Source organism: Clinocottus analis, unplaced genomic scaffold (assembly GCF_023055335.1).
Source record: "Clinocottus analis isolate CAN_PGR_092001 unplaced genomic scaffold, fCliAna1.0.p SCAF_5, whole genome shotgun sequence".
Classification (NCBI taxonomy): domain Eukaryota; kingdom Metazoa; phylum Chordata; class Actinopteri; order Perciformes; family Cottidae; genus Clinocottus; species Clinocottus analis.
Genome location: NW_027176207.1, coordinates 20936886 through 21005900, shown reverse-complemented (window position 1 = coordinate 21005900; position 69015 = coordinate 20936886). Strand labels below are relative to the sequence as shown.

At 44.5% G+C, this 69015-nt stretch overlaps 6 protein-coding genes across 8 annotated transcripts; 5 read left to right on the top strand and 1 right to left on the bottom strand.

The window, feature by feature from the left end:
• Positions 1-1257: 1257 nt before the first annotated feature.
• LOC137802111 (beta-1,4-galactosyltransferase galt-1-like) lies at positions 1258-15991 on the top strand. 2 transcript variants are annotated; one of them, XM_068599703.1, is made up of 7 exons: positions 1258-1475; positions 5511-5641; positions 8431-8595; positions 13264-13881; positions 13973-14303; positions 15436-15611; positions 15746-15991. In XM_068599703.1, exons 3-7 carry the CDS (start codon positions 8540-8542, stop codon positions 15975-15977), a joined length of 1413 nt encoding a protein of 470 aa, XP_068455804.1. In that variant the 5' UTR covers positions 1258-1475; positions 5511-5641; positions 8431-8539; the 3' UTR covers positions 15978-15991. The 2 variants fall into 2 exon arrangements, with proteins under 2 accessions (XP_068455804.1, XP_068455803.1); XM_068599702.1 differs by lacking the exon at positions 5511-5641 and having other exon boundaries at positions 1259-1475.
• A 3535-nt stretch (positions 15992-19526) lies between these two features.
• Positions 19527-25776, bottom strand: LOC137803075 (programmed cell death protein 10). The gene is made up of 8 exons (XM_068601342.1): positions 25643-25776; positions 24130-24349; positions 23955-24008; positions 22246-22363; positions 22035-22161; positions 21362-21440; positions 21185-21267; positions 19527-20497 (listed from the first exon to the last, which is right to left on the bottom strand). Exons 2-8 carry the CDS (start codon positions 24217-24219, stop codon positions 20416-20418), a joined length of 633 nt encoding a protein of 210 aa, XP_068457443.1. The 5' UTR covers positions 24220-24349; positions 25643-25776; the 3' UTR covers positions 19527-20415.
• A 3254-nt stretch (positions 25777-29030) lies between these two features.
• LOC137802605 (inositol-3-phosphate synthase 1-A-like) lies at positions 29031-35069 on the top strand. Its single transcript, XM_068600598.1, has 11 exons — positions 29031-29254; positions 29631-29755; positions 29841-30002; positions 30647-30776; positions 30912-31105; positions 31191-31340; positions 31698-31913; positions 32401-32565; positions 32652-32765; positions 33290-33507; positions 34244-35069. The coding sequence occupies exons 2-11, from the start codon at positions 29642-29644 to the stop codon at positions 34440-34442; spliced, it is 1662 nt and encodes a 553-aa protein (XP_068456699.1). The 5' UTR covers positions 29031-29254; positions 29631-29641; the 3' UTR covers positions 34443-35069.
• Positions 35070-35492: 423 nt separating this feature from the next.
• On the top strand, positions 35493-37264 carry tpgs1 (tubulin polyglutamylase complex subunit 1). The gene is made up of 2 exons (XM_068600886.1): positions 35493-35967; positions 36087-37264. The coding sequence occupies exons 1-2, from the start codon at positions 35621-35623 to the stop codon at positions 36745-36747; spliced, it is 1008 nt and encodes a 335-aa protein (XP_068456987.1). The 5' UTR covers positions 35493-35620; the 3' UTR covers positions 36748-37264.
• Positions 37265-38093: 829 nt separating this feature from the next.
• LOC137803008 (uncharacterized) lies at positions 38094-44059 on the top strand. The gene is made up of 4 exons (XM_068601252.1): positions 38094-38370; positions 41197-41745; positions 42125-42285; positions 42829-44059. Exons 1-4 carry the CDS (start codon positions 38206-38208, stop codon positions 43253-43255), a joined length of 1302 nt encoding a protein of 433 aa, XP_068457353.1. The 5' UTR covers positions 38094-38205; the 3' UTR covers positions 43256-44059.
• A 1049-nt stretch (positions 44060-45108) lies between these two features.
• On the top strand, positions 45109-65479 carry LOC137803009 (guanine nucleotide-binding protein G(q) subunit alpha-like). Of its 2 annotated transcripts, none has more exons than XM_068601253.1 (7): positions 45109-45288; positions 57112-57296; positions 57889-58043; positions 60208-60336; positions 62481-62610; positions 63220-63373; positions 64494-65479. In XM_068601253.1, exons 1-7 carry the CDS (start codon positions 45153-45155, stop codon positions 64682-64684), a joined length of 1080 nt encoding a protein of 359 aa, XP_068457354.1. In that variant the 5' UTR covers positions 45109-45152; the 3' UTR covers positions 64685-65479. The 2 variants fall into 2 exon arrangements, with proteins under 2 accessions (XP_068457354.1, XP_068457355.1); XM_068601254.1 differs by lacking the exon at positions 60208-60336 and adding an exon at positions 59256-59384.
• Positions 65480-69015: the final 3536 nt, after the last annotated feature.

Sequence of the window (69015 nt, the reverse complement as noted above, 5' to 3'; positions counted from 1 at the left end):
TGTTTATAAACTACTTAAGGAGGCAAATATTTGACTCACATCCCCATAAATAATCCTAATAATTTCATATGAGACGACTCTCATTTGAAATTAATCAAAAAAGCAAAAGAGACAGGGAAGGAAATGTCAACTAAAACTCTCAGGTAGAAAAAGTCAATATGAAGATTTATTTCACCTCACACACACACACACACACACACATGCTGGAGGAAAAAAAAAGACAAAGTGAGCCGTCGTATTTTATTTTATATTCAGAACGCATCCAGTGAGCTTTCTGCCATCTGATGCGCAGCCACAGAGTTTATCTTCCTCTCTGGAGGGAGATTTAAAGAGATGCTGTCAGAGGATGAAGACGAGTGTTTCTTCGTCCTCTGCAGGCGGCGTAACCCGGTCCAGCTTTATCGATCGTCTTCACCGACGAAACACGAGCGCCGTCAACGCGTTCACGACCGACGTGCCGCATTTAGAATAAACAAAAAAAAAATGGACGCGAGGGCCCACAGCTGGTTAGCTTAGCTTAGCTTAGCATAGCGAGCAGCAACAGGGAGGAAGCGTCATCTCAGTGTCTTTACCGGCAGATGCAGAGATGGAACAAACACAATCTGGCTCGTTCACAAGCGTCAGATGTCTCGTATTTATCGCACGCCGGCTCGCTCAGGGAAGATGCAAAGCCCCACGTTTAGAGCCGAGGGTGAAGACACAAAAAATCGCCGCAAAGACACAAAAGAGACAACGGAGAGACAACGGAGAGACAACGGAGAGACACAAAGAGACGAACACGGACTATAAAAGGGGCAAAATAACTGCAAAGAGACACAAGGCAACTGCAGATAAACACAATGCAACTACAAAGAGACACAAGGCAACTGCAAAGAGACACAATATTACTACAAAGAGACACAAGGCAACTGCAAAGAGACACAATGACGACTGCAAAGAGACACAATATTACTGCAAAGAGACACAATATTACTGCAAAGAGACACAATATTACTGCAAAGAGACACAAGACAACTACAAAGAGACACAATGACGACTGCAAAGAGACACAAGGCAACTGCAAAGAGACACAATATGACTGCAAAGAGACACAAGGCAACTGCAAAGAGGCGCATGGTGAACGGGTCGTCACTGATCGCCGGCTCGCTCAGAATAGAAGCAAACCTCCACGTTTAGAGCCGAGGATGTTGTTTTTTTTGCTTTTGCGTCGTCGCGGCGCTGCTCGCTGCACTCTGCTGCCATGGAGACGAGGAGGTTGTTTACGGAGCCGGGCCTCGGGCGCCGAGGACACAGAGACTTCTCCACTGCACGTAAACACCTTTATTTTTGCCTCTCAACACGACGTGAGCTTCACTCTTTCTGCCGCGTCAGACGTCATGTGAAAGCTGACGTTTGAAGCGTGAAGCTGCAGCTTGAGTCTGAGGCCCGACCGGCTGGACGCAAAGAGTCGACCTGCAGGCGTCTCCAGGAAGAAGGTAGGACCCGAGTTTGTGTTTCAAAAGCAAAACAAGGAGATGGTTTGTGTTGAGTGCCGATCTCACTGAGTTCCTGCAGCATCTGGATGGAAGAAGAGACTCAAAGTGAGCATGAAGACACAAAAAAGACAACAGAGAGACACAAAAAGACGCAAAGAGACACAATTACTGCAAAGAGACACAATAAGATTCACAATTAATATGAAAAGAGTGTGTGTGTGTGTGTGTGTGTGTGTGTGTGTGTGTGTGTGTGTGTGTGTGTGTGTGTGTGTGTGTGTGTGTGTGTTCTCCAGAGGATGAATGAATCAGAGCTGCAGTCCACTGCTTAAAGGGCCAGTGCAGGTTTTACCGCCATCTGGTGGCGAGGATTCAGATTGCACCCAATGGAAACTTACACCAAGCGTGTGTGTGTGTGTGTGTGTGTATGTGTGTGTGTGTGTGTGTGTGTGTGTGTGTGTGTGTGTGTGTGTGTGTGTGTACTGTATAAGTCTGCATACAGCTGCAGAAAATGCTGAGAAGCCTCTTCTGAAGACACAAGAGAGAGCGAGAGAGAGAGAGAGCGAGAGAGAGAGAGAGAGAGAGAGAGAGAGAGAGAGAGAGAGAGAGAGAGAGAGAGAGAGAGAGAGAGAGAGAGAGAGAGCATGTTGTGTAGAGATACTTGATCAGAAACTGGGAGACATTGCTAGATTTTTATAAATGTATAAATCATCCGATGCGTTCAGGGGCTGCAGGATTCCTCAGCGGTCGCGTCGCGCTGCAGCTGCAGGTGCAGGACTCGTAAAATAATCCCGATTTACAGCCGCAATAAAACAAACAGATTAAACCTCTTTTTACAAGGAACACGGTCACGCTCAGGATCCAGCTCGGCCTCGACGCGTCAGGGAGACGTCCATCTCCTTAGTCTATCTGTAAGGCCGAGCCCAAACTCATCTCCTTAGTCTATCTGTAAGGCTGAGCCCAAACTCATCTCCTTAGTCTATCTGTAAGGCTAAGCCCAAACTCATCTCCTTAGTCTATCTGTAAGGCCGAGCCCAAACTCATCTCCTTAGTCTATCTGTAAGGCTGAGCCCAAACTCATCTCCTTAGTCTATCTGTAAGGCTGAGCTCTAGAGAAGAAACTCATCTCCTTAGTCTATCTGTAAGGCTGAGCCCTACAGATGAAACTCATCTCCTTACTCTATCTTTAAGGCTGAGCCCCAGGAAGTAAACTCATCTCCTTACTCTATCTGTAAGGCTGAGCCTAAACTCATCTCCTTACTCTATCTGTAAGGCTGAGCCCAAACTCATCTCCTTACTCTATTTGTAAGGCTGAGCCCTAGGGAGGAAACTCATCTCCTTACTCTGTCTCTAAGGCTGAGCTCTAGAGAAGAAACTCATCTCCTTACTCTATTTGTAAGGCTGAGCCCTAGGGAGGAAACTCATCTCCTTACTCTGTCTCTAAGGCTGAGCTCTAGAGAAGAAACTCATCTCCTTAGTCTATCTGTAAGGCTGAGCCCTACAGATGAAACTCATCTCCTTACTCTATCTTTAAGGCTGAGCCCCAGGAAGTAAACTCATCTCCTTACTCTATCTGTAAGGCTGAGCCTAAACTCATCTCCTTACTCTATCTGTAAGGCTGAGCCCAAACTCATCTCCTTACTCTATTTGTAAGGCCGAGCCCTAGGGAGGAAACTCATCTCCTTACTCTATCTCTAAGGCTGAGCCTCACAGAGTTCAGTGTCTGAACTCCGACATCTTCATGAGGATTTTAAATCCACGTGAACTTTTTGAAACGTGAAACATTCCCTGAAAAAAAAAAACTTTTTAACGTCTCTTCCAACAAATTCAGACGAATTTAGAGCCGAGTCGTAACTTTTTTCTTACTTCGTGATCGACAGTCACGAAACTTTGTAAGGTTTTCTTCCGCGGGCGGCTTTACCTCCTCTTCACCTCCTCTTCATCTCCTCTTCACCTCCTCTTCATCTCTCTTCACCTCTCTTCACCTCTCTTCACCTCCCCTTCATCTCCTCTTCATCTCCTCTTCATCTCCGCTTCACCTCCTCTTCATCGCTCTTCATCTCTCTTCACCTCCTCTTCATCTCTCCTCATCTCCTCTTCATTGCTCTTCACCTCCTCTTTATCTCTTTTTATCTCTCTTCATCTCCTCTTCATCGCTCTTCATCTCTCTTCACCTCCTCTTCATCTCCTCTTCACCTCCTCTTCATCTCTCTTCACCTCCTCCTCACCTCTTCTTCATCTCCTCTTCATCTCTCTTCACCTCCTCTTCATCTCCTCTTCACCTCCTCCTCACCTCCTCTTCATCGCTCTTCATCTCGGCTCATAAACTCACCATTTAGCCTCATTAATTCGAGGGCGCTGACACAGTAAACACAGTTTATTGCAGTAACCGGAGAGGAATGTTTGCTCACTTTTAATAAACGCCGTCTTAAAATAAATAATAAGAGGATCCGGGGGCTTTACGGGGAGGCGGCGGTTCAATACCCGTGCAAGCAGAGCAGGCGTCTGGAGCTAATACCCTTCGTTTGACTGCGGCTTTGCCGCTGAACCCTCCCCGTCAGAAAGGTAGAGTTTCCTTTGTTTTCTGTTTAATCTCTGTGGATTTCTTTTATGAGACGTTTCTCTTTCTGATTCCTTCCCAAATAACCGTCTTCGCTCGGCGCCGACGGACGCTTTAAACGCGGCGAGCGGGCGCCTCGTCTCCGGCGTTGACCTCTTGTTGGCAGCGTCTCACACGATGGAAGCAAAGAGAGGAGGCGAGGAGGTTAATGTAAGTTTGGCGGAGTGGAAAGTGTATTAAAAAAAAGGGAAAAAAGGGTTGGAACTCGTCTTCCTCCTCCTCTTCCTCCCCGTCCTCCTCTCCGCCTCGGCATTGTTCTCTCGTGCACAAAAGGGGGTTTCTCTTTGTCGGCGCCCGGGAGCGATGGAGATTGAAATCCGGAGTGAAATGCGAGCAACAAAAGGAGGAGGCCGTTCAATCAGGAGGAGGCGTCCCGGTGCCGTCTCCTCCTCCTGGAGGCCGCATGGCGTCCAGCGGCGCCACGGCGAGGAGGAAACGTGGCGCGAGCGTGGACGCGGAAACGGCGAGTTCAGACGAAGCGGAGACGGAGAAACAGATTCATTGGTGTGTGTCGACGTGTGTGTGTGTGTGTGTGTGTGTGTGTGTGTGTGTGTGTGTGTGTGTGTGTGTGTGTGTGTGTGTGTTGTAGCGTAGGTTTGGAGAAGAGTTTCACTTCTTTCATGTTAATAATTTAACTGGTTTTTAGAGGATGGTAGCTTAGCGGGATTAGCGCGGTTAGCTGCTAACCTCGCTAACAAAAGGGCGGAGATTCATTATCAAATACATTTTCATCCACTTTTTTTTGCTGCCGTGTCTTTCAAAATCTAAATGATAGTGTGTAGACTCAATACGCACAAAGATACACACAAACACACAAGCAATCAAATGTCCTATAATAAAGTAATGAAGTTAATTAAGTTGAAATGTTGATTAAGCAAACTCACATTTATCTCTTTTTTTTATATACTGAATTATTTTCATGAAGAAAACTCACATAGTCTCCTGAGTGTGTGTGTGTGTGTGTGTGTGTGTGTGTGTGTATGTGTGTGTGTGTGTAAGAGAGAGGAGGGTTTTTTTTTAATTCATCCTCTATATGACAAAGTAATTTATTAGGTTTTAGTTGAGTGACAGACTGTTTAATAATAGTAATAATAATAATACTTATTCTTTATTATAAATCAATATTTAGTTGGATGTGTGTTTTAAGTTGTTCTTATGTTTTGTCTCTTTAAATCTGTGTTACTTTTGCCTTTAATTGTTACCTACAGCTGTTTTTTATTAATAATACAGATAAATATTGACCCCACATTTCTACATTTAACTATATTTTCAGTTTATATTTCACACAAACTCACGCTGGACTTTTACTTTGAATCGCTACAGTTTTGTATTTTAATCAAATTCTCAAACTCTTAAAAGTCGTGTTTTTTCCTGTCATATGAATACTTATACTTCTTTTTCATTTCTCCACATTAAAGTCCGTGAAAGAGACGCGTCGCTGCTTTGAGTGGCAGCTCAGAGGCGACTGATGGCTGTGAAATGAAACAGTTTGTCTGAACGACTCAGACAGCACGTGATGAAGAGCGTGATGAAGAGCGTGATGAAGAGCGTGAGACGTCTCATTTCTTCTCCTCTCTCCAGAAAATGACGGCCAGCATTATGTTTATTATTTCCCTCTGCCGCCGCCGCTGCGTCCTCTTCCTCTCTGGATCTTCATCCTCGCTGTCAGAGAGCAGCGGCTCTGAGTGATTCGAGGAAATCTCCTCTCAGCTTCCCAGAAGCTCCCTGCAGCGCGCAGAGTTCATACATATCCACCTGCGCTTCTCTGAACTACTGACAGAAACAGTCATTTTCATCATCATCATCATCATCGTCGTCATCATCATCGTCAGAAGGAGCTTCAGGTTCAATTAGGATCATTTGCTCCAGTGCATTTTAGATTTTATATATTTAGTCACTAAATATGTTAAAATAGCAAAAACAACAATGGAGGTTGCTTCTGATAAGTGTTGTTTGTGTGTTTGACAGGTCAGTGAACGCGTCCCTGGTCCTCACCCGCAAAATATATGAACGCAAATAATTCTACACAGAGACCGAAATAACTACAGAAATGCAAAACAGCTGCAAAAAGACACAACACAACTGCAAAAAGACACAAAACAGCTACAAAAAGACACAAAAAGCTACACACAGAGACTCACCAATAAGAAGAGGCACAAAACAGCTACAAAAAGACACAAAACAGCTACAAAAAGACACAAAAAGCTACACACAGAGACTCACCAATAAGAAGAGGCACAAAACAGCTACAAAAAGACACAAAACAGCTACAAAAAGACACAAAACAGCTGCAAATAGACGCAAAACAGCTGCAAAAAGACACAAAACAGCTACAAAGAGACACAACAAAGCCACAAAGAGACACTACATAACGTCTCACTGAGCCGCTGTGTTTTACAGACTCCTCTCGTCGGGCGGAGCCTGAAGGCATCTCGTGGTGCCTTCAGGCTCATCATCTCTGCAGCTTTTAATCACCGGAGCAATCAAACCAAACCAAACAAATCTATTTCTCCTCTGAACTTTCACCAACGAGTTTAATAATGTTGCAGCAGAGTGTGTGTGTGTGTGTGTGTGTGTGTGTGTGTGTGTGTGTGTGTGTGTGTGTGTGTGTGTGTGTGTGTGTGTGTGTGGAGTTTACGAGCTCTCCAGTAACAGCTGGGATCGCTCTGTGTGTTGCCGGTTGCTGCCAGCAGGTGGAGACATTGAGCAACTTTCTTTCTTTTTTTATTTTTAATAATATGCAGATGCACTAATATTTAAAATCCCTGTGACTGCTCTTCTGGCGAGGTTCATTTAAATGTTTCAACAACTACATGGGGTGTCATGACATTTGTGTTACACATTTTATATTCAAGGTCAGAGGAAGTGTCAAAAAATATGTAAACCGGAGAGATTCACATCACATCAGCGTGTAATCAAATTAGCAAACATGAGCATGCTCACCTGAGAGGGAACAAAGTATTTTTAGCAGCGCATATGAATAAGATTTTACGTTTATGGGATAGTGTTCATTTGTATCCCTCACATGAAAGTCTGAAGTCTGCTCTCTGGTGACACCTGCTGGTCAAACACAACATTGTACTGTTCATAAGAAGTCTGCTCTCTGGTGACACCTGCTGGTCAAACACAACATTTTACTGTTCATAAGAAGTCTGCTCTCTGGTGACACCTGCTGGTCAAACACAACATTGTACTGTTCATAAGAAGTCTGCTCTCTGGTGACACCTGCTGGTCAAACACAACATTGTACTGTTCATAAGAAGTCTGCTCTCTGGTGACACCTGCTGGTCAAACACAACACAACACTCTGGTCGTGTTCAGACGCTCCTGTTCGCTAGTGACGTCATGCACTTGTTTAAGTTTTTACAGAGGGCAAAAAAACACAACATTAATATTGTTTAATTTTTTTTGAAGTACTTTATGAAAAGTGTGCACATTATTTATTTCCATTTTCTGCTACTTTATACTTTTAGTTTCCACTATTTAACAATAAAATGCTTTATGCCGCTACTTTTTAATGTCAAGTTATCAACAATTTGACAAATAATAAGTGAGAGAGGTTCCTCTCCCATTGCAAAGAGATCAACAATCTGTAAAGTGTGATAATAAATACACTTTTCTTTCTAATGTTATGATATTAAACCAGTGCTGGAGGGAGAGGAAAACATCAGGAAGAGGAAAAGAAGAAAAGAAGTATTATTTTACAATTTCACTTTTGTTCTACTTATTGACTTAAAGCCGTGTTATATATTCAGATATATATTCAGAAATGTACAATTGTTGGTGTCAGAGAGAAGACATGTCTGAGATAAAGTGACAATAACGAGCACAACGTGAGGCAGAGCGATGGGCTCTGTGGCGACACCTGCCGGTGGGAAATAGCATCTACTCTTTAAAATCAATGTAATCAATCCTCTTATCAGAATGGGACTGATTGGCTCTCCACCAGTACTCATCATCCTCAACATGAACTGGGGTTACATTGCACTTCCAGAGTTGTAAAACGTGCAAAAACAATTTCGACGATCAGATTTAAAAAATGAATAATCTGATTAATTGATAATTGAGCTTCCACCTTTTCAGTCTGTGTTGTGTATCAGTGGCTTTACTTATTGTATTGTGTGTAATGATGGACTGAATAAAACACATACCACTAGAAAAAAAACTCACATAATAAACACAAATCTAAATAATCCAACAAAGCTTTGCACGAATCACGAGCGAGGACGTTTTCCACCTTGAAGTCACGCGCCATTCATCCTAACTCCTAAACAAGCCGCGGTGTGTTTGCAGAGGGTTTGTCGAGGGGCTTGAAGCCGCGTCTCGTATCTCCTCCAGGGGCAAAGTGCACTTCAACTTCCAGAGGGATTCAGCGCGATGCTGCGGTTCTGATCGTCGAGCTGCAGCCGGAGGAGCATCAGGACCGAGCCGCCGGTCCAGACCCGGGATGACAGCACCGAGGGGCCCGCGCGCGGCGCCGCGTCTGGATGAAGTCATCAAGCGGTGAGACGTCGTGTGTTCGGTTTGTGTTTGTTTACAGACAAGCGACTGTTTTCCGGTCGAAGGTCCTTCCTGAGCCTCTTGTCTCTTACGTGTAGATGTTTTGCAGAGTGCGTTTTGTTGCAGTCAGTTTATAATATCAAAAAAGAGACAACAAGGTGCAGGTAATTTATTCATTTTGCTTTTAGTGGTTATTTTAAAAGGTGTACTTTTTAAAATGCTTATCTGAGTGGCCTCTATGTGTCTTATTTTATACAATGAGAAGCTTATTTTGCTCAGTCCTCCTAATCACAATAAACTTAAGGTAATAAATAAATAAAAAATAAGGCACAACAAATAACATATATAACAAAATATAACAGTATTGCACAACAATATGATCAAAGTATTGCTATGATATGATAAATCTGATATTCTTGTATATATACGGGTAGTTTGCTCTAAAGATATTCCTTCATGTTGTGTTAGTTGGTTATATTTGAAGTATCTTAAGTTTTTAAATACATGCAGATCAAACAGAACAACTGTGAGGTGTAGAGGATAGAAGCACGAAGGAAACAGTCATACTCTAATAAAGTATAACACATCTTTCCTCCAGAGATGACAGTGAAGCAGCTCATGTGTCTCTTGTCATGACGTGTCACGGTGTGTTGCGTAACGTTACACCTTTATGTGCACAAACAATTATCTCACTCTTCATAGTTGTTTACTTTAAGTCACGTGGTTGTTGGTCTCTGAAACGACGTGCAGTCAATGTGACTGATGCATGAAACATTATTTAATTTTAAAAAAAAGTGTATAAAGTCAAACTGCGTGAACACATGGGCGTGGCCTAACGCTACACGTCATCACTCAAGGTATAGGAGCTTCCTATACCTTTAAGGATGCTGCTTTGTGTGACATGTTTGGTTAACAAGTCTGGGCTGCGTGTGTGTGTGTGTGTGTGAGAGAGAGAGAGAGAGAGAGAGAGAGAGAGTTGGCCACACCCAGTAGTGACAGCACACTTGTATCAATAGATTTATAGTCTTAATAAACCTCAGTCTGAAGAATATCACCTGTCAGAGTCGCTTCATTCCGCATAACGGGAGCTCCGCACAGAGGATCTGCGTGATGTGGATTTGCGGGATGCAACACGTCACGCGTCATGAAAATCACCTTTTGATTTCATTTTCTGAACGAGTCCCGCACGGGTTTGACGTCCCGCTGCATGCCGGGTAAACGACGCAGGTGCGACTGAGCAGCTCTTAACGCGCGAGAGCCCGTCCGCGTGCCTCGGACCTTCACCGCAGTGTGACGGTGCGGGAGTCTGACACCTGGACACCTCTTCTTCTTCTTCTTCTTCCTCTTCTTCTTCTTCTTCTTCTTCTTCTTCTTCTCTGTGAGTATGTTTCATTCATGTCGACATCAAAGTGAATGCCGCGGCGTCTCGTGCAGGTTTATTTAGCATTTCTTCCTTCATATTGACTCAATGTTCGCTGTTAATGTTCCGTTATCGTTTTAGATTATCTTGTGAAACTTAACGGTTCTGGTTTGTGATTAAGGAAGAAGTAAATCATTTACTCACACAACAGTTTGCACATATTTCATTTTAAGTCCTGCAAAAAGTTGACTGAAGTAAATACAACACGATGTACTCAAAGTATTTAAAGTGCAGAGGTATTAATGTATTAAATGTGACTCGACTTTATATGCTTTTGGTAGTTTAATCTGTTACAATGCAGCTTATTTTGTGTTTTCTATATAAAATATAGCTCTTAAATGAATGTATGAGAGTACAGTACAAGGCTTCTCTGTAATGTGCAGTAGAAGTACAAAGTAGCATGAAATGGAGCCTCGAAATACAACTTCAATTATATATCTGAGTAAATGTACCTTGTTCTTTTCCACTATGTATTGGAATCCTTAAATCTGTGTTCTCTGTGTACTTTATCAGTGTAATACTACTACCAATACTTCAACCATCCTTCATACTGCAAAAGTAAACTGTTCTCATTTCCATTACGCGGCCTCGAGTTATTGTTAAGTGTTGTTCGACCACATCCTTGCACTGCAGAGTGCATTGCTTTGTGTGTGTGTGTGTGTGTGTGTGTGTGTGTGTGTGTGTGTGTGTGTGTGTGTGACATCGTTCACTACGCAGCTTGTTAGTTTCGAGGCGACGGCTCTGCTCCATCTTCTGTCGTGTTGATATGAAAGATATTTTTGAAGTCGACGGTGTTTCCTGTTTTTTAGAAACGACCCAGTTAATTCCTGTCGGGTCGAGGTTACAGGAAGGTTTAGTTTTGGCAGGATCCTCTTGTGTGAGGACACAAACCAGATCTTCATCGTGTGTGTGTAGCCGCTGCTTGCTGTGTCTTGTGTTGTGTTGTCGATACCTAATGTAGAAAACTCGCAGTGGGTTTTATTGCAAATGGAAACCGTTCATTTCTGGTCGGCCCGAGTGTGAATGTTTTCCTTATCTCTGGTAGCCAGGCGCCAGTCACGGGTGCACCCTCCCTTCTTTGCCTCTTTAATAATAATAATAACAATTATAATAATAATGAACCTGAGAAAAACTTATCGTCACATTTCAAATAAAACAATACTTCATAGAATATCTAAAAAGGCACAAAGAATAGATAAAAACTTGCATGTTTGGTCCAGTTCTCAATGTCTGCAGGTTGAGATGTGTAGAAAACTTGTGGCGTGTCTGTATCGTACAAACCAAAACACGAAGAGAGGCTTCAAGAACATAAAAGACCTTGAAGGTGACAGAAAATGGTGGACACAACCTTCCTCTTGTGTTAGCTTTCTGTTAGCACCTCTTGTGTTAGCTTTCTGTTAGCATTTATGTCTTAAATGAGCTGTAAAATACACTTAAAACAATGATCTATTATCCAAAAAGCTTCTCATCTCTTGGTTACGTTGTTAGGCTTCCTTATCCATGAACATATTGTTTTATTTTAATATTTTTGCTGTGGGCCTTTAACTTGTCAGGATATCCTCCATTTCAATCTTAAAAAAATGGTAAAATGAACCTCAAGAGAATCATATAAATAAGTAAATATTACCTGACTGTTACTGAGGGGTATTAGAACACATCTCTTAAATAAATGTGTTTTATTTATTTGTTCATTTTAATAATATTACCTATAGTAACAGCCCTGTCACTTTGGTTTGTGTGGAGCCTTTCCTAGTTTCCTTGTTTCCTTGTTTCCTTGCAGCTGTTGTTTGGGGGGGTTGGCATGGCAGAGGGTCCTCGGTGAAGAGGCCACACCCGAGCCCATGAGCAACACTTTCCTCTTTTTTTTATTCTAGTTGACGGTTTATTCCCAGCAGTGCAGCCTGAATTGCGACACTCTAAGAGGGGTTGTGTCAAAAATGACACAACGTGTTGAATTGTAACACATCAGAGTGTGCACACAGGGACAACCCATGTTGTGTTAATTTCAACACAGTAACTGTGTTCTACACACCAGTTGTGTTGCATATCTGGCTTAACACACACATGTGTGTTTAACACATTGTGTGTAACCCAGATAAACACATAATTGTGTTATTGTAGTGACTGTAATGAATATTTTTCTTTCAATAATAATGAAAAACAAGGATACAACCATGAGCCTTTATTAAATGTTTCATTTCTTTTCAAAGGCATTTGTAAAACATGACGGTGTCTGAACCACACCTACACAATCTTGCACCTCGGATTGTGTTGCAGTTTGTCATCGCTAAAATTTGACATGGTGTCAAGAGGTCGTCGTGTCATATTTATACACACACACACGTACAGTCTTATGAGTGTGAGGATGCGCCAGCTTCTAATAAGTAATTATTATTAATTATAATGTAAAATAAAAATGTCCCAGCGTGTGAATCACCATCCTTCCTTCCTGCTGCTGTCAGGCTGCACAACAAGCGTTGCTCAGACCACAAGAACACACTTTAATCACATAAATACATTGTATCCTCTATGTATAAATAATATTGTTATTGTGGATTAATACTGTTTTATTTATATGTGTGTGTGTGTGTCTCTTGTTTGCACTTCTGAAATCCTGCAACTGTCCTAATAAAGAAATATCTCATTGTTTGCCTTAGAAAAATTCACTCGACCGCCTCGGAGTAAAATCCTTAAAACAGGAACATTTATTCGTGGCAGAGTCAGAAGTACAAGGTGATAGACACATTGCATATCAGACTGCTCAAAGAACCAGCTCTTAAATACTCATCATGACCACGAACAGAAGCCCTCATGACGTCTTCGGCCTAATCGGGAACCTTTCCCCTCGTCCCACAGAGCGGTCTGTGAGAAATGGTCGTATGATATCAAAGGAACTGCTCGTTCTTTCAGACAGAAACATACAGATTCAGCCTCACTGCTATCAGGAGACATGCTGAGTCTGTGTGTGAGATAAAACAGAGACAGAAAGATGAGAAGTCTGAATAGCACAGTGAAACAGTAACTGATTAAGTGTGACTCTTTCTTTTCTCCAAGCATTGAAGTGACTCAGTAACCCAGTGTGTGTCTAACGGTACTTCTGTGTCAACATGACGGAAGAACAAAAAACCAAATGGACAAACTTCTGATCAAATAGCCGGGTGGTACGAACTAAAGGTGGACGGCGGTGCCTTTAGAAGTCGTAGACGTCTCTGCCCAGCTTTTGTTTAAATGTCTTCATATCTGTTCCTCAGGTTGGGACTCTGTGGCTGGATGGACAAGCCTAAACGAATCAAAGGGAAGTTCTTCTTCCTCTTCATCGTCACCCTGGTCTTCATCCTCTGCATCGCGGCGAGAACGCGCAGGACCTACGGGTCCGTGCCGCGGCCGCAATTGGCTCCGGACGCCTGCCCCTCGCGGATCTCCGAGCGGACCATCACCCCCCTCGGCGACACCAAGCACTTCCTGGTGTCGGCCTACATGGACCAGAGGGAGGCCGGCTTCGACGTGCGCATCATCGGCATCTTTAAGATCGACTCCATCCGACCCCTTAGCTGCGCTTTCTGCTGCGCGGGCCGGTTGTCAAGCACCGCTCCAGGAACCATTCTGCAACACCCGGACCGCTTTGGTTTCCCTTACGTCACGACGGACGTCATGTGTCGGATTCCTCCAAAATGCAGCGCTACGCATGTCCGTCTCCTCACTGAGCCAGGCAAAGGGAATCAATCCAACCAGACCTGGCTCCCCATAAGGAACCAGAAAACCAAGAGCAAAGAGGACAAGTTCCAGTTCAACTTCACCGTCTGCGTCTCCAACCTGTTTGGAGACTACAACAACGTCCTTCAGTTTGCACAGACCCTGGAGATGTACAGGTCAGCGCAGCGGCAACGCCACAAACCCCCATGTGAGTTGGGTAAACCAACCATTTACCTCTTCTTTTTCCTTCCCCTCCCCTTGCTGCAGGTTGCTGGGTGTGAACCGGGTGGTGATCTACAACACCAGCTGCGGCCCGGACCTGGACCGCCTGCTGCAGGGCTACAGCCGGGAGGGCTTCGTGGAGATGGTCCCCTGGCCCATCGACCAGCACCTGAACCCGTCTCGCGGCTGGCTCTTCTCGGAGAGCGGTGGGGACGTGCACTACTTCGGCCAGCTGACCACGCTCAACGAGTGCGTCTACAGGTCCATGGAGCGCTCGCGCTACGTCCTGTTGAACGACATCGACGAGATCATCATGCCGTACCGACACGACGACCTGCCGGCTCTGATGGACGCGCTCCAGCGGCAGCATCCAGACGTAGGGACACTCTGGACAAATATTACAGATCTGCAGCAAGCCCTGTTTCGCCTCCTTATTCCGCAAAAAAAAGAGTGAAAATATATAAAAGTCGGATTACAAGCCGCTACTACCCTCGGTGGGTGTCCCCCCTGTAGCCAGCTAGCGCTGCTGCTAGCTAGCTCCCCACTGCTGCTAGTTTCCCGCTGCCACTGCCCGTGTCCCTACTGTAGCCAGCTAGTGCTGCTGCTAGCTAGCTCCCCGCTGCTGCTGCTGCTGCTGCTGCTGCCCGCGTCCCTACTGTAGCAAGCTAGTGCTGCTGCTAGCTAGCTCCCCGCTGCTGCTAGCTCCCCGCTGCTGCTGCTGCTGCTGCTGCTGCTACTGCCCGCGTCCCTACTGTAGCAAGCTAGCGCTGCTGCTAGCTAGCTCCCCGCTGCTGCTGCTGCCCCCGTCACCACACTCCTGGTGCTGGGCACTACACTAAATTGAATGCTGCTCAGTTGCGAATGTTTCAAGAATGACAATTAATCAGGTTACAAGCCGCTCCTACTATCGGTGGGTGTCCCCGCTGTAGCAAGCTAGCGCTGCTGCTAGCTCCCTGCTGCTGCTAGCTCCCCGCTGCTGCTAGCTCCCCGCTGCTGCTGCTGCTGCTAGCTCCCCCACGTCGAGTCGGGGCTGGTCCCACTACCCGCGGTAGTTGTTGGGGGAACTAGCGGGGAGCTAGTACAAACTAGTGGGGTGGGCTAGCAACAGCGCTAGCTGGCTACAGCAGGAAGCTAGCAGCAGCGCGAGCTTGCTACAGCGGGGACACCCACCGAAGGTACTAGCGGCTTGTAACCCCACTTTTTTATTGTGTGTGTGTGTGTGTGTGTGTGTGTGTGTGTGTGTGTGTGTGTGTGAGAAAAATGTAAATAATCCTTTTTTTTGAGACACCTTGCTCATGCTGGATGTTCATAGTTATGATCAAAATATTTTTTAATTTTTTTTGCAGATAAACATTTTTTGATGACTCAAACAGAGAAAAACCTCTCGGGTTTTGAACAGTAACTAGCTAACCTTAAGATTATATTTAATGCTAATTTTGCATGTATATCCTCTCTCTCTCCCTCTCGCTCCTTCTTTCCCATCGTCCGTGCGGTACGACATCTCGTAGACGGGAGTGTTCCTCATCGAGAACCACATCTTCCCCAAGACGCATTTTGAGCCCAGCGGGAGGTTCCACCTGCCTCAGTGGGACGGCGTGCCGGGCGTCAACATCCTGGAGCACATCTACCGGGAGGACCCCGACCGGAAGGTGTACCACCCGCACAAGATGATCGTCCAGCCGAGGTACGCGGCCGCCGTGCGCTTAGCTTCAGGTCCTGGTTTGCGAAGCACTATTGGGGGTGTGAAGATCTCGCACAACGCGCCGTGCACGTGTTCCTCAAAGGCCGCTGTGTGTGTTTTTATGTTGTGCGTCGCAGGTCGGTGGTGTGGACCTCGGTGCACGAGGTGCTCCGGAATTACGGCTTGCATCTGAAGGTGCCGATGGACGTCTGTCGGATCGTCCACGTCCGCGTGGCCCTGCGGCGCTCGCTGGCGCTGGAGCAGCTCACCGAGGACAAGCGGCTCTGGGACTTCCAGGAGAAGCTGATCCCCGGCGTGGACGCGGCGCTGAGGAGAGCCGGGATGCTGAGCGAGGAGGGGCGGAGCTGAAGGACGGGGAGGACGGACGCCATGCGGGGGCAGAGGGGAGGAGGGGGGGGGGGGGGCGGGGGGGCAATGCTACCATTGTTTTCTAAAGAATGCGACAATATTTGCACTGAAAGGGGGGAGTCGCCACACTGCTGGAGCCGAGGACCGCACTGAAAGAAATGCTGCTCAGTCAGTGCGAATGTTTCAAAAATGACAATTTTGTAAAACACAGACGTGGCCAACGTGTTGCAATCCCCTCTTGTTCTCTCTCACTCTGAGAATGAAACTTCTTCCTTCTTCTACTACTACTCCTTCTACTAATCCCTTTTCTTCTGCTTCCTCTTCTTCTTCTCCTTCTCTTTCCTCTTCTTCCTTCGTCTTCTTCTTCTACTCCTTCTACTACTCATTATTCTTCTGCTTCCTCTTCTTCTCCTCCTTCTCTTACTCCCTTTTCTTCTGCTTCCTCTTCTCCTCTTCCTCTTTCTTTTTCTTCTCCCTTTTCTTCTGCTTCTCCTCCATCCTTCTTCTCCCTTTTCTTCTGCTTCCTCTTCTCCTCTTCCTCCACTCCCTTTTCTTCTGCTCCTCCTCCTTCTTCTCCTACTCCCTTTTGTTCTGCTTCCTCTTCTCCTCTTCCTCCTTCTTCTACTACTCCCTTTTCTTCTGCTTCTCCTCCATCCTTCTTCTCCCTTTTCTTCTGCTTCCTCTTCTCCTCTTCCTCCACTCCATTTTCTTCTGCTCCTCCTCCTTCTTCTCCTACTCCCTTTTCTTCTGCTTCCTCTTCCTCCTTCTTCTACTACTCCCTTTTCTTCTGCTTCTCCTCCATCCTTCTTCTCCCTTTTCTTCTGCTTCCTCTTCTCCACTCCCTTTTCTTCTGCTGCTCCTCGTCCTCCTTCTTTTCCTCCTCCCTTTTCTTCTGCTTCCTCTTTTTCTCCTCCTCTTTCCTCTTCCTCCTTCTTCTACAACTTCTTCTCCGGTGAACGAGAGGTCGAGTGTGAGCGGCTCGACGTCGTCGGCGTTGGAGGATCTTCACGGTTGCTAAATATACTTTTCCGGTCTGGACCCAAATCTGTCGCGAGGGGCCCGATTTATCGAGGCGACGCGACAAAAACACACCTTGTAAAATAAATGATGAATAAAACCAAACGTGTGTGCAGTCGAGTACACGGAGCTGCCAGATGGAGGACGATGATTCGCTGCTGTGGTCTCGACACATTTCAGGATGATTGCAACAACAAAAAACGCAGGCGGGTGTCACCGCAAGACGACACACAACGACGACTTTTAACTCTGAACAATGAGCTCTGGAGACTGAAGTCTGCAGGATGTTTTCTTTGCTTCAGTCCTGTTTGATCATGTGTTTAACTGCTGAATCTGGAGGTGGAAACAAACCCTGTCTAATCCTGTTAAGTGTTCAAAACATGTTGGACGATTCCTCTTGAACTCGCGGGAGTTTAAATCACATGTGATGCACATTACAGTCACACCTGTGTAGCTCCGGCCTCGTGTGTTGAAAGGTGGAGGCTGTGTGTGTCGTCGGACACGTTTACGTCAAACAAACGGGGGATTAATCACTCAATGTGGACGTTGAGCAAACAGACGGCTCTTCTTACAGCTGGATAGATCCGATGACCTCAGGGGCGTGCGTCTGTTCTTTTATAAACATTTGTGTTCACACGTTGCCGGCACATTGTGGAATAAACAGCTTTATGTAAATTTGAGTAAATCACTTTTTTCTTTGTGCTGCGACGTCAAACTATTGGCTGCCAATGCAACAACTTCCAAAAGCGACTGCATCAAGCAAGAAGAGGCAGAATGACGTGAGATTACAGATTACAGCCACAACGCTGCAGCTGCAATGAATGATTTTTTTTTTGTAGTTGGACCTGAAACCTTTTAATTTCTTCCTGTGTGTCATCTTCATTTCCTCTGAACCACAACATCCAGACTGATATTTACACATCTGAACATCTCACGTGTCTTTTATTGGAACACGTGATGCAAACAGCCCTCGTGGCTGCAGAGATGCTCTGTTTAGTTTTTAGTTTGGGGACATTTTCGAGCGGTTTTGAACCCGTGTTGTGACGCTACTGGTGGACCTTCATGTGCACATGTTGCTTGCAGGAAACTGGCGTCGAAGGAAACGAGGGCGGGGCAAGGAAGCATCTGCTGGCGAGGAAGTGCACGCGCATCAGACGACAGGAAGCCATGTTCCAGATGAACGGGAGAACTTTACAAAATAAAACCACAGCGAAATAGGAATGTGTGTCAGCGAGGGTATTTTTTCACGTTCTTGTAGGTCGGTGGTTCTCGACCTTTTCGCAGTGAAATGTTTTTCAGCCAAGTTCACACGGAGGAATGAAGGCGCCACCGAGAACCAGAAATGGTCCATAGAGGAACCATTTGGGTTCTTTAAAGAACCATTCACACCGGGGATCTTTGAAGAACCATTTCCTTAAACAGTTCTTTATAGAACCTATAAAGGAGCCTCATAAAACCTTCAGAAAATGGTTCTTCAAGGCACCTTTTCTGGTTCTTTAAAGAACCTTTCAAACCAGAACCTTTCCCTAAATAGTTCCTCAGAGAACCTATAAAGGCCTCAAAGAACCTTAAAAAGGCACCATTTTTGAAGAACCTTTCAAACCAGGGTTTTTTTTTTAAATAGTTCTTCAGAGAACCTATAAAGGTGCTTCAAAGAACCTTTAAAATGTTGTTGGCACCATTTCTGGTTCTTTAAATTACAATTTTCTTAAATAATTCTTCATAGAACCCATAAAGGTGCCTCAGAGAACCTTCAACAAATGGTTCTTTAAGGCACCTATTCTGGTTCCACAAAGAACCTTTTACTTAAACAGTTCTTTAAAGAACCTATAAAGGTTCCCCAAAGAACCTTCAGAAAATGGTTCTTCAAGGCACCTTTTCTGGTTCTTTGAAGAACCTTTCAAACCAGAACCTTTTCCCTAAATAGTTCGTCAGAGAGGCCATAAAGGCCTCAAAGAACCTTAAAATGGTTCTTTAAGGCAACATTTTTGAAGAACCTTTTACTTAAATAGTTCTTCAGAGAACCTATAAAGGTGCTTCAGAGAACCTTCAACAAATGGTTCTTTAAGGCACCTTTTCTGGTTCTTTGAAGAACCTTTCAAACCGGGGTTCTCTAAAGATCCATTTCACGAAATAGTTCTTCAGAGAACCGTTAAAAGGAGGGGACCCCTGACCAGCGCAAAGCATTATGGGTTGAAAAAACAATGCAACACACATTGTTGTGCCGTCAGTGTGTGATTTGATATTTAATACAAGATTCAGGTTAAGAAGGAACATTTATATTGTTGAACATTTATTAGAGAACTATTTGTAACGTTCCCCCATCGGAGGAACCAATGTTCAGGTACCGATAACTTCCTTTTTAGTGCTTTTGGGGCACAAAGTGAAACGTTTCAGTTTGTGCGTCTCATATATTTCCACTACACTCAGACACACAACTCTCGCTCCGTGTGTCACAGGAAAAGCAACACAACTTCCTCACGCCTACGTACACACACACACACACACACACACATATTGGACTCGGACGCATTTAAAAAAGCATCATCATTTGGAAACTATTTATTGAACATTTGCAACCAGATATCAGTTAAATACAGAACTCGTTTCTCTCTCTGCCCCCCCCCCCCCCCCCCAGCAGGAGGGGGGGGGGGGTCTGGCTCCGCTTCACTACACTGAGAGGAGGGAATGTTACAGGACTTGGTAAGGCGCACACTGTGCTGGAAGTCATTTGGCTTTCTGTCTTCTGATAATCAAGAGAAACACAAAAAAAAAAAAAAAAAAAAAAAGTCTTGCTTCTCCAATGTCCGACGCCGCTGCCGCGTCCTCTGGATCAGACTCGTGGCAAAATGACACAGAGAGGAGCCGAGAAGAGAAGAAGAAACAACCAGTACAGACGCCTGGGACACACACACACACACACACACACACACACACACTCACACACTCCTCTGCTGAGGTGTGCAGCCGGGTTTTTTTTGTTTTTTTTTGAGAGAGAAAAGCTAAAAAGTAAAATGATCAACGTGAATATATTAGAAAAAAAAAATGGCAATTAGTCTTTAATAAACGCGTCGCCTCACCTCCTCCCAAACGAGACCAGGGGGTTATAAATTAAAACCAAAATCAAATCGAGCGAGACTTTTTGGGGCCCATCGAGTTCCATCTTCAAGACTGTAAAATCCTCATTGACGAAACAAAATGGCACTTTTCAGTCTCTTGAACTGGAATCTAGAATAATGGACATCGACCCCTTTCCCCCCTCCCAACCCTAAAATCAACTCTTTCTAATTTACATATATGGGTCAGGCGCTCTTCCAAGCTTTTCCCACCGGCCGGGCGGCTTGTGCTCCACCCGCGGTGCGACAAAAAAAAACTAAACACAAAAAAAAGGGGGAGGGGCCTCCGTGGTGTCTGGAGGGGGCTAGGCCACGGTCTTAAAGGTCTGCAGGATGAGGTTGGTTTGGTGGATGAGCCGGTTCGCGCTGATGAAGACGTTTATTGCCCTGCGGAGAACACACACACACACACACACACACACACACACACACACACACACACACACACACACACACACACACACACACACACACACACACACACACACACACACACACACACACACACACACACACACACATGAGGAAACAGAACTGAAAGGTTCTCAAACACACTCAAAGTTAACAAAAAGGGCCAGCTGAGTCTCTGCAAACACTCTTTCTCTTTCCTCTTCTTCGTACAATCGAGGAGAAGAAGACCTCTAAAACCTTTTGGAAACTGTGGGAAAATCCTCCCGCGCCCATTTTAAGTCCCAGCATGCCCCATTCAGACAATCTTTTGGCATGAAATATGTAATTTTCCCATTTTTGAACAGTGTTTTGACTGAAACTCCTTCCTAACAGACCAATTCTTTAATTTATTGTGATTTTTGTTGCAGATTCTGATTCTTTAGGTCCTAATCTTTCCATAAAGGTGTCTTATTGACGCTCCAGAAGGCGTTTTTGGGGAATCTGGCTCATATCACGCTGGATGTTCATAGTTATTATCAAAATATCTTTTAAAAGTGTTTTTTTTTTGCAGATAAACATTTTTTTCTAAGACGTTGCTGAACAAATACATTCAATAAACACAAGTATTGGAATGATTTTGGGGTTCCTACGACGACTCAAACACAAGGTCGCGGCTTCGCTTACTTTCCGTCTTTGAAGTATGTTTTGAGGGTGTCGCTGAAGCTTTTGGAGTATTTCACAAACTCCTTTTTCTGGTGCTCCAGAGCCTGAAAGGAGGAGACACAGCACACAGAGGACGTCATGTCAGGGGGAGGAAACGAGGCGGAGGCGGAGACGCGGGTCGCTGTTCACGTTACTCACTCTGCGGTTCTGGTACTGGTATTTCTTTATGACGTTGTTGACCGTGTCCAGCAGCTCTTTTATGGCGCTGGCGATGTCTCTGTGGGAAAGAGACACGAGAGAGGACGTCACAACGGGTTCAACACAGAAGACCAACTCATTAAACTTTCTAACCAGGACAGCGCCGTGTGCAGGGTCCATACACATTCTGACCAACGGACTTCCAGGACTTCAAAGCACATTTTCAGGATTTTAAACCACATTTCCATGACTTTAAACCAAATGTCCATGAGCAAACATTGTGTGAAATGTGTGTGTGAACAGTAAAAGTGATAAAATGTAGTATTTAAACTAACAATGAGGATTCAAACATACAGTAAACCTTAAATGACTCAAATGAATGAGAGACAATAGTTTGATTAAAAGAATAAACATTTATATAGATGTATGTATGTATGCTGCTGATATTTTGAGCCTCTTTCTTTTAAAAGTATTTCAAACTCAGTGTGAATGAACGACATGAACACATGAATATAACACATTTACAGGACTTTTACTACACTTTTGGGACTTTTTAGGACTTTTCCAGGCCTGGAAAAAACCATGACCGTATGAACCCTGTGTCCATGTGTCCATGTGTCCGTGTGTCCGTGTGTCCATGTGTCCATGTGTGTGTGTGTGTGTGGGCTCTCACTTGATAGTCTGTAGGAAGCGTACTCTGTCGTTGATCTCGTCAGGGATTTTGCTCAGGATGTGTTTCAGAGCTCTGGCTTTCTCGTTCAGGTCCTGGAACTCCTGCTCAGGCCGGTCGATCATGAACTCTGAAGGAAGAGAGAGAGTTCAGCACCTTCCCAGAGACCTCCAGGACTTTTTCCTCTTCCTCTCTCACACACAGACACACACACCTTCCACGTCGTCGGCCGCCATGCGCAGTAGGGATTCGGTGAAGTTGATCTGCACGTTCTTTTTCTCCAGGATCTTCATGATGATGTCCTGAGTCAGGCCGGGGTTCTCTCTCTCCGCCTGACCGGAGAGGAGAGGAGCGAGCGAGGGTGAGGAGCAGAGGACTCAGACGTTCACACATAACGTCACATTCAGGTGACGCTGTTTATCCAGAGCGGCTTACAGTCAGTACATTCAACCATGAGGACAAACTCACAACGACAAGAACCAAGAAAGTACAACTTCTCCAAGAAGGTCAGTCAGTAAGTGCTACTTTCTTTATTCAAGCTATAGTTGTGTGTTTAAAAGATGTGTTTTTACGTATAGATGGATGGATGGATGGATGGATTTGTCATCCTGAATCTCTCACTGAGTCCTTTAAACACAGTTTAGTGGATGGCTTTCAGAGGAAACTATGTTTTTTAGCTCAACCTATGATCTCTCTTTTAGTTATCGGTGGAAGGTGAAGAGCCTTCCTGCTGTCCTGATGTCAACGGGGAGCTTGTTCCTCTATCGAGGAGCCGGGACAGCAACCGCTCCTGACTTTTGTTGAGTGTTTAATGAGTCGGAGAACTCAAAGGAGACGCTTTCGAGCTGCAGGATCTCTGCTGGATGTCGGACCAGATGCCGTTCAGCGAGACCAGAGAACAAAAGACCTGCACGCGTCTCCTGAAGACGAAGATGCTTCTCCCCTCATTATTATTTCATCGCAGAGTAGAGTAATCCATCCATCATCTTAATCAATGTCAACGTTTTGACGGCTTCATACACGTAAAAAGGTCACTGGATACCCGTCAATGCTTCAAGACGAGGGACAGGGTCCATGTTTTTTGGGGCCCTGAAGTGGCACAGAAGGCTCATGCTAACGAGGAAGTGGCGCGATAACATTCCTCAGTTGGAGGACGATTGAAGATTGCTTTTATTTATGTTTCCACATTGAATCAGCAGCAGCGCAAGAAGCCTGCGCTTTATTACAGCTCGGGATCTATCTACCTGCAGCAATAAACTCTAATGCACGAGCAGATAACAGTGACCTCGCCCCTCGACTGAGCGCCAAGACCTCTGAGCGTGTCTGAGCGCGGTCCAACAGGGCAACGACACGATTACTGGAGATCACGACCCTCCCGCGGGTTGTAAATGGAGCTGGCAGCTTTCCAAGGTGATCGCTGCCCGATTACCTGGAGGCTCTGGAGAGCCGGAAGCCTCATTTGCATAAGAAATACTGTAGTGCTGGAAGTTAAAAGGTGGCTGAGGAAGCTGTGTGGGGTTCAGACCTCGATCAAGAGGAAACAAACGGCCACTATAATGAGGTTTTATCATGAATCAGGTTAAAATGAGGAAAGTTTGCTGATTCCAGCTTTATAAATGTGAGGATTTGTTGCTTTTGTCTCTTCCTGAGGTTGAACTGAATGCCTTCTGATATCACGTAAAGCTCTTGGATATTATATTTGTCCATATCCATAGTTAAAACAATTAAATAATAATCAGTAAAGCGATCGAGAGAGAGAAGAATCGCTCGTTGCAGAAACAGTTCCTTCTCAGATCCTCAGATATATTTTAAATTCAATGTGTTTTAGGTATTTTAAAAAGGAGAACTGGGTCTCAATTCAAACCATGTGAGAAGTAGTGAAAGGTCGTGGGAATGAAAACCTTAATAATAGCACGGTCGTACCTTGATGAAGGCCGCTCGGAGCGTCTGCGCTGCTGACAGGTTGATCCTCTCCAACTAATGAAGAAGAAATAAAAAGGAGAGAAAACACACATCATCTGTTTCATCTTGTTTCACTTCTTGCTTTCATTTTTTGCCTCAGTTTTTTGTGTCACAACGTTTGATGTGTTTTTTTTACCTCGTTGAAAACCGGGTACATCACAGCGTACAGCGTCATGGATACCATGGAGTTTGTCTCCGCTTCATTCTTCATCTCCTCCATTGTCATCCTCCAGGGGAGGAGCTGCTCTTGGTGAAAAAAAGGTGGGAGCTCACGCACACTCACACATACACGCACACACACTCTCACCCACTCACACACACTCTGAAAACCACACGAGCTCCAGAGTGACAAGAGTCTGCAGGAAAGACATTAAAAGAAAGAAGACGGATTAATCTGAGTTCGATTGAACGGCAAGACATATTCTAATAGGGTTATTTTAAATTTGGTTATGAGGGGGAACGCCCTGATTTGATCAACCGTATCAGTTTTGGTTCTGATCCTAACGCGATGACGTGGATCGGGTATCGGCTGCGATGTGACCGCTCCACATGAAACTCGGCTCCCTCTGCGGTTATAAAATGCAGAGTTTCAGCCATCGGTGACATCCATTCAGTCACAGATGGCGCATTGATCGCTGGCTTCATGTTGCGTTGCCAAAACTAAAGACGACATTGACTTCCAGTCAAGTTTATGCGTTGAAATCAGAATTAAGGCGAATAAAATGTAATATCTGTCCGTAATGAGCAAGACGTTACGCAGTTATAAAACACATCAACGCTCTCTGATGCACAAACCACGACACTGTCACGTACAATTCATAGCTTTGCTCTGCTTGTACTGTGTTGTTACTCATCACCCAACATAGCCTGACAGCAACCAAGGCTGCATATCTACATAGTCAAACTCTAGGTATGTTTCCAGGAATGGGTGACATGGTGACTGCTTCATGGGAGTGGCACAGCTATGCGTTACCAGGCAAATGTGACCAAACAGCAACTTCAAAGTGTCATTATGACATTGCATGAAGTACGTATGAAGCAAACAAACAGCTACTGCAAGCAAGACCCCTTTCATATCCGTTGTTGTTGTTGTTTTTAAACATATTTAGGCCAAATTAAGGAACAAGAACACATCAATGACAGAGAAACGGTTGTCAGTGCAACTCAGGTTTTAGCTGTTACTGAATTGTGAGGCATTTTGGGGGCATTTTGCTAGCTTTACTGTCTGCTCGTGTCAGCCACGACCTGTCCAGTGAGACCCCCGGTGAGCCGTGTGTCAGCCACGGTGTCTGACGCGATGGCAGCGCTAAAGACAGGTAACAGCTAGCTGGACGGCTAGCTAGCCAGAGCTAACAAAAGTGGCTGATGTGACGTTAACTGACGTTTGGAGTCGTGTTAAAAAGCGACTCGTTTTCTAAATTAATCGTCGGAGCGACAACTCGCTGTTTATGGCGACCGACTGATCGCGATCTAACCGCAAAAGAGACTCAATCGAGGCCTTCTAGCGGCTAACAGCGCAGCAGCTTACGCGCTAGCTTCAGGACATTGAAGATTTCTATTCGCTGACGGGCTAAAACGCGTCATCAAACTGCTTTAAAAAACACGCGCGCGCGTCCGCGCGTGCGTGTTCAAGGTGTACTTGTATCTACCTGCGGTCCGACTTCTTAAATCGGTTGGTTACGCCGTCGATTGCCTTTTAGCTGCTATGTTTTCTTTACAAGTTAAGGCGGAAGTTTTTTAGGACTGGCCTGAGCGACAACTTCCGGTCCGGAAGGCGTTCACGTTGCTACGTCACCGTGTACGTCCTCCAATCAGAGGGCGGAGGGATATCGCGACCGTATAAAAGCAAAGTCGGATAAAATAGTCACCTTTCTGTTCTTCTGACTTTGTGGGTCTACGTTTATGGACGCTCACTTCCGCCACTGTGATTAAAAAAATAAAGATCCAGCGAGTCATTATAATGAGATGCTATTTTATAATAATTATGATTTAGGAGATTATCTAATTATGACTTATTATCTCATAATTATGAGTATGACTGGCCTTATGTCAACTGATGTCAGTCATTCTAACCCAAAGTCTCGAATCAATCTGCCAAACATTGCATATGTTTATAATATATCAATTTAAGCTAAAGTAACTTACAAAACTCAAAAGCATAGTAGAGAATTAAAACATCAGTTGCAGTAAATACAACTACTCATTCTGTATAGCTTTGTTTGCCTCTATTAGAAATAAACTAAGTTATGCTCAGCAATTACTATTTTTTTCAACTGGTGAGTGACATTGTTTCTTTTCAGCCCCATGAACATCTCTTTATCTCATCTCTTTATCTCCCTATTACATTCTTCACATGTCAAGAGGTCAAGGGTCTAATTATTTTCTTCGAGGAATGTAGAGATCATCTTGTCAGCTAAGTATCTGGTTATAGTCGGTGGAGTGGAGGCTCCAGGTGGATGAAGCCTGGAGGCAATATGTTTAAAAGCATTCTGGAGATGAAATCTGCTCTGTTGTTCATTTTGAAAAAGTCATGCCAGCTGGTCTCGTCCCAGAAAAGCACATTTAATCCATGTCACGATGAGGTGTATGTTGATATTAACATGGGGGCTCAAGGTCGTTTCTGTGCTAAGCTGGCACGAAAAAGCAAAGTATTCATACAGTAAACCATCTTGTTTTAAATATTAAGGTGTGGAGCATCTCTGCCCGTGATCGCAACAAATGTTGAATAAAGGGGGAAAAAAAAATCACCTTTAAAATAGAGCCATCTGAAAATAGCTCATAGAAACGATGCCAGCTGGAACTTATGTCTCACATTTATTTTTTTTCCAGCAGAGCGACTGCAGAGAGGTGGAGCGCTCATTAAGTCTGTGTGAAAGAAGTTTTGTTCTCTGCAGCTCGGAGCCTCTTCCCGCTTTCCTTGGAGACGACTTTCTACGTCTGAAATAAATACAATAACTCCTTTTATTTTAAAGTTGGTTTTGGAAGCTTTACATATTATTTATATTATTGTTATTATTGATTTTCAACCCGTATTTCATGGGTGCCAGTTGCGCTTCAATTGTGTGGCAAATATCTTTTAACTTGTGTGTGATACAAAGTGATCTGAAACCCGATTTGATGTGTTATGTTTATAAACACTTCATATACACATGTTTTACATTGTTGAACTTTCTCTATTGTTTAAATGTAATTTCCTAAATCAATACACTGCTGTTTCGTTGTACACATTGAGTTTTACCTATACCTACCTACCTACCTACCTCTATGTCTCTATGTCCCCTCAGATAAACTGGCGCCCTGTCCATGTGAACTCTGCCTGAACCCGATGTCAGCTGAGATCGTCTCCAGCGCCCATGAACAGGATCAGTCTGGGTTGAAGAATGATGAGTTATTTGGCTTTGGGTCAAGATAAGCACTCCTAGTATTGTATATTTATGTGTCACCTGCCTCGCAATAGTTGGACTGTACTGTCGTCAGTTAAAAGATGTTTGCTTTCCCAACACCATGTGGCACTTGGTGTGCATAAGATGACTAGAAGATGAATCGGCCATGAGTGTGAAGTGTGCACCTGGAACGTTGAAGCGTTTACAAAGAGTCCAGATCACAGGTTGGTGGAACCACTGCTTGCAATGAAAATAAAACTACTCTGTCTTTCAAGGGGATCAAACAGCAGAGTATATTCAGTGTTCTGTTTTGCACATGGTGTCATTATTGGATGATGCAGCTTTAAGTTTGGAACATGACATTATGAAAGCTATTCTGCAAAGTTTGGTATGGAAAATGAAACACCTCAAGGTATAGCCAGTCCAATATTCTCCATGATAATAAAAGAGTGGTCATATAAATGGAGTTTTACATTTTTCAGTAAGACAAAGACAATGGTGTTGGTAGTGAAGTAAAATCAACACTACACAATGGTGAATTGGAGAGAGTGACACTTTGTGGTTTGACGATATATATATATATATATATATATATATATATATATATATATATATATATATATATATATATATATATATATATATATATATATATATATATATGTATATATATATATATGTATATATATATATATATGTATATATATACAGTATGTGTTATCAGGTATCTTAAACTAGTATTATTGATAAAAAATATAAGTGTTTTTTTAAAATTAAATAATCTAAGTACTAGACAATCCCACTCATCGCCAGCTGGTGGCGGTAATGCACCAATTCCTCTTTTGACAACCGCCAATAAAGAAGAAGAAGAAGAACGAGCTGAGTGGGCGGTTCCTATTGGGCATCGCTGTCATGTGTGACACAGACAGACTCATATATATATATATATATATATATATATATATATATATATATATATATATATATATATATATATATATATATATATATATATATATATATAATTTAACCATTTATTTAACAATTGCACATGTCAAATTCACACAGTCAATAAGAAAAGGCAAAATACATTTAAACAAGCCAGAGGGGAAACCATAGAAAAAAAAAGACATTAGACTAAAAAGACATTAGACAATGACAATTAAAATATAGAAAAAGGGGAATCTGAGGCATAACTCTGATTGTGTGATTACAAACATTAGAAGCAATGCATGCAATTACTGCTCTCAAGGCGTTTTGGTTGAAAAGACATCTAAGAGTTTTTAGATACATTTCAAACTATTTGTTTTTTCAAAAGGTCTTTGGCTTGTAAACGTACATTTACGAATAAAGCATTTATCAAAAATAATAAATACATGTATGATACACGTCCTTAGACCTGTTCCCCTAACTTCTTAAGAATACTGACATTGCAAACAAAAAAAAGAAAAAAAAGATAAAGCACAGTTTCAGGTTGAACTGTGCAAAAAGTACAATTCATATAATTTTTTTTAACATGCTTTGCTGGATGACCCTTGTGCATGCTCTCAAAGGAAACCTCTCCAACCTCTTTATTCGTGATACAATCTTTGTGGAGCTGTGAGACAGGAACAGACCCGTCTCCATTGCCCCGCCCAGAGAAACCTGACAGCCTGCCAGTCGCCACGCGGGGTTTAAAGCTCTCTTTTCCGGGTGACATTAGAGGAACGTGGCCGTCTGAGTGGTATTGAAAACCCCGAAAGAATAATAGCTTTTACGCAGTCAGACGAGACCTAGCTGGTACTTTTAGATTTAAAATACTTCCGTACTTCATTTTAAAGCGGTTAACGGCACAAACCGGGACCGGCCTCTTCTCCGTACTTGGACATCTTTACTCCGGTAAGTGTTTCCGGGTTTGTGTCGTTCATACGTTGTAATGAAACAGTTTTTTAGGGGCGGGGGTTTAAAATGACATAATATAGCCTGGGATGGAGAGGAACGGGGCTGCTGATCAATAATTAACTGGTTTTTTGTCGGTTAGCGAGTCGCTAAAGATTTAGTTTTTGCGGGCAACGCTGGTTTTGCGGGCAACAGGCCTCAAAGTCAGTGAGTGTGAGCATTGGGATTGAGTATGAGTCACATCACATGACTCAGGACTGTTTCCCAGCTTTCATTTAATAAGCCCTTGAACGTGTTGAGGAAATGCCGCATTATCGATAGTGCCAATTCCACACCAGAAGAAGTTGGGACCCATTGTTTCTCTCTCTCTCCACAGACTCTGCAGCCATGCCAGTCAACGTCCACATCAACAGCCCCAATGTGAAGTACACTGAGACACACATTGTGTCTCAGTATTCCTACCAGACCACATCGGTCCACAGAGATGGGAACAACGTAACAGTATGTGGACCTTTTTCTCCCATTTGTGTGTGTGTGTGTCCTTTGTATGACATCCCCTCTAATTTGACTGCTCTTTGGGGAACAGGTGACCCCGCGCACCACCGAGATGACTTTTTCCACAGAGAGACATGTGCCCAAGCTGGGTGTGATGCTGGTGGGCTGGGGAGGCAACAACGGCACCACGGTGACGGCTGCCGTCCTGGCCAACCAGCGAGGTCTCACCTGGAGAACCAAGACTGGAGTGAAGGTGAGTGACGCAGACAGACCAGGAATCACAGCTCAGACTGATAGTTTTCTTCATCTGTGTTTTGTTTAAATGTTGTTTTTGACCTACCGTAAAAGTCAGGTTACAAGCCGCTCTTGTGATGGACTTAAAATGTATTGTATTTTACATAAAATAAATCTAATAACTAACAACAACCTTCTGTAAGTTGATTTTGCTGCCTGCTTGACTCATGGCCATCCCATGTGTTCAAGCGTATGTTGTTAGTTTTACAGCTAAAACATGTAAACGCCACAATGATTCTTCTCTCCAAAAACATTCTAGATTATGAAGGCAGCAAATGGAGAACCTTCTGGTGCTGTTTTATAAATATAGTCTGGATACAGTGGTGGAGAGACTCATTAGAAGCTGGTTATGCTGACCTGTCCAGTCGAGTGTTAAGGGCTTCACTGACTCCGGTCTTGGTGAAATCTCCTTCTATGGGCATACATTGTTACCTCGATGAGCGATGTTCCCGTGATTTCCATTTCAGACATTTTTCTCTGGTTCAAAGGATTTAATACACTTCTAATAAATTTTAAAACCGTCTCAGGAGGGTGTGGGGGGAGTCTATAGATGGAATGAAATCTGTGTTTTACACTTCATGTTCTTCTTCTCACATTTTTCAGAAAGCAAACTACTTTGGCTCCCTCCTGCAAGCGTCGACTGTTTGTCTTGGGTCGGGGCCCGAGGGCGAGGTCAACGTGCCCATCTGCGACCTCTTACCCATGGTGCACCCCAACGATATAGTCTTTGACGGTACGGACGATCGCAGACCGCTTTGACTCGAGGCCTAAACTCCCATCCCGAAACTGAGAAGTGCAGTGTGTGTGTGTGTGTCAGACAAGAGCACAAGGAAGCTGTGAACATTGGTGTTTTTGTGTTGTTTTTCAGGCTGGGACATCTCCTCCATGGATCTGGGCAGCGCGATGGAGAGAGCCGAGGTGCTCGACTGGTCGCTGCAAGAGCAGCTGCGGCCGCACATGAGCCGCATGAAGCCCAGGCCGTCCATCTACATCCCCGACTTCATCGCCGCCAACCAAGAAAGTCGGGCGGACAACGTCCTCACGGGAAGCAAGGCGGAGCAGGTAGACCGCCTCTGCGCCGATTGTGTACTTCACTTTAGATTCATGTCGCGTTTTTCACAACCAGTTTCACAACCGTCCTCACCAGGTGGAGCGCATCAGAGCGGACATAAGAGACTTCCGTCAGTCCAGCGGCGTGGACAAAGTCATCGTCCTGTGGACCGCCAACACCGAGCGCTTCTGCGACGTCATCCCGGGGGTCAACGACACGGCCGAGAACCTGCTCGCCGCCATCCAGGTGAGAGGGGAGGAGCCCCGAACCCGAGAGAAAAAAAACCTTCCAGATCAGTGAAGCGTAGCTTTGTAAAGTGTCAGCTCTCAAGACACAAACCCTTTAGTGCTCAGCTGTTCAAGATATAGTTATCAGGGAGGAGAAAACTATGATTTTCCCCTGCTGTTTTATCTCCCGTCTTCAGCATGCTCGTGCAGCTGTCGGCAATGATAATGGCACATTTCAGATGAGTCATGATCTTCAGCAAACGGCTCACTTTTAGAGGTTGACGCTGTGGAGAGGGTCTCGCGGGGGATTGTGCGACTTGTGAGTCGAGCTGCGACGTGATGGCGGTGCACTCGGTAACGGTCGTGTCTCCATCAGGACGGGGCGGAGGTCTCCCCCTCCACTCTGTTCGCCGTGGCCAGCGTCCTGGAGGGCTGCGCCTACATCAACGGCTCGCCGCAGAACACCTTCGTGCCGGGCGCCGTCGAGCTCGCCGTGCAGAACAACGTGTTCATCGGGGGAGACGACTTCAAGTCCGGCCAGACCAAAGTGAAGTCTGTGCTGGTGGACTTCCTGGTCAGCTCGGGTATCAAGGTGAGAAGAGGTTGGGAAGGGAGGGATGGATGGAGGGAGAGAGAGAAAGAGAGAGAAAGAGAGAGAGAGAGAAAGAGAGAGAGAAAGAGAGAGAAAGAGAGAGAGAGAGAGAGAGAGAGAGAGAGAGAGAGAGAGAGAGAGAGAGAGAGAGAGGGAGAGGGAGAGGGGGATGGATGGATGGAGGGAGGGAGGGAGAGATGGATGGAGGGAGGGAGGGAGGGAGGGAGAGATGGATGGAGGGAGGGAGGGAGGGATGGAGAGATGGAGGGAGGGAGGGATGGATGGATGGATGGAGGGAGGGAGGGAGGGAGAGATGGATGGAGGGAGGGATGGATGGATGGATGGAGGAAGGGAGAGGGATGGATGGATGGATGGATGGAAAATCAGACGACGTCTTAAAACTCATTATATTTTCTCAACAAAGACGTTTTAAATGAGCTCCCCCTCTTCTCCCCTCTTCTCTTCTCTTCTCTTCTCTCCTCCTCAGCCGACCTCCATCGTCAGCTACAATCACCTCGGGAACAACGACGGGAAGAACCTGTCGGCGCCGCAGCAGTTTCACTCCAAAGAGATCTCCAAGAGCAACGTGGTGGACGACATGGTCCGGTCCAACCCGGTGCTGTACGGGCCGGGGGAGAAGCCCGACCACTGTGTGAGCTGCTCGCACGCAGAGGCACCGCCGGCGCCACGCCCACGCCCATGAAGATGTGTTTCAAACCCGCCTGTGTGTTGTTTCAGGTGGTGATTAAGTACGTCCCCCGTGTGGGAGACAGCAAGCGGGCCATGGACGAGTACACTTCTGAGATAATGATGGGCGGGACCAATACCGTCGCACTGCACAACACCTGCGAGGTCAGTGGAAAAGGGCAAATCTACCATATGAGGCTGCTAATCACTTGTTAAACACAACATTCGGCTCTGTTCTTCTTCTTTTCTGTGGAGCGAGAGGCTCTTGAGGGCCGGAGCTTTACTGCTAATCCTTCTTAATTTAAAGAGACGTCTTCAGGGTTTTGCTGGTCGAGCAGCTTTAAGCGACCAAACCTACACGTGAAATAACATCTCTGTCCGACCACAGTTATCTGGATTGTCCCAAAATAATCCAAAATGATCTGTAAAATGAAGCAATCGCACAAACAAACGGTGCTTTGACCTCCCAACATCGTCACATTTTCTACAAACAACTTTTTATATTTATATTTTGCTTTGGCGACACCTGGTGGTCGCGATTATACAACTTTATTTTTTCTTTTTAACACACTGGTATTGTATGAATGTAATTCCTGCATGTACAGGGGACTGCATTATGTTGTCCATGCATCAATGACAATATTTTTTGACCAATAACATTCTCATGTTCACGTCTATCTTCGCAACAGGACTCTCTCCTCGCCACCCCCATCATCCTGGACCTGGTGATCCTGACGGAGCTTTGTCAGCGCATCACCGTGCGGCCGCAGGGGGAGGAGGACTTCATGTCCTTCCACAGCGTCTTGGCGCTGCTCTCCTTCCTCTGCAAGGCGCCGCTGGTTCCAGCCGGGACACCGGTCATCAACTCCTTCTTCCGCCAGAGGACCAGCATAGAGAACATCATGAGGTACGAGACCAGAGCAGTGTTTTTCAAACTGTTTTTTTTTTTTGAGCTACGGCACATTTTCTACAATATTTTTTTTTTGAGTCACAATAAAGTTACAAAACGTATGCTATCGTAGCATAATACATCATATATGATAGGTTTACTGTATGCTTTGAATTGTCGTTGTTAGTTTAAATACTACATTTTATCACTTTTTACTGTTTACACAGATTTCATTACACGTTTGCTCATGGACATTTGGTTTAAAGTTATGAAGATTTGGTTTAAAGTCATGGAAATTTGGTCAAAAGTTATGGAAAATTGGTTTAACGTCATGGAGATCCATTGCTTAACGTGTATGAATCCTGATAAATGCCGAATTCACATTTAACTGAGTAAACCTGTGCGAGCAGTCAGCTCATGGATCCAACAACAGACAATATATGATGAGTAACTGTTGCGCTGCCTACTGGCATGGAAGAGTATTTAATCACTAGGACAGTCACTGTGTATTGCAGGCTCAGACGCTCAACAATGGCCAGTTATTCGCAGCAACAAAATCATATATTTAGGGACAGATTCAGTGAAATTGAGACATTTTCCCACGACACACCTGACGGCACAGTGGTTGAAAATCCCTGCACTGGATTACCACACAGAAAGTATCGCACATTTAACTGAAGAATTCAGATTTTTAAAGGCTTGTATGCAGGTGTGGCAGAAGCTGACGACACTCTCCTCCCCGGTGTTTTTTCAGAGCGTGCCTCGGCCTTCCTCCTCAGAATCACATGCTGCTGGAGCACAAGCTGCAGAGGGACTTCCTGCCGCCGCCGCACGCCGTCCACGTGAACGGCAACGCGGCCGCTTTGAAAAAGGCTCCGCTCACCAACGGGAACCACATACCTCTCACGAATGGTGTCCACGAACACAACGACGACGCGACTCGCGCGTTATGACCGTTATGAACGCGACACGACGGCCCCCAGATTGAACTCTACCTTTACACAATTGCTTGATAGCGTGTGTCATAAGAACAAACATTCTCTTTAATCATTATCATTGTAACAAAACAAAAATAACAACACTGGTTTGACAACTTTGCTGGGAATTCAGCAAGTCTTGGCGTGTTAAAACATAGTTTACATTTACATATCACACAGGCCAATGGCCTCTATTGCTACTGAGGGTCAACATGAATTAAGCGTCTATGAAGCCCATAAACGACACTAATGTCCATAGAGTGCAGCACTGTTCAACGCAGGCAATTCAAACAGGGCCTAATTCACTGTTTTGTTTAGATGTAGAATCTTTTAAAAAAACTGTTTTGCATTGTTACTGAAATAGTTTTGTGTGCAATGCATATGTACCACACACTGTTGCACAGTATAGTTCCCAAAAAAAAAAAAGGTTCAATATTGAATAAGCAGATACTGATTGTGCAGCTGTAAAGTAAACCGTTAAATGATTTGTTTGTTGTTTTGATCTTAACTTTATTTTGTGTCATTGTTTGGAGCGACGTTACAGGAGATAATGGTGCAGTTCTGACTGTTGTGTTTAACCGTAACCTGGGTTATTTATAGACAATAAACCTTTAAATATTGTTTGACCTTATCAAATGTGAAGGATTCTGTGTTTGTCTTTTTTTTAATTCTCCTATTTTGCCACCTATCAAGTACCTTGTAGTATATGTCACCAGACTAATAAGCATGCTAATTAAATTAGGAACAAGAACATAAGACCAATGTCATTTATTAATGGCAGATATTAGTCAAAACAGTCTTCTTTGTGCATGAATTGGACACTGAATATACTCAATACTTATTTATTTGACTAAATTGTGTCTCTTAACAGTAACACTCAGTATTACAAACTGGCTAGCTTGCTAGCTTCTACATACATTTCATCTGGACTACTTCTTGACGCGCATGCGCACTCGTCAGGCAGCGTTCCCTAGCAACCGGCAATGACGGAGCGGAGTGATTTCGCCACATTCATTTTCTGGCCATTTTGCTGACTGAATTAAAAAGGACCTACATATGAACTGTTTCCTGTCTCTCTCGACCGGTGTTGAATCACTTCCGCTGCCGTAGCTGCCTGCGACACACACACACACACACACGGGACGTCATCAGCTATGGCGGACAAGGAGAAGCGCCGGTCCGGGGCCGCCGCTCCGGGGATGCTGCCCGCCGAGGGCAAAGCCACCCGGGCGGACGGCGACCGGGAGTTCCTGTCGCAGGCCGGCGTGGGAGAGCTGCTGCGCGGCGCCGTCCTGAAGATGGTGGAGGCCAGGTCGGACGACCCCATCGGCTTCCTCGCCGACCACTTCTGCAACCTCGCCTCGGTGTCGGAGACCGCCACAGCTGGATGCCACCGGGACGGGGACAGCCTGAACAACGACGCGCAGAGCGCATGCGCGCAGGAGCAGCAGCACCTCAACCGCGCGCTGTGGCACCTGCGGCTGGCGCACCACTCCCAGAGGTCTGGACCACTGATAAAAAAAAAGCTGCCACCTATAGGGGTTGGACACATTTTGGCATATTACTATATTATATATATTACTATAACTAAATCATTGTTTTCTCTCATTTCAACCTCAGATCTGCCTTCAGCAACAATGTCCGTGTGGCCTATGACCTTTTGAACCTCACCGGGCCCCTCAGACGTTCAGGTGAGGCTCCTGAATGCCCCGATGGCTCCAGCACCAACAGCCCGACAGAGGGAGGAGGAGGAGGAGGAGGAGTGAAGGGAGGGCTCTACACACAGACCCTGCAGTGTCTGTGCAGTGAGGGCGGAGTGCCGGCCTCCACATCCGCTCCACTCCTCCAGCGCCTCCATTGCCAAGACCACGAGGCCGTCCCTTATGACATCTTTCGTCACGGCGTGCTCACATGCGCCGTGTTCTCAGACTACATCCGGCAGGCTCAGCGGCTCTACGCCGAAGTGTGCTGCCCGGACGAGGGCCCGGCCTCGCGGGCGCTGTGCGCGGCTGTGCTGGGGACCCTACAGGAGGCCTTGGAGACGTCCCGGGGCTGCGAGGCGAACTGCTGCGATAACGCTAACGCTAAAGGGAACGCCTGTCCGGAGGCTAACGCCAAGGCGCTGCGCTACCTGGAGGCCAGTGCCAAGATCTCGCCGTACCAGCTGGGGCAGGCCATGGCTGGGGCACGGACGAGGGGCCCCGGCGGCAACATGGACGCCAAGGAGTTTGAGAACGCCGCGGCGGAACTTTTTATCACTCGAGTGAAAATTGTGTCCTAGGTGTCACTTTCCACATAATTTATAAAGTATATGCTAGAGTAAATGAAAAGCTTATGTGTACAGTAGCTCCTCTAACCTCTCACAGATATTACCTCCTACCTCGACACTTTATCACATTATTTTTTTTTTTTGGAGGACAATAATTGTAGAACACATGTGGAAGAGATTAGAAATCAGCATCTGCTGTGACGGTGGAAAGGATCCTTTAGAAATCATCTTAGATCAGCATTTTTCCATTATTGTTCAGCCTTTTCCATAAAATCGTAACTCTGTACTGATCTGCCTCTAAAAATCCAACACAAAGTTGTAATGAGTATTTTTTTTTGGCCATATCAGAGGCTGCAGATTGTGATGCCGTTGCATTTTTAAGTTTTTTTCTTTCCTTTCAGCTACCAATTTACTAGATAATTTATTAATTTAACACCATTTCGACAGGAACCAATCTCATATATGCTGGTATATTGTAGAAGAACACATGTCTTAGGGAAATAAACATGCAATGTTCACTGATTTCTTGTATTTATTTTAAGTTCTCAATTCTGCCATTGTGTCATTGGAGCTGACTTTGAAGTCACTTTTCTCTCAAACTGTACAGTAAAATCTCAATCTCTTAATTTTACTCTACAAGTTTAAGGATCTGTTTTTAAAGCCGTTTGGAAATTGTGACATTTTGAATATCATTGTCATTGAAGCTGACTTTAAAGTCACTTTTCTCCAGAACTGTACAGTAAAATCTCATGTACATGGCAGAGGTCAGCATGAACAAGACTGCGTTGTAATTTTCATGAGTGCGGCTCACTCGGTGGATGAGGGCTCACTTGACCGCAGTTGAAGAACATCAGAGAATTAAAGCATTCATATTGTTCCGATTTGCAAACGTCTGGCTGAAACTGGATCAGAACCATTGCATAACATTAGACAGTGCAATAAATAGGAACATAATAATACATTCACAATATAATATTAAATTCAAATGAAGCGCATTGACAAACAGATGACACAGACGTGTAATGTAAACTGCTATTTCTACATAAGCATGTGAATGAAGTCTTAAGTAAAAGTTGCAATGTAATAAATATAAAAGTGGGTCTTTCGAGTGTAAATTACTCTGGCAGGAGCCTCCAAAGAGACAATCCAGATAAACCAGTAAAACTTTGCCAAATGGACTTTGAAACAGGAAAAAGTCAGCAACTGTATATGGATCAATGAGGAATAATGACCAACAATGAAGTCCAACCCCCATTTCCTATGTGCACGTGCATGGTCACGTGGGTTACAATCCGCCGCCACCAGCACCACCGAGGCTCGTGGGCCGACCGCGCGCGCCAGAGAGGAGAAACCGGAAGTATACTCCGCGCGCAGTTCTGCAGCTCGGAGGCCAAAACGTGACGTCGGAGGGCGCAAGAAACGACGTCACGTCACGCCTACGCGCCTCGTCGCGCGCTTAACTCGTCCGGGATGGAGGAAGAGGAGCAGCGGCGCTCCCTCGCGCTCCTCGTGACGTACGTGCTGCTGAAGCGCAGGAGGGAGCTGAACGCCGCGGACACCCAGAGGCGCAGCGAGGCGCAGCGGCGCGTCAGGCAGCGGCACTACTTCTTCCAGAGGCAGCGGAGGATGCTCATGGTCAGTGCTGCGCTCTCTGCCTTCTCTCTCGGGGCTCGTTCTCTAGTCTAGACCCCGTAGTGTAGCCACGGCCATGCGCATGCGCGAGCACGCTCTAAAAATTAGGACAAATAAATAAAAATAGGACCAAAAAAATCCTGAGAAAAAGATATGACTAATAAAAAAATCTTTAAAAAATTTTGACCAAAAAAAAATAAATATTTGGAGTCGACAAAAAAAAAAGTCTACGAAAAAAAAAGTTGATTGTGTAGCAGAAATGGGCTTCCATAGTTTTTAGTATGGAAGCCCATTTCCTACATAAAAAAATGAAGACTAAAAATTTAAAATTTGAACCCAAAAAATATGTTGTTTTTTTCCCGTTCACTTTTTAACTTTATGGAATCTATGGAAGCACATTTGCACAACAAAAAAATTTGAACCAAAAAAAAATGAATGACTGTTACGCCCCCTGATGGCTCTGAGTGGGACACAACATAAAGGCAGCAGGTGTTGGCAAATGAGGGTGCCGTCACACCAAAACCCAGGACACAAAAGTGATAAGAAAGTATTTACAAAAAAAGCAACGCCGGGATCAACAAGGACTTTCAGTGGCACCAAAGAAAACATAACAAACCAGCTCAACCAGCGCTCTGACTCAGCTCAGGCCAATGACAACTAACCAAAAGCAACCCACCCAACCCACTGAACAAACACAGGACTTTAAAGGGGAATGGTTGATTGGTGATCAGGAACAAGTGTGATGATGATGACTGGAACTAGGTGTGCACGTCTGTGAAGTATGAGAATGACAACAGGAGGGGGAGACAAAGCAACAACACAAAGCAACAACACAAAACAATACATATACAACACTGTACGTAACAAGGACAAAAAAACAAAATAATGACAAAAAATAAATGTATGACTAACTAACAAACAAAAAATATTTTGACAAAACCACAACACTCTGGAGCAGCTCCTTTGACATAGGTTACTCTCTATTTGACAAAGAAATGGATGTGAGTACATTGAAAACATCTTTTAACGTGGCTTTAGGACAGGTGAAATACTTCAAATGCTTGCTAATTCACATGGGATTGAACAAAGCAAACGCATCCGAGAAAGGATTTTAAGCAAGACGCTACTCTGGCGTAGAAAGGGCATGTGCACTTACTCATAATTTTGATTTTTTTGATTTTTTTGTTGATTTATTTTCTTTTAGGGACATAAAAAAAAGTCTACCAAAAAAAAAATTTTTTTCGATTTCTGCTACAAAAAAAATTACGACAAAAAAAAAAATTAGGAAAAAAGAAAATACTTTTTTTTTTTTTTCGCTGACTTTGTTTTTTTGACGACTTTTTTTGTGTCTACAAAAAAAATGCAACAAAAAAAAATTACTCTTTTTTTTTTTTTTCATCTTTTTTTTTTGTTGACCTATTTTTTTTTTGGTGGACATTAAAAAAAAAAGTCTACCAAAAAAAAAAAATTTTTTAGATTTCTGCTACAAAAAAAATTAGGACAAAAAAAAAATTTTTTTTTTTTGCTGACTTTGTTTTTTTGTGGACTTTTTTTGTGTCTACAAAAAAAAATGCAACGAAAAATATTACTCATAATTTTTTTTTTTTTCATGTTTTTTTTTGTTGACTTATTTTCTTTTGGGGGACATAAAAAAAAGTCTACCAAAAAAAAAAATTTTTAGATTTCCGCTACAAAAAAATTCGGACAAAAAAAAAATTCGGACAAAAAGAAAATACTTTTTTTTTTTTTTTCGCTGACTTTGTTTTTTTGTCGACTTTTTTTTGTGTCTACAAAAAAAATGCAACGAAAAATATTACTCCTAATTTTTTTTTTCCATCTTTTTTTTGTTGACTTATTTTTTTGGAGGGAAAAAAAAAAAAAGTCTACCAAAAAATTTTTGGGGGGGAGATTTCCGCTACAAAACAAATTAGGACAAAAAAAATTAGGACAAAAAGAAAATCCTTTTTTTTTTTCGCTGACTTTGTTTTTTTGTCGACTTTTTTTGTGTCTACAAAAGAAATGCACGAAAAAAAAAAAATTGCAATTTTTTTTTTTCTTTTTTTTTTTGTTGACTTATTTTCTTTTGGGAACATAAAAAAAAGTCTAAAAAAAAAAAAAATTTTAGATTTCCGCTACAAAAAAAATTAGGACAAAAAAAAATTAGGACAAAAAGAAAATACTTTTTTTTTTTTCGCTGACTTTGTTTTTTTGTGGACTTTTTTTGTGTCTACAAAAAAAAAATGCAACGAAAAACATTACTCATAATTTTTTTTTTTTCATCTTTTTTTTTGTTGACACCAGTTTCCGCCTGGCGCTGCCGGTGGAAAAAGTCTACCAAAAAAAAACATTTTTTAGATTTCTGCTACAAAAAAGATTAGGACAAAAAAAAAAAGTTTTTTTTTTCACTGACTTTTGTTTTTTTGTCGACTTCTTTTTGTGTCCACAAAAAAAATGCAACGAAAAAAAGATAATTCAGAATTATGAAAAAAAAAACACGAAAAAAAAAATCTGTAACTATTACATGCTGAAGCATAAAATAACTGAATAGTTAAAGTTGTATAACAAAGATTAAGAAAAATCCAGTCTGCAAAGATATGATATGTTGAGCCATTGTTCTGTATGCACTATTATTAAATTGTGTATTTCATGGGTATATTATTTGTTTAATTATAATACAAATGTATCAGATATAATGTGTCCTTTATGTTTCTTACTGTATAAACCCAAACAAACATTCCTCTCTTTAAGGAAGAAGGCGCGAGAGTGATGGTCGTAATGGATGTGAACGAATAGAAAGCCGATCTTTATTTTATTATTGCTCTTCCTCAGATGATGATAGCGGGCGGCCTCCGCTCCAACGGCTGCATCCGCACACGCCCCTGGACCACCACCCGCAGCACCGATTGGTGGGAGCGCGTGGCGATGACGGAGTTCCAGCCGTCCGATTGGCTGGACAAGTTCCGCATGAGCCGGGAGACGTTCTTCTACCTGTGCGGCGAGCTGAGGCCGCGCCTCGCTCGCCAGGACACCAGCTTCCGCCTGGCGCTGCCGGTGGAGAAGCGCGTGGCGGTGGCCCTGTGGCGCCTGGCGTCCAACGTGGAGTACCGCACCATCAGCGCGCTGTTCGGCGTGGGGAAGTCCACGGTGTGCCGCTGCGTGCGGGACATGTGCCACGCCATCGTGGCGCTCCTGGGCCCCGTGTACCTGCGGCCGCCCGGCGAGCGGGAGCTGGAGGCGTCGGCCCGGCTCTTCCTGTCCCGGTGGGGCTTCCCTCACTGCGTTGCTGCCGTCGCCACGCTGCACACCGCCATCATCACGCCATCCAGCAACGCGGCGGACTACGCCAACGCAGGAGGCTGGCTGTCAGTGCTGTCTCAGGTGGAGAGAGGACACACACACAGGCACACACACGTACACACACACACACACTCATACTCATATTAAAACTTGCACTTTACACATGCACACACGCATGCGCACGTAAACACTCACACGCAGATACACACATGTATTCAAACCTGCACTTTACACACTCACACACACACACACTCATATTCAAACCCGCACCTTACACACACACACACACACACACACACATATTCAAACACGCACTTTACACACGCTCACTCACACACACACATACGCACACACACACACACACACACACACACACACACACACACACACACACACACACACACACACACACACACACACACACTCACTCACAATGGTGTCTGTCTGCTTGTGTTGAGAGGTGGCGGTCAGCGGCAGAGGGCAGTTCTGGGACGTGTGTGCCAGCTTCCCCGGTGGGACGGACCCAGCAGACATCTTCCAGAGCTCGTCGCTGTGGGCGGCGGCTGCAGACGGCGGCCTGTCGCCTTCCCCGCCGCCCGCCTTCATGGGAAAACCACTCAGGTAGATGGACACCAATGGCGTGTTTAAGTCATTCAAATACATCGTACTTCCATCTCAAGGAAAGAAGTCAAATATAAATATACATTTTAAAAACCTGTTGCATTTTTAAAAGAAAACGCCTCTGAAAAGCTGGAGTGAATTAAGTGTTTAATTAGAACAAGTCAATCAAAATGACGTCACATGCTAGAGAATATAAAATAAAACAGTTTGAGCCAGAAAAGGCAACAGAACACACTTCCCCGTGCTCAGTAATAACATAACCAAACAGACATTCAGATACTGTACATTCCTATATTACCAAAAATGTACATCTCGTACAGCTGGTCTTCTCTACCAACCCATTTAAGGCTATTACGCTGAGGAGCCAAATATTTGCCTCCCAAGATGAACCTCAGACCAGTTAGTACTGCAACAAGCCTCAAAAAACACGTTTGCCTGTTCACAAGCGCAGTAGAACCGTTGCAAAGGCTGAGGCCTTTTGGGGATTTCCAGCTTTCTGAAGACCATCATGGTGTGTGTGTGTGTGTGTGTGTGTGTGTGTAGGTACGTGCTGCTGGGGGAGGCCTGCTACCCTCTTCAGAGCTGGCTGATGAAGGCCTATCCTGAGGACAGGAGCCACCCGACGGCGGCCGAGCCGCAGCGGCGCTTCAACCGCCGGCTCGCCCGAGCGCAGCGGGCCTCCGAGGAGGCGCTGCTGAGGCTGAGGGCCCGCTGGCAGTGCTTGAGCAAGAGGAACGACTGCGGCCTGGACGTGGTGCCCACCATGATTCTGGCCTGCTGTATCCTGCACAACGTGTGCGAGTCCCACGGGGACGCCTTCCGGGCCGAGTGGCGGGCCGAGGTGGCCGAGGCGGAGAACCCTCAGCCCGGCCACGAGCGTCACCCCTCCTCCTCCGCCGGCGAGGACCACGGCCGTGCCGAAGAGACCCGGAAACTCTTCTGTGACTATTTCGAGGCGCAGAATATGTGACGACGTTTTCCTGCACATAAAGACTAATGTTATTAAAATCCTGGGACAACATTTGTACTTTTTTTTAGCCACACAGGGCTAAAAAAGAAGCTAAATCCGACGTCCTCAAATCAAGTCTGAGATATTCTAAATACATAATACATATTGGGGAAAAAATATGTTGTTATTTAGGCAAGAACACATGTTTGCTTTGGTCCCTCCTTCTGGCCAATCGGCAAGTTCCAGCTTGTGGTAAAAGATGTCGAAACTCCAAGTTTTATATGTCTACTGTGTATTACGCATCACAGCCTAAAGGGGTACTATCACAGCACATTTCTCTGTGTTTTTCTGTGCTCTTTCATTTAGTTTTGTTCATTTTTATGCCGTGTATCATTGCATAAAGATTCCAGTTTTGTTTTAAGGTTTATTGCGTATGTTTTCATGTCATCTTTGATTCTGGTGGTTTGTAGCCAGTGTGTCATGTAGACATGTGTTACACAGCTGTTATAAAAATGTAAAGGAAAAGGTGGAAAATTCCTAGAAAACCAATATGGACTCATTAAATACTGTGAATAGGTGTTACATGCAATTCAGCTCCACGGCCACGAGATGCCGCTACAGCACACGGCCATCGCTTATAATTAGTCTGCTGCTTCTATGTGTATATCTACATGTATACTCTGCAGGTTATTAATAAGGATTGACTTATTATTTAAATGCTTTCCGTCTTGATACATTACCACACTTTGAAAAGCGGTGCAGTGCATGCAGCAGGTGTTGCCTGCATTAAAAAAAAGATGTATAAAAAACCTGAAGAAGAATTTTAAAGAAAGCCCAGCCTTCCTTATTCATATTGGGTTGTGCATCTTCTCAGCGAGCTAACGCAGGCGGATCCCACCCCGAGGACCCGCCTCGCCCGTTCATTTGGTCTGTCACAAACCGGTTTCACGCCAGCCTCCGCCTGTCACTCGCAGCCACAGCACCTCCTTCTCCTCCACCCCCTCCTCCTCCTCCTCCTCGCCTGGCATCAGACTTGGTGTGTGCGCCGACCTTGTTCCAGCGACGAGCCAACCCGAAAAGCCAGCTGTTTGCAGCGAATGCATTTTATGGCAAAAGCCACCGGGGCCGGCACGCATCTTAAACCCCCGTCCCCTCCTCTTTTTGAAGGCCGTGGTAGCAGCAGCAGCCTTTTATATATATACATATGTATATATGTATCTCCTCTTCTTTTTTTAACCGTCAAAATGAGCCGGGACGTGCTAGGATAGGGTGCTGCCCTGCCGTCGACAGCTAGCTAGGCGGACACATTCCTTCAACCAGCTCGCCGTTTCAATCACTGCGGGGGTTGGACACAACGTTAGCCGAGGCGTTGCTAGGTGAGCTAGCGGGCTTAGCAACGCTGCTCTCGTAGCCGTTACGCGCGTGCTGCGGCGGTTGATATCAGAAATAACGGTTATCTGTTTTAATTTGGACCACCGAATGACAACGAGAGAGGGGGGGTTAAGTGGCTAATCTGCAGCAGTTGCAGTCATTTATTATTAGTTTTTTGTTTTTTTTAACATTAAGTGTATTTTTAAAGACAGGAGCTTCTTGGGGAGGCCCCGCCGTCTCTTGACTCCTTCCCCCCACACCTCCCTATGTGTGAGTCTCCCGTGATTTGCCGTGAACACCCCGGGTGAAGTCGCAGTTGTCCTCGGCTGGGGGGACAACTTGACAGCGAGGCCCCTAGCTAGTCTCCCCTCCCCCAGTCCCGGCCGTCCACCCGTGCCCGCCCGGCCGTCCGTCCAGAACGACAGACCACCTTCTCGCCTGAGATTTGAAGCGGAGGGACGAAGGGAGGGAGGGTGGGTGGGGGGGATTTCGGGATACAGCTGAAAACCGTGTCCCGTCTCAACCGGGCCGCCGCAAACCAGAAGGGATGACTCTGGAGTCCATGATGGCTTGCTGCCTGAGCGAAGAGGCGAAGGAGTCGAAACGAATCAATGCAGAAATTGACAAACAACTCCGCCGAGACAAGCGCGACTCCAGGAGGGAGCTGAAATTACTTCTTCTCGGTATGTGGCACGCTTACTCCTCAAAAACACACACACACGCTCATCGCCATGTCTTGTGTCGTTGTGTGGAAACACTCACGTTCATGGGGCCTTCTTGGCAAAGCTAGCAAATATGCTACTAGTTAAGGTTGCTAGCTGGCTGGTTTCACTATGAGAAACGTTATTGCATGATTTGGGGGAAATGCGTGGTCAGTCTTATCGCTTACTGAGTAATATAGTTATATATGTGTGTAGTTAGCTGGCTTGTTTAGGTGCATATCTGCAAGAGCTGGCTAGCTAGCCATAGTGTCTCTTTACTCAAAGTAACGTTATGTATTTGCATTGGTGTGCAGACATTATTTGACATGATTGGCTAGCTCTCAAGCTAATTAGTCGGCCGACACGGAAAAAAACCTGCCACTGTGGTTTGTTAGCTGGTGATGGTTGAAAGGCGGAGATGGCCACCTGATAATAGAAGCAGCAGCTTTAGATTGCTTTACACTGTTGCTTTCACCATGTTGCATAACATTGTTCAACTGGGTGAAGCTCCAGGTGCCTCAGTTGGACCTTTTTGCTTGGTGTCCATTCATTCATTTATAATTGTCTGATATGTATTGGTCTTCACCCAGTGTCACAAATCTACCCATCCAAAGGACAAGGATACTGTGGGATTTGCCCCCTCATCCTGGAGTCTAGCTGAGTAGGTTAATGTTAGCTATTTTTATAGCTTGTGTGTGGGCAAGTGGAAGCTGCTGTTGAATAAGTTGCTCTGTACTGCATTGATTCATTGTTCTCTGGACACAAAAAGGACCACTGGGCTATGCTTTATCACAGGCGGGCTTGCGTTGCTTTCACAATTTTGCAATAGGCAAACTATGATCCGTGTGTTCATGTTACCCGCCAGCATTTGTGAAAGCTCCTTGGAAAAAGGAAAGTGTCCATTTGTAGGACAATTAGAATTATCTAGGTTGCATCCTTAGTTTCAAAACGTTTGCTCCCATTTCTCGCCCACCAAAAGCAGCCCTGGTTATTTGACATGTGTGTCTCCTTTCATTTCCCTGCTGAATACCTCAGCTTGGATAAGTAGGCCACACTCGAGCCATATACCGTTGATGGGACATATTCTAGTCTCGCACAATTGAATTGCTACTGCACTCCATCCTACCTGGTGGCCAAGGTGAGCGGGTAAAAAGGGAGCGTTTTATTTTTCGTGTCGCAGTTTTGAAAGTGTTTGCTCGTGTGCTGCGATCAAATTTCTCTTGCCAGATGATCAATAAACGGTTGGGTTGACAGTGACTCCAGGATATTTAGAAAATATGATGATCATTTACACTCTGTATAAAACATTGCGCAACCATCTGGTGTTCGATTTTTCAGTATATCCCTGATTTTGACAGCAGACATTAAAAAAAAACACTGATGGAAGTGTCAGTGTGTGAAAGGCAGAGAGAGCAAGCAAGACCTGCCTTCAGTCATGGTGTAAGTGGCCCATCCTGTGTGATTTAAGGCTGTCAGTGGACGCCGGGATAAGGACGTGTAAGGCAGGATTAGTGTAGGTCTTAATAGGCTTGGTTAAACACATCCGCTGCTGAGACTTTGAGATGTCACTGACTCCTATTATCCCCCCTGGCATTATTCTCAGGCCCGCAGCCTTCAGTGAGCTGCCTGTCTCTCTCCACACATCACTGGAGAAAGAAGACAACCTCTGTTTCTGAGAGTTTCCTCCTCGAGGACAAATGATAAACCGTTTAAATCTATTTAACCACCGCAGTTCATCAAATGCATTTTAAAGGGGAAGGACGAGATAGTGAGCTCTATATCGAGCACTGGACATTAATCCATCTTAGTTGGAACGTGGGAGTCCGGTCATTAGCTTCCCTGCAGTTTAGTGCATCTACAGGCGATGGGTTTTACATTTCAGCTTCACTCCATGCAACGTGCCCAACCGCTCCTTCTGGCCAAGTATACTACAGTTCATGTGTATGGATTTATTTATTTATATATACATATTAGTACTGCAATATTTTGTGGAGGCATGTGATTCACATTTCTTTTTAAGGTATCATAATTCAGCTTTTATCTCGTCTTGGGTGTCCGGATTTGTTTTCAAAAGATTCACGTAGGGTAGAGCTAAAACTGTTAGTTGAGCAAAATAAATTGATTTAACAACACTCGTTATCTAAATGATTAAGTAATATATCAAACAAAAATGTCATTAGTTTCTAGTTCCAGGTCCTCCAGTCAGATGATATGGGTTTTAAATGGAACATTTCTGGGATTTAAATGTTTTTTTAATTAGTTGCATTACATAATAAACTCAATGTGACATTTTAAAATTGCTTGTCTTGTCAGTCATCTCCAAAATGCTTAAATGGGTTGATCTGTCGACAGATGTGTAAAACCATGAAACGACAAATTCTCCCATTTTGAGTGTCTTGAAGCACAGTGTTTGGCCTTTTCCACTTGAAAATGACTTGATTGAGGAAATCTCTTACCAAAAATAGTTGCAGACAGACTAATCAATTAATCTGCACATTTTTTACCTGTAGATGGACAGATCGTAGCTTTCCCCGAAGTGTTTTTCTCTCTCTAATTCAGACCCACCCTCCCTCAGCGTTCCTCTCCGTTCCTGGCAGGGTTCGCCATACGACCATGGTGCATTGGCAAAACCGCCACGTCTCGTCAATAAAACAGTTATGAGGTTTTATTTCATGCCGGGCACAGGCATGACGTTTCCAGACGAGGAAAGGGTGAATGGTAGGGGTTAGTTAGGCAGTTAAAAACTATTCAAAAAACATCATACTTAGCCACTTGGTCAGAAAATAACAACTCTGCCAGCGCTGCAGCATTGCCCACAGGCTGGCTGCCTGTGACTGAGGCCATATCGGGCCATACCGACAGCTTCCTGCTCCACAGACCAGTGGTTTGCCTCTACTTGGTCAAAACACGGTGGACCAGGAGCTGTGTGGCCTTTGCTGCATCGGGTAAATGAACTGCTGGAGCGAGCGAACGGTCAGTAAAGTGAGAGGGAAGGGCAAACACTTTAGGGTTTCCCAAAGTGCTGACCGGGACAAACTGAAGCCTCCCAGTGAAGCTGCCATTGTACCAGTTGGCATTCATGAATATGTGGGCTTCACATGAAATATGAGAAACTGAGTGTCGGGCCATCAGTAAAAACTCCTCGAATGACATCAAAAAAGCATTTTTGGTCATCAGAGAATTTGTCAAGCAGAGTTATTTTTTTAAAAAGGGCCAAGAGTCTGCTTAACGGCCAAAATGTTTTGGACGGCGCGGTAGCACAACGTCCCAGGTAGAGGATTAAAGTACAGACGTTTGCCAAGTGCTCATTGATTGAGTTGTTCTTGTTGATCCCTCCCACCTCAGCAGCACGTCTTGTTATCAGCTTCAGACATCCTATCGAGGAACGGGCCGATTGAACTAGGAAGAGGATCAGGGGGATCGGCTCAGATGTTTATTGCTGACCTTCCTTCTCCTGCCAAGTCCTCTTATTTTGATCATATATGGCAATAGGGATCTTCTAGCTTCTACTCCTCGGTGGTTGTGTGTGTTTCTGTGCGTGTGTGATACGCTACTTTTAATGCTTGCGAATGTGAGGAGCTATGCGGACGGCCGACTAGTTATTCCTGAAATCCACTTTATCCTGATCAGATCTAAATTTTTTTAATATGGAAAACCGTGGAATGGGCTTTTGCAATATTTTGAGAGATAAGAAAATCAAACACATGACATATTGACTTATTCTCTATAGGTACAGCCCCAACGAAACACTTTGACAACCGTATGGTCGTTTTGTGTGTTTCATTTAGTTGTGAATGCGGTTGCAGCATTTCTGTGAATAGAAATGTTTTATCAACAGTCGTCATTTATTAAGATTTCATCTTTCGGCTTTTGATTTTGTTAGGAAAATAATGTTTTGCGTGTGTGTGTGGCTGACGTTAACACAGCTGGCTGGAGGAAGATTCGCCAAGGACATGGAAATGTCTACTAACGACGTACTTGCCGTGGGCTCTGTTGTACATCATTTCTATTAAGTATTCAAATATGAAGCGTGTGCTCTCAGTTCATAACGTAGGAAGATGGCACGTAAGCTCATCTTTTCAGTGGTTACGTCTCCACTTTGATCGCGAGCACACAGATGATGAACACGCTGTTTGTCTACGTGACGGAGGTGTATCTAATGTTTTGCTACGTGATGCGATAGTCAAAACGTTAGGACGTTGTGTTTGTCAGTTAATTTGACAGGCAAACTACTTATTACACTAAAATTACCTTTGCTATTGCAGTACAACTACAGCAAAAAGGTTCTCTTTGGGTATTGTCAAAGTATTGCACCTTTTTAGATACCGGAAGGTTCGGCACTACACTGGTGGGTACTGGAACAGGTCTCCTTTTTTAATTTGAGTGTTTTTGGTGTGTTATTTCATGATTTTTCTTTTAAAAGGAAGTTGAAAGAAGAGACCCAACTCAATCAGGGGACATTGTCGTTCATGGCCCTTAAATCCTTCCAGGGCCCCCAACGAGTGTCTCTAATTGTAACTCTGGATACTCTAAAAACTAACTTATCTACGTAATGTTCTGCTGACATGACACGTGTGCATTTCTGTTGATTTGGTTTCGGTATCTTGGTGACTTCAAGCAGGCTTGAGATTTGTCTGAGAAGTCTGTGTGCCGTGCGTTAGGCCTCGGTAACACCGCGGCTACTTTGTGCGGCTCTCAAGTTTGTTTGGAAATGTTTTGTTACGAGAGTGTGATGGAGGCACTGTTTGTACAGCGGGGACCGACTCGACTCGCGGAGCACGATTGCAGCAGGTTATGTGGGTTTAATGCAGTCTACGTATTTCAGTCTTTATCACGTCAAACTATCGTATACAATTTAAAGCGTTTTGATTTCATTCCAAGTCACTTTTTAAGTCAAAGGTAATGAGTTGCGTCATTCATTTTGAAGTCACAGTGAATTAAGCACGCACCACACCGTGTGTTCTTCATCACAGAACATTCCAGTAAATGTTCAGGCAGTCAACCTCACTACACACACACACACACACACACACACACACACACACACACACACACACACACACACACACACACACACACTTTGTCTCTCTTTATGACACGGTGTCTATTACACAGTTGCTCATATTGCCCACCAGTGCACAGATGAACACATGCACTCGTACTTAAATGGGGTCACGGTTCACTCTCTGGGGATATGGGGGTGATCGAGGCTAGATGGTGACTGTCCCATATACCGCCGCTACCTCCGTCCCCACAGGACGGGGACACGGCCTCCTCGCTCACTGCCAGTATCTTCAGCCCTCTCTCTCTGTCTCTGTGTGCTGACAGGGTGGCATGTTCATTCCTGTTTACTCCCACCAGCTGCCGTGTACAGTAAAGCCCACTCGTCTCTGCGATCGTACCATTTTAACTCGTGTCACTTCATCTTTCAATTTCGAGTTTGGATTTAGAACGACAGGCCGCACTTTCACTTGTCGTTTTTTCTCGGAGGATGTTAGTGTTGCGTCGTGGTGGTGCTTTGGAGTGTGAAAACGTAACGTTTAGGCTCGGTGCAGAGGTCATCGTTGGCGGTGTTGCGTGGTGTTCAGACATGTTTGTTTTTTTGTTTGATGATGGAGGCTGCAATCATAAACTGAATGCATGTGCTCTGTGCAGCAGCGGCAGAGAGTAGCAGCAATCAGATTTCACTCACCACGAGACAAAAGTAATGAGTTGACCAATGACATGATGGCGAAGGATTTGGCCTCAGAGCAGAAGGCAAAAGCCTCTATCTGGTCTCTAATATTTTTTTAAAATTTAAATCTGATTGCATTAATGTGGCAATCCGCAAACTATGTCTTATGAAGGTGGCAGCATCTGGAAGCTACACCTCTAACCTACACATACATTTTCACACACAACCCCTGATCCTCGGCCGCTGGAGCAGATCACGGACATTCAGAAAAATGTCTGATCCGCTTAAGAAAACCTTTGCCCATAGCAGAAGCTCGACCAGAGAGACTAATGCGTAGCGCGATGCAGCGCTACAGAGGACTGTGGGCTCCATACACCCCCGCCAGGCTCTACGCCTGTAATTTAAATGATATATATTTTACGGTTCACTCAAGACTGTCTTTGACTGATTGCATGAGGTATAAACTTCATCAACGTCAAGTTGGGATGGCCAAATTGCCCAACTCAATACTTTATAACGTCAATAAACCAATGAGTGACGTCACTATGTATACGTCCACTTAATACAGTCTATGGATCCTCTACCGAAAAACAGACGGGAGGTATTTCTGTTCGTTTTCTTTGTTATCAAAAACAAAACCTGGAAATCACGCATTTGCCTTTCATGCTTCGTATTGTTCAGCTCTGACCCCGATACTTCAAATGCTTTCTCCAGAGACCAAAGCAGATGCCGTCATTTCCTGTAATTCATCACGTGACCCGAGCTTTGGCTTGTTTGCCGTCCCCCACATAAAAACATTAGCACAGCTTGTTGTTGCGCATCAAAACATAGACCTAGCTAATTGACGATCAAAGTTGTCGTCGACTATTTCTGTTGGAAGATTTAATCAGTAAGTTGTTGCAGTCCTTCCCCCGCTGCAGTGACGCAAAGCCTGTTGAACATCGGCAACCTTTCCTTGGAGTAAATTAGCCTCCTGCCTCATGGTTTTGGAAGGTTTTTGCCCACCGATACATCTACACACACGTCTCTTATCGCTCGCCATATTGCTCCATTAGCTAACTGCGAACCACAAACGACGAGGTCTTTATTTGATGGGATGAATTTCTGTTCACGCTTCTAAGTGCAGGATGAGTCATCAAACATTGATACTGTTTTACAGGAAGACAGCATGATTTTGTACGTAAAAATACTTTTTTTTAAAGAGATAAATGAACAATTTACACAGGATTAAAACTGGGGAAATGGCATTTTTACCTCGCCGGGTGTTTTAAAGATCAAAGACAGAGCTCAAATGATATAACGGATCACTAGCGAATATCTTCTCTTGTAAAATGTCCGTTGTAATTAACACCTTTGTTTCATCACATCCCTCGTGTGTACACGGGAGAAATTGTCATTTTCATGAAGAGATCATCTTAAATAAGATTTATCTTCAGAAATAATGTCCACGTCTAGTATTTGGCATGTGTTTTCAGTTTGCAGCGGCTCGCACAGTGTGTATTGCAGATGGAAATACTGCTGCTTACTCCAAACCTTTTGTAAAAGCCTGTATTTGATTTTATTTTTGCTCACCCACACCTACTCGACCAGAACGGCACTCGGCAGCACACTCACTGGTGAACAGACAATGCTATCCTAAGGTGGACAGATGAACTTGTGTGTATGTGTGTAATGTGCAGTGAGTAGTGCGAGCTATATCATGTACAGTATATTCAATTTACAGCTTCGACACCCACGCACATTGAGCACTCAGCAGATGCAGAGACATCGGCACAAAAGCAGTGGTGTTGAGCCCGGATCCTGACGGCAGGCAACGCATGTTGGAAAGCTGCAGTAGAGCTGAGAACGATTTATATATCTCGCCCTCTTTCTTTTGTCTTTTCTGCTGGAGTCCTGTACTCTGTGTTGCCCAAGTCATTGCAGGAAAAAAGGGGGAAAGAAAATGGGCCATCGCAAGTGAAGGTAACATCGATGCCTTGAGGTTGACCACAGGATCCGTGTGTGTCCACAGTTGGTTAGGCAGCTGGTGTGTGTGTTGTGTAGCTCCAGGCCGCCTTGGCTCAATCCCTTTCCTTTGTACGCCAGAAAGAGGCCAGTTTCTTAGATGAATTTAGTGAAAGATTTAGACCCCCACTCTAGAGTTTGGTTAGCCTTGTGACTGCCTGATTCTTACAGCATCTTTCTGGCAGGCGCTCCTAAAAAGGCCAACATCTGGTTTGATGTAAAATCTCAGCTGTGTCTATTCAAATTTCTTCTAGCCGTTGAGATTTGATTGTCTAACCCCGTCTAAATCCGACGTAAACCCAGATAAGTCCATGCCGATGGACCAAATTATATCTGTGTGTGAATTAGCATGCAGGTTAGCCGTGACGCTGATAACAGGAAAAGCCACAGTTAGCAGGTGATGGCCTTGCTTGAGCATGAGGCCTTTTTGTGGCCTGCACGGGAAGCACAATGAAAGAAATTCTGAGATATGAGCAGACCGTGCAATCAAAGCAGGCCCTGCACACACACACTCACTCACACTCACACACACAGATATAACCTGATAGACCGACGACCTCGGCTCAACCGAAACTGCTGCACTAAGACAGCGGCGTGTCAAGTCCACCAGGTGTTGTGTCACAAGCTGACATCAGTCGCATTATGTAAAGGCTTATAAAAGCTAGCCTTGGCAACGGAGGGCTACAGGTAAAAGTGGGCGGCGTCTTAACAAGATCACATGTTTTCATTTCACTGGTTCTTCTCAGTTGGCCTTTATTGCGTGCACATTGTAGTTTGGCTTCCACTGATTGAGGCGTCTTGCTCTCGTCCGAGGGATGCATCAGTTTTGCAAAAAAGTTGTGTGTGTGTGGACAATCTGAGCTCTTTTGTCTTTTTCTCTCTCACACCGTCACACTCCTAACTACCTGGCACAGAAAGCGTTATCAAACCCAAGTAGTGTGTGAGCTATTTAAAAGTGACCCCTTTTTTCTGGGTCATTTCCAAAAAAGAAATAGATGGATTCTGCTTATGAATATCCAAAATTCTTGACGGAGAGGGAGGAGAATGGAAGGGGCATATTTCTAGCCTAAAGGATGTTAGGAGGGGTTGTGAAAAAGAGGAGGGGAGAGAGAGAGGGAGTGTATTTGTGGGGGAGAGCTGGTGAGGACATGTAAACGGTCGTGGCTGGTGCTGGTGCAATGTGGAGAGAGAGAGAGAGAGAGAGAAAAAAGGGAAGACAGAGGCTCGTAGTGTGTTGGCTGGTGAAAGAGGGACACGATAGTTAAGAGAACACAACGGAGGGAGATCTTGTGACGGGGTCACGAGAAATAAATCAGACTTCAAGCTGGAGAGCGACGCTCCTGCTCCTTTTTTTGCTGAAGCAGTCATTACCAGGACATTAGTGCCGCAGCTCCAGTACAAAGAAGACGCTCCCCGTGTGCGACTCCTTTTATGTTGTTGTTTATTGGTGCAAGTTTCACAATCACAGATTTTTATTAGGTTGGCTCTGTAGCTTTTTGCTGCACATCAAAGTCCATCTATAGTCTCTGTTCTCCAAAATTGGGCATTTAGTTGGAAGCGATGGAAGGAGGGTCGGTTCCCCTTTATGGACAACGAGTGTGGAAACACACTTTCTATCTGAGATTAAGGCATTTCTTCTTGCATCAGCGGATAAGCGGCTCTCTATCTATCTCCCCGACATGTTCACGGTGCTGGGTGTTAGGTACTGACCTCAGATCAGCCCACCTTTTAAAAAGTCTCGGTGGAGAGCCGAGGCCCTTCGTCTTCAGAAGATGAAGAGCACAGAACCGGCCTGAAGGGCTCGCAGTTATATTTACTGTCTGCTACGAAAGAGTGGAGAGAGAGAGAGAGAGAGAGAGAGAGAGAGAGAGGAGGGGAGAGAGAGAGAAAGAGAAGGGGTGGATGGGAGTTTTTCTTTCTTTCTTTCTTTTTTTTTAAAGAAGGAACTAAAAAAGAGAGGCAGACAGAGGAGGGGTTGCTATAGTAACAGAAATATGGCTGCTCTTCAAAAACCTTGAATGTAGGTGGTGGTGAGATGAGAGTGTGTGTGTGTGTGTGTGTGTGTGTGTGTGTGTGTGTGTGTTTTCCTCCTCGTCTTTCCCTTTCATTTTTGCAGATATTATGGATGTGCTGGATCCCTTTTTGATTTCACTGAGGACTGAAAAGCCATCAGCTCTTTGTGTGTGTGTGTGTGTGTGTGTGTGTGTGTGTGTGTGTGTGTGTGTGTGTGTGTGTGTGTGTGTGTGTGTGTGTGTGTGTGTGTGTGTGTGGCCTGAGGGTGGTGTTTCTGGGCATGTAGAACATAGAGGGCTAGTGTGAAATGTGGGTTAGACCCAACAGACCAAGCCAAGTGGGGGGGTTTATTTGGCAGTCGCCGTCGGTCTTGAAAAGCTTAAAAAACGTAGCGTTTCCCTCAATGCATTGATTGTGTTAATTCCCTTTTTAAATTAATGGTGTTTTGGTGAAATAGATGCAGAATAAATCTTTCCAAGTACACGTCCGTTATCCCACCGCCTCTTCTCGGGCTCCTTTTATGCGTAAATCTCGGAAACCCGACACCGCTCGATGATCTTACAGCCCGATATGGACTCAGGAGGGCAGAGGAGGATCACTGCAGGAATGCAGCCTTTTTGACAACGACCCCTGCTGTCACCTTTTGGCAGAGGCCGTTTAGGGCTGGATCCTGAATGTAGGCCAAGTTGTCATTGTCATATTTACTAAATTAGCCTGTATTTCCTCCCATCACACACACAGACACACACACTTACTCGCCTCTTCTCCTTTTCCTGGAAGTAGTTTTTGATTCGCTCATGCTCGATAACACGCTGACGTCGGACAAAGAAGCTTTGGAGTAAATTTGCTCGTAACCAGTTTAGTTAACAATCTTGGAATTGAGGAAGAGGGATTTCATAAAGCGTAAAACTGACTTGGATCAACACCCCCGTTTTTTTTTCTTCTTCCCCCTGGGTTTTAAAAGACCATTACTGGCTTTATTTCTCACCAGCCGGTAATGAATGAATCACTAATAAAACATCAGATGCACAAACGGGGCCGCGGCGTGTTTTCTTGGATCTCTTCAACTGGCATCAAAAGTTTTCTGCCATTTTCTTTTGCCTTTCATGGAGCATCTGTCTCGGATCACAGACTTGGCGCGTCGTGAATCCGTCTTTGCACAAATGAGAAATCAGATTTTTTTTTTTTTTAAAATGAGTTATCCTCTAATTGGAGGGGATGGTAAGACGAGCGCCTAATGGGAGAGAGCAATATGAATCAAACCCTCATCACAGTGAATGTCATTTCAATGAATGTTGTGACGTAGTAAATGTTGTGTTGGTTGTGTTACATCTACGGAAGGGTATTTGCGGTTTTTGTGTGTATAAAAATCCAACATTTCCATGAAGTTCAGGTCACTGCTTTAAGGGAATGGATATAAACGTGATGGGAAAATAATTTTATACAATAACCAAACTAAATTCGTTGTAGTTTGCTTCTGTTTTTTGTATTAAAACACAAACTACAGCATAATTTTACGCACTAATGCTCATGCAGCGTTCCAACAATATTTAAAGATCACTAATGCGACACATTTATTTATAGCCGTGCACCGTCGCTGTGTGCTGATCTTATTTTTTTTCTTTTTTATATGTTAAGGCCAAGAATTGGTTGCCAATTCCTGAAAATGGTTGCCAGTAAACATCGTCATACTGCTTCTGGTGTACAAGGACAATGAATACACGGAGTAGTACTTCTTACCCTTAGATTCCTTTCAAATGCAATAAATCCTTTTACATAATGTTATTTACATCACGAGGCTACAGCAGCGCGACCTGAACAACACTGAGTCAGCTTTCTGACACTTGATGCCTATAGATGATTGGAAAGTGGCCGATAACTTAACTTTGCTAAAGAATGGTGTTTTTCTTTAGATATTTCCCCCCAAATCTCATCCTGTGAGGCAGAAATTCTCACAAAACCTTTTCCTCCCATTTTCTTGGCATCCCTGATAAAAGAATGTAGTTTGTTTGGAGCATGTTACGCTAATGGTCATAAACAAGACTACGCAGGCCTTCGTCACGCCGTCTCACTCACTTTATTGACTACATGTCGTCCTTTTTTTTCCTCTTCAGGTACAGGAGAAAGTGGCAAGAGCACCTTCATCAAGCAGATGAGGATCATCCATGGAGCCGGCTACTCAGACGAAGACAAGAGAGGTTTCATCCGGCTTGTTTACCAGAACATTTTCACCTCCATGCAGGCCATGATCCGCGCCACCGAGACCCTGAAGATCCCCTACAAATTTGAACAGAATCGGGTAAGGAAATATCCTCCCTCCTTCCATCCCTCCTTCCCTTCCACCCACCAGTCACCTGTTCCAGAGTCGCCTTTGGTTATGTGAACGGTGGGATTTCTGAACTGAACACTGATATTGAGCCTCTTTTGGATGTCGTGTGTGTGTGTGTGTGTGTGTGTGTGTGTGTGTGTGTGTGTGTGTGTGTGTGTGTGTGTGTGTGTGTGTGTGTGTGTGTGTGTGTGTGTGTGTGTTGAGCATTAAACATGTACAGCATCATCCTGGTCTCATGTCCGTCGTGTCTGAAAAGATGGCGTGGGCGGCGATCGTCTCGGGGTCTGCGCTCCAACAAAAAACAACAACGAATCCAAACACGAGTGTAGCAAAAGTTCATGGGAGCGACTGCCACTCATCTTCATCCTCATCCTACAACCTCTTCATCAGTTCCCAGTTAGAGCAGCGGTGTTTAATTCCTAGGAAAGAAAATGTTCAGTTGCATTGAAGTTGTCTCGCAGAAAGCTTGTTGTGGGTCATCGCGAAGACACGTCTTCAGAAACAAGTTCATCATTGTCTCGATTCCTCTCAACTCGTTCCCATCGCGTGTGTTTTGTTCCAGTCCAACGCCATGCTCGTGAAGGAAGTAGACATCGAGAAGATCAACGGGTTCGACTTCCACTTCATCGCAGCGATCAAAAGCCTGTGGTCCGACCCCGGGATCCTGGAGGCCTACGACCGCCGCCGAGAGTACCAGCTCTCCGACTCCACGAAATAGTACGTCCGTCTGTTTCGCTGTCTGCGTGTGTGTTGAAATGTGTGTGTTGAAATGTAGGATTTAAGAGTGGAAAGTGTGTGAGTGACTCGTGTGGACGCTGGTTTGGGAACTGATGCACATTTATCCTTGATTCTTAACGATCCTGAGCTTATACGAGCGAATATCTTGTATATTTTAGCGCTCGTCAAGCAAAATTCTGAATTTAAAATTACAATATAATTGTCTTGTAATATAATAGTAATGTCCAAGTTCCCAAACCCATGTATGACCGTCTGGTTTAACTTTATACACTAATGGATTATGTGGAAAAGCATTGGCTGTGTGCTTTAATGAATGTGACCGTTAACTAAGATGCTATTTAAAGGGTCCGTTCACCATCAGGAGAAGAAGAAAACGTTTTCCCTCCACAGACATGTCGCTGACAAATGTTTTTAAAAACCTTTATTTACTTGTCGTTTAACAAAACTATCTGCTTAGCGAGATAACGCCCGAGGTAAGTTGAAAAGGAAATTGACCCTTTATTTCTTGCGTGGCAGGGAAACGGAGTGTGTTTGCTTGTGTTTAATGAGTGTAATTACCTGTGTATAATTACCTTGTTAGGCTGCTGAATTTTGCCATATGTCAACAGCATGTGGACAAAAAGCCACAATTTAACAACCCGATGTGAAACATCTACACGCCACAGCAGCAATAGACACTTTCTCTACGTTAGTTATTGCTACCATAGATGTTTATCTCTCTCTATATGATCATTGTTGGAAAGTTTATTCAGTTCATGCAGTTTCAGATATCAACACGGTGACATTAAAGCCGTCCTCCACCCTGTCATTTCACCACAATCCAGTTGAATGTCTGAATGAATGAAGTTAAGATGCACGCCTAACCTGGGATTAAAGATAATTGATGCGGTGTACACTCACTGTTGCACGTGGTGTCACAGGATATGAGGCTATTTGCTGTAATTCTGTTCTAATAACCTGTGACCTGAGGCTAAAAGGGACTTAGCTCACTGCGCCCCCTGGATGTGGACTCGCTGTACTGCAGTTTAACGATGCCTCCAGTCAGTGTGCGTGCGGGGTGTGTCTGCTATGTTGAGAAATATGTATGTCATTGTGAATATGTTTTGCTTTGTGTTTTGTTTTTGATGTGAGAAAAAAAAGCATTGCATCCGACTTCATTTCAGTGTTCATACTGTTCATGTATATCTCCAGTTACCTTAGCGATTTAGACCGTGTGACCGCAGAGGGATATGTTCCCACCCAGCAGGATGTGCTGAGGGTCCGTGTTCCCACCACGGGTATAATAGAGTACCCGTTTGACCTGGAGAACGTCATCTTCAGGTACCCTCCATGTCACCGGGGCGAGAGGACAGAAACCACTGATGCCGTCAGGCTGGATGCAAAGTGCTCAAATTACAACTGTATGGTCAAAAAAACAAACAAGAATAGACCCAGTTGTGTCCTGTAGAGTTAAAAAATAAAGGTTATGTTTAGATCAAACGAGCCCGAGGGCCACGTTGCACAACCCGACTAAGATATCAGTGGTTTGTGTTCAGATGTGTGCGAATGTTCTGGCTCCGGGATCACGACTCGAGGGCCAGACGTGGTGCACGGTAGCGTTTTTTTTGGAGAGCAGCCACTAAATACTAGATGAAGAAGGGGTCGGCGAGGTCAAAGATTCACTGGAGGAAAGTTTCCGAGCACAATTTGGAAACCTTAAATCATTTAAACTTTAAAAAAAACTACAAGTTGAACATGGTAAGGAATCTGCTCCTCCGCTATCCTCTACCACACCCGTCCGAACCTTCTTTATCTAAAAACACTGCTACTACTGTCACTGACGCCACCTCACTGTCTCCACCTCCAAAGTACTCAAAGTCACGTAAACTAAAAGCTTCAGTTGCAAGTTAACCGATCCTGAAAGTCTGGATGGTGTTGGTGGAGCAGTGACACGGACTAACACCCTTTATGTTTCTGAGATGTCGCCTTTTTTTCTGTAAAGCTTCCTCAACAGGACTGATCCACACTTCCTGGAATGAGGGGGGGGGGGGGGGGGTTGCGATAATTGCCTGTCACGCTTTATATAACTGTTTTTCTGTCTTTTTTCTCTCTCTTCATCTCTCCTCTTTCCCCTCCTCCTCCTCCACGACCGGCCTGCCTGTAGTTATCTTTCCGATCTGGATCGTATTGCAGATCCTGGCTATCTTCCCACTCAGCAGGATGTGCTCAGGGTGCGCATCCCCACGACAGGAATCATAGAGTACCCGTTCGACTTGCAGAGCATCATCTTCAGGTAGAAAGATGGCCGCTTTCGCCTCAACCCATGTTCACCATCAACCCTCATACGTCCTCTCATGTGTTTTTTTTGTCCCAAAGCGCCGAATAAACCCGTGTTTTTGTCCTCCAATTCAACTGGAAGAATCCAATTGATGCATTGATAAGTGTCTGTATCTATCCCATAACGCTTCCCCCCCTTTGCGATCCAAGAAATAAAAAAGCCATTCCCATTTTTGCATCCTACACTTTCTTTTACCACACACACACACACACACACACACACACACACACACACACCACAACCCCCTGATGAACACAAAGTCCTACATTCTGGTGCCCGGTCTCTGTAAATGGGTCACCTCCTCTCCTCTTCCTTCTCCTCCTCCTCCTCTCTCCTCCTCTCTGGCTGGCAGAAGAAACGAGGTCGTCCTCTCCGCGGTAGAGGAATGTTATTTTGGGCGTCGGGTCCTGCAGGGCCTGTATATTGGCCCTGGGTCTCTGCGGACACCTCAAGCGGACTGGGCCACCACCAGGGGGCGCCCCTCCCTTTAAGCATTGTGAATCCATATTAGCTTCTTGTGCAGCTCTCTGAGGACACCGGGTCTTGAGCTTTGCACCCCGGCGTGTCCGGGGGTCCGACAGGGTTCGGGGAAGTGTTAAGCATTAAATAGCGACGATGCCCTTTTTTTTTTTTTTGGTGTGACGGCTTTTGACCGGAAAAGATTCTACTGAATCGGTTTGATGGTGATGGCTTTAATGAAACTGGGACCTGAACTCCCTGACGAGTGAAGGGTGACCTTGTCGAGGAGAAGCTCGGGGAAAGCGGGAACCTTATGAGGATTCGGCTTCGGGGGCCGTTAATGAACGGCTTCATATATCCATCGTGCATACGCCGTTTCCACTTGTGCTGCAGTCTCCTCGGCTCGTAGTTTCTCATTCGGCGTTCCTCGACCACGAACGAAAGGATCCCGCCATCCGAGGTGCCCTCTGTGTCTCACATGTAAACTCTGCCTCCTGTCCTCCATCTTTGTCTTCCTCTCCGTCTCATCTTTGTCCTCCATGTTATGTTTCCCCGTTTGTCCTCTACAAGTGCGTTTTAGTTCTCTCAAAACTTCACAACTTGTTTGCGTGCGGTGCTTTATTACACACACACACACACACACCTGGGAAGGTTGAGCTGCTGTCTAGTAGAGAAATGAATGCTTTCTGACCTTCCACAGTACAGACTGATCTAGTATCAGATGTGATGTATGAGCACACGGATGCCACTCAGTTTGAGAACTCCAGCAACACATTTCTTTAGTTCCTCGTGAGATAAAGTGCACAATCAGATAGAACATCTTCTACACAGCTTCCTGTGTATTCCAGTGCAGGTTTTTTATTTAATTCATTACTATAAAACCATTGATTCTCATTCATTATCCACGAGGAAGATGCAATTAATGATTTATTACAAGTAACTGTAGTTTCTGGCTTGCAGCTCCGACATTGAGGCTGAAAGTAACACAATGTCCTAAACTGAGTGGCATTGGGTGTTTAAACCTGATCCTAGATCCGTCTCCAACAGGAAGCCTTCGTCTTTGTGGCGTGCATGACTCTCCTGTTCACAAGGACAGACGCACAATCACACCGCACAGTTGTTTGTTTTTAGCTACGTCTCAAACATAGAGAGCTCCTCTGAAAACACACAAATAGGATTTTAAATCTCTTCTCAAGGTGTTGAGTCCATCAGGTTGTGTGTTGTTTTAACCAAATGTTTAATAAAATATAGTTAACGGGACAAACGACCTCCTTTAATGATCGGCACCCAAAAATAAAGGCTAGTAGAAACGAGTTATGGCCGTCGTTGGCTCGCAGGATGAGAATATCTCTTTATTTGGGTCAAGTGCTGACACTTTAAGGAAGACGTCTTCACCTGAAACTGGTCTGTTCCTCTTTTTGTAAAGTTCTTCTGCGATATTCACAGGATGTAATGTAAAATGAACAACTTGATACCACAAATAAATACATCCTGATGGATTCAAAACCTTTTTTTTTTAAAGTGCTGTCTATCTAGACATGAGAGTACGGAGACTGAGCCACCAGGAGGTGGAGGTGTATGCTAATGTGTCTTTTCTTCTTCTCGCTCCTCCACCTCGTCCTCTTCACCGTCCACGTCAGGATGGTGGATGTCGGAGGTCAGAGGTCAGAGCGGAGGAAGTGGATCCACTGCTTCGAGAACGTCACCTCCATCATGTTTCTGGTGGCGCTGAGCGAGTACGACCAGGTGCTGGTGGAGTCCGACAACGAGGTGGGTGGACCCTGACGCTCATGAAAGGTTTTCTACGAGCACGTTTGAGCGCTGACGTGCAAAAACAATTGGTTATAACGTTGTCTTTTGATTCTACGGATGTTTAATATATCAGTATTTAACTGAGAACAAGAAAAAAAGATAATTTGACAAAGAATTGTGTTTTTTTTTTAACTGAAAAACTCACTAATGTGTGTTTTACCTCCTCTATGGATTCTAGAAGATGTGGCAGCTCATTTGCTGCTAAATTACCTCCACATCAGAACTATTTCAAAGCATTACTGTGTATTTTTGACTCAATCCTCCACTTTTTCCTTTTAAACGTGTGTGTGCACGCAGCCCTGCAGGCTTATGCCCTTTTATGGGGTCATTTTGTGTTCTGGCACATGCTTCTAGTATGTTAGTAACAGTATTTATCATCGTAAAAACAGAAGGATTTAGACTTTTATTCGGGCCGGTCTGAAGAAGAAAAGCAAGAAGCAGAAGTAAACAAACCGTGTGTGATGCTGGTGGATGAGTCCCGCTGTTCTTCACACACCAACGCAGACCTCCAGTAATGTCAGGTGACGCTCATCCGTCTCTTCTCTCTGTTCTTCCTCTCTGCTGCAGAACCGCATGGAGGAGAGTAAAGCTTTGTTCAGGACGATCATCACCTACCCCTGGTTTCAGAACTCCTCCGTCATCCTCTTCCTCAACAAGAAGGACCTGCTCGAGGAGAAAATCTCCTACTCGCACTTGGTGGACTATTTCCCAGAGTTTGATGGTGAGAGTGTGTGTGCGTTAGTGTGTATGTGTGTGTTACTTATCTAGTAGACTGTCTGAAGCCGCCTCTTTACATGCAGCTAATGTGAATGTGTTATCTAAAACTTCCACTTTCCACCAATCTATCATCGGATATCTCCTTTTGTGACAAAGGATGTGTAACATGGGCACAGAGCGACTGCATTTTAAAGTTGAACATTTACACCTATAAATGTGGAGCTTTTGCCCGGTAGCAGATACTTAGCATACCAACAGGAAGCAGCTCGACCGGCTCTCCACAAAGTCATAAACCACAGACACACTGGTGTTCACTAACATGAAGGAAACGCCACAATAGTGTGTGTTTTTCTGGTCATGTTAGCTGTTTCGCAGTCATTATGCTAAGCTAATGCTCCATACTAAATGCACAGACACAACATAAGATAATCCTTTACTAGTCCCTCAGTGGGGAAATTACAGGATTACAGCAGCACTGCTCACAAGTAAATCAAGTAATATAAATAAACAGTAGAACTGTAATAAAACATTAAAAATGAATAGTAAGAAGAATGTTAAATATACAGATGGAATAAAAATGTGTATAAAAGTACTTGAACATACTTGAAAATGTGTATAAAAGTACTTAAACATACTTTAAAATGTGTATGAAAGTACTTAAACACGTAAAAATATGTATAAATACTTCAACATACTTAAATATGTGTATAAAAGTACTTGAACATACTCATAAATGTGTATAAAAGTACTTGGACATACTTAAAAATGTGTATAAAAGTATTTGAACATACTTAAATGTGTATAAAGGTACTCTAACACACTTACATGTGTATGAAAGTGCTCTAACACACTTACATGTGTATGAAAGTGCTCTAACACACTTACATGTGTATAAAAGTGCTCTAACACACTTACATGTGTATAAAAGTGCTCTAACACACTTACATGTGTATAAAAGTGCTCTAACACACTTACATGTGTATGAAAGTGCTCTAACACACTTGAAGGTGATGGACGTTGCACCAGGAGATGATCAAAGTGATCACATGGCGTCCGTCAGTTGGTTTCTTCCTGCGTTCCTATAAAGACATAAACGTCTTCGTGTTCTCTGCTCCGTCCTTCAGGTCCTCAGAGAGACGCGCAGGCGGCGCGGGAGTTCATCCTGAAGATGTTCGTGGACTTAAACCCCGACAGCGATAAGATCATCTACTCTCACTTCACGTGTGCCACGGACACTGAGAACATCCGCTTTGTGTTCGCCGCCGTCAAAGACACCATCCTCCAGCTCAACCTCAAAGAGTACAATCTGGTGTGAGGCGGCACAAAGCGCACGCCTCTCTGGGAGCGTGCGCTCCCAAGCTCACATGCATTACACACAGCGCACCGGCTCACACACACATACACACACACACACACACACACAATAACAGAACCCGTCCCCTTTTTTGTTCTTTCTGCAGTACATTCACAAATCCGCCCCGACGCTTCCCCTTCTTCTCCGTCGCTCGGCAGCTTGTTTTGGACTGTACAGTGACTGAAGGGGACTTTGGTGTGTGCGTGTGTGTGTGTGTGTGTGTGTGTGTGTGTGTATTTGGGGCTAGCGAGGAGAATAGCGGCATCGAACACCTCCCCTCCCCCCTCCGGAGTCGACCCCCAGCGGTGTGAGATCAGATCCTCCGCCGTGTCCCTCGCTGAGCTCCCATCAGTGTCCCAAAAAACCACAACGGGGAACCAGCGGGGCGTGGCTTCACGTCTTCACGGGACAGGAAGTGACACACCGGAGACACACAAAAGGGGGCGGGGCCGAGGATTCTGTCTCCATCCAGCGTCTATGAATGTACACCACCAGTGTGAGCATCAAAAAAAGATATATATTATGAAGTAAATGCATAAATTAACACACTTTAAGTTGAAAAAAAACAAAAAAGCACGAGAGGGGCAAGACATAGCTAATCAAAATATGTTAATTGCTGAGTTTAAAAATGTTTTTAATGATAAAATTTGTTCTTACGTCGACTTCTATTCAACACGCGATGGCTGAAAGGTGATGAGAAAATCTATCAAAAACTAAAACTTGACTAAGTATCCTTTAAAGATTTTTGTGTTTTTACATATTTTTTTTAAGTTAATCGCATTGCTTCTCTCCTTCAGATGTGTTTCTGTCCGGCTCCACTGACGCACGCCTCACGTTTTATTAACACTCGAACACTAGCGGAGCGAGAGGCTCTGATTGGTGGAGGGAGGTGGGGCAAGCGTGATGTCATCGCTGTTTTTAATCAGCGCCACACCTGCAAGCTCGCTCAACAAAATTAGAAACACCTCTGATGACATCACACCCCGGGGGTCGCTCAGCCGTCCAATCAGACGACACTTCCTGACATCAGGACGCGTCTTTTTATTTTAATTTTTTTTACTGTATAGTCACTTTGTTGATATTTAGATTGCTTACTGTTGAGAGGAGGAGGAGGAGGAGTATGAACCTTTCACAGACACTCTGAAGTTTGTGTATATTTGTTTGTAAATACATATACACAAAACACTCCTGTACAAAAACTAAAATCGCTCTGTGGTACACCATCTTTGGCACAAAAAAAAAAAAAAATCAACTTCTTTCATTAGCATACAGTTTTTTTCCCTTTATGAATTTATGGTAGTAGTAATACTGTGATTATGGATTTATTTTTTTTGTTGACTTGATACACGGAGCCGGCAGACGTCTTCACAGATGGTTTCTAAGAGTAATTAAAGTTTGTTTTTTTTATTTATCTAATTTATGGACCAGGTTTTTGAAGGTGTTGATAATTTGATTGCTTTTGAGTCCGTCATGTCGAAGCTCTTTTCTCTCCCGGCGGAGCTGCTTGAGTCTGAACTGCTGTAAAAGAAAACACACAAAAAAACCTTTTAAAGAAACAAAAAAAAAAACCTGAATGTCTGGTATAGTAAGGACTTTATCTCTGCTTTCTATTTCTTATCGAGACATTTCCAGTTGTACTTTTTCGCCATCACGACTCCATCCACGATGATACCGTTTTTCTTTAGGAGCCCTCGCACTTGTTTTTTGATTTTAAGAAAAAAAAAGAAGAAAACGCAACAAAAAAAGGAGAGAGAACTTGTATTTCCTCTCCGTTTATAGACGCTGTAATGCAAACCTAGAAAATCATGTACGGAGCGAACGTAGGTGGAGTTTTTTTAAATTGATTGCAGTCCGTGCTTGCTCTTTGTAATTTAACACAAACATTCAGTTGTTGCATTGTTGATTTCCAGTTTCTTTGAGGCTTGCGTTGATAGTGCCAGTGAAGTGCAGATATACTTTTATTTTGGCGGGGAAGAGGGGGGGGGTCTTTGACCTTTTTTTTTTCCTACAGGTGACTTATTTTCCATCCTCCATTTAAGGGCTATCACAGTGCATCAGACGGTACAGGACGGCAGTGAAGGAGGCCTCCACTGCTGCGGGTGCAGGGCGGGTGCAGGGCGGGTGCAGGGCGGGTGCAGGGCGGGTGCAGGGCGGGTGCAGAGTTTACCAACACTAAAGCGGCTCTCGTTGTCTATTTATTTTACGTTTGAACTGGGTGGACCTCGTCTCTTGACTCTCCACCTCTAAAGACACTACCAGGACAAGTATTCCCTCCACCACCCCAAAGTATGTTGGACTTGATGGCCATGCTTTGTGGCTTTTGCATGTTTTTAACCCATTAACTACACTTTTTTGATGACTATTTCGTCCGTTTTTTAAAATTGATTTCCTCGTCTGCCTCTTCACGCTCGAGGGGTCTGAGGAGGAGCTCGCAGAGAGTTCGAAGTCGATCATGAGGGAATTCTGAGTTGACACGCACACGTTTCTTTGTCACGCTGCTTCAAAACTCCCTCTATCGCATTTAAATGAGCTCAGAGGGGACGCACACAATCCAGGAGTTCCTCCTGATGGAGGACTGTGCTCTCGTCCAGATGTAAGACATCTATCCCTCACTGTGTGGAGCTCTCTGGGTCAAAAACAAACCCTAAAAGTCGTTTTTCCCGCCTGTTTTCTCTCAGACGAGCAGAAACAAAAGGCCGCAGAAAAAAAGACAGAAATCAATTTAAAAAAACCTGAAATGTTTGCTTTTAATAAACTAAAAGGGGGAAGCGTTGGCGTTAAGGTTGAACACTAGGTTAACGGGGCCAACGTATACTTTTTAAAACACGCATGGCCCTTAAATGAACTACGACACTACCATCAGAACCATCGACCGGTTCCAGTATTGTAAGCGCGGAGCGACAAACCAGGACGGACCACCGAGTGTTTTCCAGCTCGTTGAGGTTTCCCGTGTTGAACGGTGGCGAGTCACGTCGTGTTTTTCACACTCGGCGCTTCGGGGGCCTGAAGGTGCCGACCGGCGCTTCTCGGTCGAGTGTTTGTGTGTTTGTTCACGCGTCATCGAGCCGCAGAGCGTCCACTAAAAGAGTTCTGACGCCCGGTGAGCGGCTGCATCGGTTCCTCACCACTACGCACTCTTATTGTTTTGCCTTTTCATTGCCTTTTTTTTTTTTTTTCGAATAATGAAAGATGGCGGTTTATTTTCGGGGGTGTGTGACCGTGGTTGTGTGGTGTCTCTTCCGGTGGACGTATCTTTTGGAGTATTCAAAACTTAAAATCTTGTTCCTTTTTTTTCCGTCTGTGTGTTTTTCTCCATTTCCTGTACGATAAAAAAACATTACCAGAACTTTATTATTTAGGACCACTTGATTTGTTTGATTCGTCCTCACTCCAATGAAACCTGAAGGTCAATTGTGTAGTGGCGTGTGTGTGTGTGCGCGTGTGTGCGTGTGTGTGTGTATAAAACACTTCTTCTTTTTTTTTTCTTTTGTATGTAAACCAAATGTAAATGATGTATTATACTGAGTGTGCCAACCCCACTCTCTCTAGAGCCCGGCTCTCTCTAAGTGCCAACGCTGTGGTCGCCATCAAAGACCACCGGAGACGCCCTCCTCCCTCCCTCCCTCCCTCCCTCCCCCTCTTTTTAACACCAGAGACTAAACGGATAGATGATTAAGTACACACAAAGACTTTATTCTGTATTTAAGATTGAAGATTTAAAAAGATAATCTGTTTTTTAAGGAAACTTGTAATTATAATTGCATGTCGCTGTTTTTATTTTGCGTCTGATGCTTCGACGTCTTCATCGACGAGCGAAAGCCCTCGACGAAGAAGAAGAAGATGGGGGGAGGGGGGTTCAATCAGTTGGTTATTATCGATTATTGATTTACATAACTCTTGCCATATTTTTTTATGTGTTTCATGTATTTGTTTTTCAACCACTGTTGCCTGATCCTCATTCAAACATGACTTATGATCATTGCCGCCTTCTAAGAGAGAAACATAATGACAAGGTATCTGTTTTAAATTGAAATAAATTTGTTCCTATACTTGCTTCATGGTGTGTGCGTTGAGTGGGTTTTATGATTTTTTTATTTTAAATATTTATTCAAAGTCACAGCTGTTGAAAGGTAATCGTGAAGTATATTACAATTATTCTTCCGTGAAACTAAAGTTTTGACTTTAAACAGTGAGAGCACATTTCTTGGCGGACCGGGTCTAGATTATCATACTTCTTCTCTCCTTTTTTAAAATATGTCGTTAACATTTATTATGGCGGCGATAGAGGCGTA

What these genes read in the sequence shown, in the direction of transcription:
- LOC137802111 (XM_068599703.1), top strand. Translation starts at nt 8,540, where the DNA reads ATGACAGCACCGAGGGGCCCGCGCGCGGCGCCGCGTCTGGATGAAGTC. An exon ending in CAGACCCTGGAGATGTACAG is followed by an intron (nt 13,882 to 13,972) that starts GTCAGCGCAGCG and finishes CCCTTGCTGCAG; the next exon opens with GTTGCTGGGTGTGAACCGGG. An exon ending in TCCAGCGGCAGCATCCAGAC is followed by an intron (nt 14,304 to 15,435) that starts GTAGGGACACTC and finishes GACATCTCGTAG; the next exon opens with ACGGGAGTGTTCCTCATCGA.
- LOC137803075 (XM_068601342.1), bottom strand. Translation starts at nt 24,219, where the DNA reads ATGACAATGGAGGAGATGAAGAATGAAGCGGAGACAAACTCCATGGTA. An exon ending in TGTACCCGGTTTTCAACGAG is followed by an intron (nt 24,009 to 24,129) that starts GTAAAAAAAACA and finishes CTTCTTCATTAG; the next exon opens with TTGGAGAGGATCAACCTGTC. An exon ending in CGCTTCCTACAGACTATCAA is followed by an intron (nt 21,441 to 22,034) that starts GTGAGAGCCCAC and finishes TCTTTCCCACAG; the next exon opens with AGACATCGCCAGCGCCATAA.
- LOC137802605 (XM_068600598.1), top strand. Translation starts at nt 29,642, where the DNA reads ATGCCAGTCAACGTCCACATCAACAGCCCCAATGTGAAGTACACTGAG. An exon ending in ACCTGCTCGCCGCCATCCAG is followed by an intron (nt 31,341 to 31,697) that starts GTGAGAGGGGAG and finishes TGTCTCCATCAG; the next exon opens with GACGGGGCGGAGGTCTCCCC. An exon ending in TGGTCAGCTCGGGTATCAAG is followed by an intron (nt 31,914 to 32,400) that starts GTGAGAAGAGGT and finishes TCTCCTCCTCAG; the next exon opens with CCGACCTCCATCGTCAGCTA.
- tpgs1 (XM_068600886.1), top strand. Translation starts at nt 35,621, where the DNA reads ATGGCGGACAAGGAGAAGCGCCGGTCCGGGGCCGCCGCTCCGGGGATG. An exon ending in CTGGCGCACCACTCCCAGAG is followed by an intron (nt 35,968 to 36,086) that starts GTCTGGACCACT and finishes TTTCAACCTCAG; the next exon opens with ATCTGCCTTCAGCAACAATG.
- LOC137803008 (XM_068601252.1), top strand. Translation starts at nt 38,206, where the DNA reads ATGGAGGAAGAGGAGCAGCGGCGCTCCCTCGCGCTCCTCGTGACGTAC. An exon ending in GGCAGCGGAGGATGCTCATG is followed by an intron (nt 38,371 to 41,196) that starts GTCAGTGCTGCG and finishes GCTCTTCCTCAG; the next exon opens with ATGATGATAGCGGGCGGCCT. An exon ending in TTCATGGGAAAACCACTCAG is followed by an intron (nt 42,286 to 42,828) that starts GTAGATGGACAC and finishes GTGTGTGTGTAG; the next exon opens with GTACGTGCTGCTGGGGGAGG.
- LOC137803009 (XM_068601253.1), top strand. Translation starts at nt 45,153, where the DNA reads ATGACTCTGGAGTCCATGATGGCTTGCTGCCTGAGCGAAGAGGCGAAG. An exon ending in ACAAATTTGAACAGAATCGG is followed by an intron (nt 57,297 to 57,888) that starts GTAAGGAAATAT and finishes GTTTTGTTCCAG; the next exon opens with TCCAACGCCATGCTCGTGAA. An exon ending in TTGCAGAGCATCATCTTCAG is followed by an intron (nt 60,337 to 62,480) that starts GTAGAAAGATGG and finishes CGTCCACGTCAG; the next exon opens with GATGGTGGATGTCGGAGGTC.